Source organism: Protopterus annectens, chromosome 1.part2 (genome assembly GCF_019279795.1).
Source record: "Protopterus annectens isolate FY-2018-M chromosome 1.part2, PAN1.0, whole genome shotgun sequence".
Lineage (NCBI taxonomy): Eukaryota > Metazoa > Chordata > Ceratodontiformes > Protopteridae > Protopterus > Protopterus annectens.
The window spans coordinates 292,764,238-292,836,326 of NC_056727.1; positions in this window are offsets into that span (position 1 = coordinate 292,764,238).

The following is a 72,089-nucleotide window of genomic DNA, read 5'->3' on the forward strand; positions in this document are numbered from 1 at the left end:
TGTAAATACTTCATTCACACATAATCACACTTCTTAATGACAGTATGCACCAACACTGGCATATCTCCTACATCAACTGCTTAAAATGCAGTTACTACTGCATACAAAACATCAATGAAACTTAAGGTGTGTTAACAAAACTACCTGTAAGATATCCTTCACATCTCACAGATTCATGATACAACTGATACCCATGCAAAATAAAACAAATGAATGCATTAAAAAACCTATTCTATAAATAAATATCATTCTTTTCCCAACCAAGTAGTTCCTCACAACATTGTTAACCAGAATTAAGGTAAGAAAAAAAATATCCATAGTCGTGCTATTATAGCCTATTACCAAACCTGAGGTGCAACTCCCCCACCCCACATGGCTCTACCTATATCCCTTTTGAACACGGGCAACAATCACCCACGTCCCTCTTAAATAAGAGCAACATGCAGTGCCCTCCGGATTAAGGAGTCCTACTTACCTGAAGCTTGCTAGTTCAGCGAAACCTTAGAGCCATTAACCTAGTAACTACCCCCACTCCTGAAATGGTGCCACACTTCTCCCACCAGTAAGAACTCAAAACTACCCCTAAGCAATTTTAAACCCCGCTATAACTTACCATACCTTATCCTCCCTTGGCCTTACACTACCCAGCTGTACCAACCTTAAAATGCCTTAATGAGTACAAAATAAACATATTTAACATACCATCTACCAGACATCAACCCAGCCTCCCCCAGCAGAATACCTTACCTCCAAATACAAGTGCATAATAACCAAAACCAAAGCATGCCCCAAAATCGTGTTACAAGAATTCCGTCCTTTATAGCCACTCCAACTCCCCTTGAACACCACCAATTCTGCTTCACCCTGCCTATAAGTTAACTTAAGTCACCTTTCAGCACCCTGCCCCAAATCTGACATGTCAAAGTACTTACCATAGTAGGCTTAGCAATCATCACCTCTCAAGGGCGCTTATACAATCCACCATTTAATGGTCCTCTGTGCTTCACATCTGCAAAATAAAAGACAAAATAATAGCTGTGCACATTAACGCCTTCACAAATAGACACTGCTAGGTGCCACCTTACTTTCACCTCTTTTATCCTAAAAACTCCCCGAAAAAATGCAGCAATAACCATTTCCCAAACCATACTATTCATTTAGACCACTAAAGCTGGGCAAAGTCACACCCAAAAGCAGAACAAATGGCTGTCAGGGATAACTTTTAGCTATTGCTCCTAAAACCTAAAAGTTTGTACTTTTCAAAGCTCCACATTGAAAGGAGTTTTGTAACACATTCTGTGATAAATAGACTAATAGGGGTCCATTCCTCTCCACCCCTTAATGCAAGAATCTGAGAGAGCTTAACGTAATGGGGGGACAAATGCCTGCAATATTCACAGATCTTAAAATATTGTTCCTATAAACTCAGTAGTTTGCTAGATTAACCAAACTGGGTGTAGTATGCTTTGCCTGTGATATATGGAATCCGAAACTAACATGCATGTCATTAGTTAGCCAAAGTAATTTACCAGGCAACCCCATGTTTTATGAAGAACAGACCAAAACTAAGGCAACATCTGAATGTTATGTGGACACCTGTACTATTTCGAGCTATCAGCTGAAAATAAAGGTCTCACTGACTGTTAATAGTGCTCAGCACATGTACAATTAAGCTGTTCCACCATAAATAATGAGGGACTGAGGCTCAGAAATAGGGACAGTCTTTAATTATTTCTGTTACTGACTTTGAAAGTAAATAGAACAAGTTTCCATTAGCATTAATTTTCTGAAGAACATGTCTGCAACTCAAAAGTCTGTTTTTTCTGACACAATTCTTCAATGATTTACTAGAAAAACCACAATGTTATGAAAGATGGACCAAAATATGAGGCAAAATCTGGGCAGTTTGTGAAAACCTGTACAGATGAAAGGTATGACTCAAAATGCCTGCTTCCCACAACCAAGGTCCACCCCACCATGACCGCAGAGCAAACTCTCCTCCTACAACTCCCCCTTCTTTCTGTTCTGCTCAGTACATGGCATCAAACCTAACTGGGACCCCAGTTATCTGCCACACAGTAGTTATGCACTGCTCCCCTCACTACTTTTATAAAAAAAAAAAAAAAAATTGTTCCTGTCTTGTAGTTCCGCTTATAATGACATTTACAAATTTCTGCACACCGAGCACCGGCCAGTGGCCAGTCAATTACAAGGGCACTACTCAGCATAGGCAGCAAGGATTTGTCTTATACTTAAAAGGCTTAGGGTCAAGAAACCTTTTCTGTGTTCACCGATAAATAAAAGTAAATAAATAAACAAATATACATACATCAAGAAACCTGGTGCAGCATACTATTATAACTTGTTTCAATGACTTCACCTCCCACGAACAGGCAAGCAGTAAAGACCTGGAACCCTTGTGGCCCACCTCCAAATTAAGATCCGTTTTCATTTTTTTTTTTTTTTTTTTTTTTGGCACTTGACATTAAACAATCATGGCTCAAGCTGCACACTGGCAGCCATTGAACCCCCCATAACTCCTCCCATCCACAAGCAGAAGCCAGCCAACACAAATGCCCACCAACTGGCAGGAAAAATGCACAAAATGTAGAGCATGCATACCCTGCCTACAGCTTCATAAGGCTGAGTAAATTAAGGAATAAAGAAATTGGTGTTACCACATGTAACAGCTAAAATGAATGACTAATCAACAAATGAGCTCATAAGAGCCGTAGTCCACCCCTTCAGCTACAGACCCACTGACTCCTTAGAAACATAACAGGGCCAACACAAGGATGAAAGGCACCTCAACCCCCCTCCCCCATGACCGTTAGTGCCACTGATGCAACAAACAATGTTATATCAAGTCCGCACCCTGTATCAGAAGGCAAGCATCCAGCCACCAAGTAAATCCACCTCTTGCACAGAAAAGCTGTAACTTTAGTTTTTTTCCCCTTCTTTTATTAACCCTGCCATCCCTCAAAACACTGATGCCACAACCCGCATGTGCAGTAGGCAGCATCAACTAAAAGCCCACAAAAACACTGGAAGTTACCGGTGACTCTGGTTGGGTGAGGTCCAGCCATAAGAGCCGAACCGCACTAAATGGAGCTCTACTTAGAAATTCAACCGCAACATCAACTTCAACTGAAGCATCAAACTAAAACAATCTATAATAAGCAATTGTATCAGTCAACTATCAGACTATAATACAACATTGTGAACCAACCATGTTATTAAAAGCACAACACTATTACCGGTTCGCTAGATAGAGATTTTATAGCAGTCAGCTTCGGCAAACGTAAACCAGAGATGCCCTCCCTCAATTGTAGAAGGATTCAATACTGGGCATGCTGCAAAGAGCACTTCTGACTAACGTCAAGGAGTAAAATAATACTGATTTCCTGAACTTTAATCATCCTTTGACTTAGGGACGGGTCCCATTCTAATCCTGGTATTAAACACACAAAGACATGCAGAGAAAGGAATGAGAATTTGAGCAGAAGATTTTATGGTCAAACACATATCCCGCTGCACCTGTGCATTATGCAACTGCCATTCCACACAGCTCTCAGCCCGCAACAGGTACTCCTGCTGCCCTAGGCCCTAGCCCACCTTCGGATCTTTACTACAGCCCGCCATCAGCTGACACAGGGGAAGAACAAAAAAGACCCACTACCTCCACAAAAGCCCTGCTGAGGCCACCACTGTACTCAGTGATGTAACCCCTCCAACCAAAAACAATCATCCCAACACCCTACTGCCAACACTATCACCACCACTGCAACCGCAAGTCCTATGATGAAAGGACTAAAATTGATATCTGCCCGTCATGTGAAAATCCATAACCTGAACTAGGGACAGTTTTTTTTTTTTTGTTTAGCTTGTTCTCAACAAACCAGACTTTGCAGCAAATCAATTTCTATAATAACACCTGGTGTGATTTGTAACTGCCACCAATAATGATGAGCCCTCACCTGCCAGAATTCCACCATTTTATGAGAAATGGATCAAAATCTGCGGTGAAATACAGCCCTCCTGAAAATTCCAAGAAGTATATGCTGAGCTTTACATTCATCTCATAGTTCTGATGCACTGTCCCATCATCTAGCTGCCATTTTGAAAGGAAGTGAGACAACCTGACCATTCCTTTCCACTTATCTGTGCTTCCCTTGAAACACAAGACTCAAAAAAAAAAAAAAAAAAAATATATATATATATATATATATATATATATATATATATATATATATCGAAGTCAGAAACAAAGAAATAAACTGATCCATGCCATCTCTTACAAAGTCGTCAGAATGGGTTTCACCCTAGCACAACCTTCCACCACGTCTGAAGTCCAAAATCAAAAATGTCTGTCGCTATTCCTCACATCACTGTTCAATCACTTACCCTTACTTAGCGAGAACCACAGTTGCATGAAAGCCGGGACTAAACATGTATAAAGCAAACTCCGTACCTCCACAAAATCTACACTGCAAAAAGTATGCTGTCCAAACTCCATGCTGTGCCCTGTCAACCCGTGCATACACATGGAAAAACTCCGAGCAAGCAGACATCTGCTCCATTCGTAACATTACCCACAGCAATCCAACAATTCCACTGCAATGCTATGCTCGATCCAGCATTGCAAGGGCCCCCAACAAAAAAACGGCAAAATGCTGCAACCCACAAAATTCCCACCAATGACCCGCCAACACCTCCACTGACCAAGGTGGGGGGACCCCAACAACCCGCAGCATCCCCCAAGTGACCATCAATGGACAACCACTATAAAATGACAGCATTGCCGACTGCATGCAAATCCAACTATCACTGGCCAAATGCAAATTTAACAACCCCACAGTCAAACACAGCCTTAAACTATCTGAAGACCCTGAGTACACCATGTCAAAAAAAAAAAATTGTTTAGCAGTACCCTCTCCCACATACACTAGCATACCAGCATCAACCAAGGCCTACCACCACAAAACCTACCGGCCGTCGGGACACAAACCTGCAGTAGCAAGTTCACTCCAAAATGTGACTCCTACTCCAGTTACATTTGTCTAACCTCCTTTAAGCCCCTCCCTACCCCTACCTCACTTCCTCACAAACCTCATCCATACTTATTTAACCCTATCCTCCCAATTCCTGCTACTCTATCTAACCCCCCACCCCTTGAAGATGTCCCTGGACAAATTGGTCTGTTCCAAACCTCATTTCTGCCAGAGCATCCTTTCCACTTAATATATTTAAACTCCTTCATCTAAAGTGCTCCCATCATCTTTTATATCAATGTGACATAGAAACCTCTTATTACTCCTACACGTCTGTAATCAAGGAATGCTCAGTGCCTTTCATTACATTTTCAACAAGACAGTTGGTGAATAGTGCTTTACTAAAATGATGCCCGGTTACCAGAACTTTTTTTTCCAAATTCTACTTGAAATTAAAAAAAAAAAAAAAAAAAACTACACATCTTCAAAAAGAAAAGAAACAAATAGCGTTTTTCTGAACAATTTTAGTCAGATATTTTAGACAGCAGCTGAAATGCACACCTTCAGGAATATAGTTTTTACACTATTCTTTATAACAGTAACATTCTTGTAATGCATGGATCATGGTGATTGTGCTCTGATATCCAGAAAAAGACAACTCACTTAAGCGCTAGAATGGTGTGAGATTCAAGTTTTTCAATTGTTAAGCACCTCTGAAGAGCTCTTAAGATCAGGGCGTACACAAATCACAGTGCCAGCCAGCAAACTTCTGTGGTAGAACTAAAAAAAAAAACAGGTTTGTTTCTGCCTGCGGTGACTCCACCCTATCCCTAACTGTCTTAAAAAAATAAAGCCATGATGTGCATTGCTGTCCATTGCAAAGTGCTTTACCAGTTCACATTTTTTACTCTAACTGGTAGTGCATGAAGAAATAAATCTCCATGCACTACAAAGAATTATTATCAGATCTCCAATTATGAGCCTGTATTATGCTCTCAGGGTGAACTTCGTGGCATCCGTATTTCAAAAATATGATAAAGCAGTTGAAATCACTGACTCACTCATAATCCTCTGGTTTAACATTCTAGCTCTTTCTTAGCTATTGTATATTTTCTGATGATTAGCTGTATTATGTATTCACACTATACACACTATAATAGCTAATGAAAACAACAGTTTCAGAGTTATACCTGATTTTTCATTATTTGAATATCTTTGAAATATACCAGACTTGACAATGTCATTTCTTTACTCAAAATCTTCCTCTTTTCATGTGTATTAACTAGGTAACAAAAGCTGTCTTAACTTCTCTTGAAAATGTGTGATTAACTGCTGTTGTAATCGTTTTACCACTTGTAATTTGTATGTCATGTATATCTGTACATAAGTTTGATTAATTTCTGTTATAAAGATTGGTTACATTTTTATGCCTCTAGTCTGGGTCATTGCTGAAGAGTCCTTGTACCAGCTCATTTACCTGGTTAACAAAAAATCCATACATAAATAAATAAATAAATAATAGTACGGGTGATAGCAGTATCTGCCCCAGATTTTAAAAAACTGTGTTTATAATTCTGCAGTCTACAAAAATGTTGTAAAAAAAATATTACTGTTTTCTAGCAGGCTACTACTCAAAGGCACAATTGCCTCTAACATGGCCGACAATTTTGCAAGAGAACGGAAGCATGCCCACTTATGAAAAAAAAAGTTGCATACTATACATATAGTCTGAAGAAAAACAAAACAGTAGGCACATGTGATGTGATCCAAAATTACATGATACAGTGTTAGCTTTTTGTGATATTGACAACAAGAGATTATCTGTTGAATTTTAATAAAAATAAATAAAATTCCCTGGTTAAATGCTGCTTTAGCTACAGTATTGTGCAATATTTTCATACTAAAATTTCATTATGAAAAATCAACAGTGAAGGGAAGCAAAGCCACAAAAGTACTGATTTAATGAATGCTTTCATTCCAAGATAACTTGGATATCTGTTCCAAGATAGACCTATGATTAAATGATTCAGGTCTTGAATTGGGGTTCACAAATGAGCTTGTTGAATATATGAAGGTTGAGAATCCAATAATGCCATCCATTTTTGGGATTCCCACTACTCAAAAATATGTTGATGATCCTCCTATGAGGCTGATTCTAGCACCAGGGGGATCTAAGACTGAGCCAATGGCTAAACTGGTGGATTTCCACCTTAAGGGGTTCTTCAGTGATAAAAGAACGCTATTTTAAAAGACTCCTGTCACTTTTTGCAAGCTATTTCTGCCACTGTGTTTCATCCTGATGTATTGATGGTCACCACTGATGTCAAAGACTTATTTTTGGTAATACCACATAACATCAGAATGGTGTGGTTCTATGAGGCCTTGGCATGTGGTACAAATCTAAGTAAAAATGACATTAGAATCATTAGTGAATATTTGGATCTTGTGATAAAAAATAATTTTGTATATTTTGAGAATTAATATTCTAAACAAGTTAGGAAGTAGAAATTTTGGCTCCTGCAATATCAGTTTTTGCCAAAATTTTGCTTTGGTGGTGGGAATGTGACTTTGTATTAGGCTTTATGTTTTGCAATTACATTTTACAATATTTGAAATGCCTGGATGACATTTTTATTTTATGGAGTGAGAACTCTAATATGTTGCATGAATTTCTGTTATATCAAACAGGCTGTAGACTTCTTGAGTTTTGTCAGTGAGACAGATAAGGACAAGATAAGATTTTTATATGTGTTGTTGTATAAGAATTATGGTATGGGTTCCTTCAAATCCTCTGTTTACTGTAAGGCAACTTATTCAAAGAGTCTGCTTCATTTTAACACTGCTCACTCACTGTGGCAGAAGAAAAGCATTGTGAAAGAGCAACTGGTAAGAAGGTCCAGGTTGGTCTCTGAGAAGCACATATTTCAGGAAGACTGTGAAGTTTTAAAAGAATATTTTAGACAGGAGGTATCCACAGGCTCTATTTGATAGTTGCTACAAAGAAGTGATGGATGTTAGGCTTCCAAAATATGTATCCTTGAAAAGAAATCCATCTAACTTGTCCAGTCACTGGAAAGATGAAAAAGATTTTTTTAGAACCATAGTGTTTGAGTACAATAGTAAAAATATGGATGTTAAAGAAAATTTTCCAAGAAATTGGTAATTCATTTTTGGTACCTGTGGGTTAACTGGTAAACTTGGCAAACTTGGCAAAGTGCCAAGATTTACTTATTAAAAAGGAAAAAAAATAAAAGTCTTGTTTGAGATTAACAAGAAAAAATGAAGGAAATTCTCAGTAAGGGTATGTACAATGTGGATCCTGCAATGAGTGTAAGTTCATTTTAGACATGGAGAACATTCATGTGGCAGGATATATGCATAGTATTGCCCTGATGGTCGTTTTGGTTATAGTGTCAAAGGGGTAGTATATTTGGCAGAGTGCTCCTTTTGTTCTTGTTTTTATATGGGTAAGATTGAGCAAATGTTTAGACAAAGAATTTATCATCATCTATATGCTGTAAAGAATAGTGATTTGACCAACAGCTTGTGGTAGCGCTCTAAGGATTGCGTTCAGTATGAAAAGTTTTTATTTATTTATTTTTTTGGGAAAGGGTAGTCAACAGATTTAACAGGGGTAAATTGGTATACCAGGCTTGAAGCCAGGGAGCATCATTGGCAGATTGAACTGAATGTCTCTAACCCCCAGGCATAAATGATACAATTTCAGTGAATAGCCTTTTAACACTTAAAAGGGCTAAATTATGATTTTTTTGTATTTTTATTACTTTTGTTATACAAAAACATGCATTTTTATTGTGCAGATAATCTAACATGTTTTAAATTATTTTTTTAAGAATTTAGCTATAACTTATTTATATGTTATGTGGTTTAAATGGAAATATTTGTGCATTACTATAATTAACTTTTTGGCCACGTGGTGGCTGTGAACAAATTTATAAAAGAGGAAATGGTGTGTGAATGTTAATCTGATGAAGTTCCTATTTTATGTTTACAATGAAAGACCTCAATAAACCAGTGTTCTTGTGGCTTTACCTCCCTTGGCTGGCAATTTTTTATGATAGTTACCTTTCTGTTTGCCTGTATAGACACATATTTGGTTAAAATGTAATTGTAGTATTTTATAATAGCATCACTCAATAAATGAAAGCAATAAAATATTCACGTGTACATTTTAACCTTAATTTGGAAAAAAAGTTAATTTTCATGAGGGGCGCTGATAAAAAACAATGTTGCCGAACTGGAAAAGTTATGAGACAACATTTACTATTTCAAGTGAAGCATCATGACATTAACAAGTCAGTATTTTTGGTTACATATGCTCACTTTATGACAGGAGCTCATGCATTTCTGTTGCAGAATCACATTTCAAATAAGTGCTTTCACAGTCGTGGAGTATATTGAAGAAATGAAGATACTGTAATTTGGATTTAAAATATTGCAAATTGCCTTTGTGAAGAGGCTGAGTTTGTCACATTGGTATTTAATATCCAGCTTTAAGAGTCTGTGTTGTGTTTTTTTTTAACACACCTTTATTGAATCATCACTTATGACATTCGAAAATTCCTGAACTTAAATTTGTATGGCTTTATCCTACAGCAGCAACAGTAGAAGTGCTTGTATGTATAACAGGCAGTCATTGTATCAATAAATATTTATCATACTACCTAGGCCTGAGCATAATACATTAATTACTGAAAGTTTACAGTAAAACTAATATTATAAGCTCAAGGGGTTAAATGTAATTGAATCAGAAAACTAGAGCTACAGTGAAACAAGAACAAAAAATATTCTTATTGATGAAAGGATTGTCAGCAACAAATGTAAATAAAGGTAACTTAATAAATAAATTATAATGAACTAACTGAGACATAACTAGGTAAAAGAATAGATGTCTAACAAAGCACAACCCCAGCCATCATGATGTCAACAACAGCATTAAATATTCCAAAATTTACTATAACTTAAAACTGTAAGCAAAGTTTTGATAAGAAAATATGAATAAAGATGAGATCATGGAGGTGGCAGTTATTTAGGAAGAAGTATAATGCCATTGAGCAGTAACAAATATCATGGAAAATTATTGTGATTCAGTCCAACATCTATTCTGTATCCGTGACTGTTGGTATACTGCTCTCATACAGGGGACAGCTGTGATAATGTCAGTAATCAATCTGCTGCAATGACCATGGTATGGATGATCACATCACCCAAGGGAAAGTGCCAGGCAAGTGGCGTGTCTGACATAATGTGCATTCACGTGTGCAGCAGCTCAGTCCATGCCTGCAGCACAAGCAATGATAGCAGCCCATACAAGGGCAACACAGCAGAATGGAAAGTCATTTCAGCATATAAATGGGGGAAGAAAGGAGGAGATTGTAAAGTCTGAAATTGGGAAGCCTAAGTAGAAAAACACACAGAAGGATAACTTAAAGGGGGGATAGGTGGGGAAGAAGGGTATGCCTTTTTTAGGACAGGTACCCATTTTTCTTTTTATTAAAGAATGCAGAAGAAGAAAATATAAAAGGTACATGTGTAGGGAGGAAGGAGGGTATAGGGAAGGAAGCAGAGACAGTCAAATAAACATACAATGCAGACTATCACTGAGAGGGGAGGTACTGACACATGGGTTAGTAAGACTGGAGAGATGCATACTGACATGGGGTGATTGAGAGGATTGCACTACAACCAAGGGACAGAGAATAACACATGAAGAAGGAAGTATAATGATGGCAGATCAGGAGGGGCATGGATGGCCTGTCTGACTGCCCATAGGGACACTCATCTCAGTGGCAGTCACCTCCATAATGGGGACTGCCTCTGGTGTCCTGATGGATGGGCTGGCTGGCCATGCAGCTCAATCAGCCTCACAAGGAAAGTCTGCAGGGTGCCACTCTAGGCAATCAGGTCCACCTCAGTCCTCACCATCCACTTTGCTTCCATCTGCATGACTCAGGGACATGCCCCAGACCACTGACTGAGGAACAACCTAGATCCCACTTGCTGAGAGGAGATCACAGAGGCCATTAGCAAGCCCTCCTAGTTATCTTCTACATGGTGACCCTTGCTACCTTGCAGGCAGATAGGCACGGTGACTGGTGCAGTGTGATGTAGCCACTTACTCACTACAGCCTGCGTGATGACTGACTCTGAAGAAAAGAAGAAAAAAAATAGAGAAATTAGTACATACATATGACACTTTGCTAAAATAGTAACAGTACAGACAGCAATAAACTGCACTTACCCTCACTACTCAGGGGGCCTGTCATACAGGCCATCATGTTTTCAGCAATCTCCTTGGCCATTGTAAAACATAAAGCAAACAATAATCACTACTGCATACTCCTGACAACAGAATGTAATCACATCTACAGGTGATAGATCAAATGAACAATGCCAAATTATAAGGTGTCTATCTCTCTCTACCTAAACTTTGCCTACCACTGGTGCAGCAGGTCTAATGGTGCCACTGCAGGTCACTGTAGTTATGCCTGCACTGCTCTCTCGAACAGGTGATGTTAGTGGCATCATTCTATGCCAAGATTAGGTGGTGCCAGGCATTAGTTTTATGGAAGATGGCCCTTATACTCCCATATAGGGTGCTTTCCCGTGCAGCTGGTGAAGAAAGATATCGGATCCCTAGCTCTACCAAATTCAGTGATTGAAGAAGTCTTGTCCACTCTACAGGGCAGAACAAGGAGAAAAATATTAGCCAAGTGTGTATGACATGGCGTACCATGCACATCATGATGTACATGTAGTTTTATTGTCCGTATTGGGTCAATTCCTGGCTCTTTCCAGCCCCTGCTATCAAGCATGCTTTAGTGTGCTTTAGCACGATTTAGCGCGGAGTTGCCACTAGAGCAGCATCGGGCAGCGCCGGTTTAACAAGGTTAAATTTTTCTGGCTCCATAAAGTCTGTTCTTCATTTTTTCCCTTAAAACTGCTCTACTAGTAATCTAAACAGTATATCCCTTAACTAAAAAGCGCAGCACTTGTTCCTAAAAAGCTTATTTTTTTCTCCAAAAAAAAAAAAAAAAAGCTCAGCACTTGTCTTAAAAGCATCTTCTTTTCAGGCTTAGCACTTCTGTATTATACAAAGTCCCTCACTAGCGAAACCCCCCCCAGGAGTACCCACTTCCTTACTAAGTCCTCTCTCATTCAGTTACACCCCGAACTTCTTAATTTCTCTAGCATGTTGAAGGGCCAGATGCTGTCGTCCTCTCCTGTCCAGTTGGTGAATCTGGGCATATTGAGGCAATGTTACAATTGCCTCATGTACACAGACAACCCTCTCCTCCTCCCACAAAACACAAATACTTGTGAGAGATGCAGCTATTTAGCCAAACTGGAGGCTGAGACCTCTCTACTCAGGACTGGCAAGACCAGACAGGAGGAGAAGGCAACTACACACACCACAAAACCAGTCTCACATAAAGCTATCAGAACAATGAATCAAACACATAAACACACAAAGACATACTCGGTGGCTCAGAGCAAAAATTTACCTAAACAGCAGAGGCCTCCAAAGCAGACACCCAAGCAACCACCACCTCATGACACACCACAGGCAACACATAAAACACAAAATCAGTGTGCAAAGCAGTCACAGCCCTTAAGGCCAAATACAACACCAAACATACTTGTCATAGGTGACTCCATAGTCAGACACACTGGCGTCCCACTCACCAGGCTGAACAAGGAGAGGGTCACAGTAAGCTGCCTATCGGGCGCTAGAATCCACCACATAACACAAGCACTGGTCACTCCACAGCAAGTACAAATATGACACAGTCATTGTCCATGCTGGTGTGAACGACCTGAGACGTACCTCCCTGGACTACATGAAAAGAGACATAGAGGAGCTCTCTGATTATGTAGCCCAGGCAGGTATGACCCTGACCCTGAGCAGCATCCTTCCTTCACCAAGAATGATGCCACAACATAGAGACAAGATGATCAGCTTTAACAATTGGCTTAATTTCTGGTGTCATTCAAAGGGGATCCAGTGTCTGTCTGCCTGGGATGACATGCTTGACAAGCCACGCTGCTTCGCAAGGGACGGCTTGCACCTGTCACCCCTGGGATTCCGGATATTGGCTAAGGCTCTTGCCACACCCATAGTGCCTTTTTAGGCAAGGCTCAAATTCTAAACCTACCACCCTAGAAAACAAAACTGGGAAGAAACTAAGGGTAATGCTGCTCAATGCCAGAAGTCTAAATCTCAAAATGCACGCACTCGAGGCCCTTCTCAGTATGGAGAACATCGATGTCTGTGCTGTGACTGAAACCTGGTTTAAGGCTCCTGAGAGCACCCCGGCACTATCAGGTTTTACCTCATATCATGCGTTCTGGCCCCAAAACCCGGACCACACCACAAAAGGAGGGGGTGTATCCATATTCATCAAGGATACCCACACCTACAGGTTGGTGGCAACGCACGAAGCATCGGAAACGATCCAGGTGCAATTAACCATAGGCAAAACTGCTCTACAATTTGTAGCATGCTACAGGCCACCCTCTCAAACTCAGGAACCACACACAGCCTTCCTGAAGACACTGGAGGGTATAAATGTATCTCCAAACACCATTATATTGGGTGACTTCAACTACCTGAATATAGACTGGGAACATTACTCAAGCCCAAACTTTCTAGCCCAAAGGTTCCTGGAGTTCATAAATTCAAATGCCATGGAACAACTAGTCACCGTTCCCACAAGAGGAGAAAATATACTAGATCTCATCATCACAAACATGGGGACAAAATGCTCCACACCGGAAGTATATCCCTCATTGGTGAGATCAGATCATAAACTAATCTCACTGGATATCCACAACCCGCCCCCACCCCAAACAAAAAAGACCACAGTGAAGAACTTCTCCAAAGCAAACTTCACACTACTCAAGACTGGTGTGGTATCCTTCAAGGCCCCCGAGCCAGTGGAAACCACAACCCAAGCTGTGGAAGTCCTTACAAATGCCTTCTACGAACACCTCCAGGACTGCATGGATCAGGCAATCCCTAATAAAACCAAGACTCTTTCCACCAAGGGCAAACGTCCAGTCTGGTGGACCCCAGCCATAAACAAACTTTACAATAAGAGAAGAAAGCTGTTACATGATAGAGCAAAATCCATAAAAGAGAAGACACCTTTGATCATTATTAGTAAAAAAATACGAGCACTCATAAAATAATCCAAGGCCAACTTTGAGAGAAAAATTGCCATAGATTCAAAAGACAATCATAAGGCCTTCTTCAGCTATGTTAGAAACCTGGGTGGAAACTCCCAGATATGCTCAGAATTAGTCCAAAATGATACAAAAATCACTGAACCCACAGACATTGCCAACATACTGGCAGACAGGTTCAGTGCAAACTTCACCCCCCCCCCAAAAGGAGAGATAACTATCCCAGTGGAGTGTAGCCTCCCAGACATCTCGAATGTGCAGGTGAAAGCTGCTCTCTCTAAAGCTAAAAACACAGCATCAATGGGACTGGATGGTGTCCCCGGCTGTGTGCTACACGAACTCAATGAGGAACTAAACCCGCACATAAGGCAGCTGTTTAATCTTAGCCTTACCACAGGATACGTGCCCAAGGAGTGGCGTACTGCAACTGTGGTCCCACTCCACAAAGGCGGTGCCTCTACGGACCCTGGTAATTACCGCCCCATAAGCTTAACAAGCCTAGTCTGCAAAGCTATGGAGAGGATCATAATGGAACTCATAAACAAAGACATAGGGGACTTGCAGACATTGGACCCGACCCAGTTTGGCTTTGTCAAGGGCAGATCATGCCTTTTGAACTTGGTCAACTTCTTCGAAACAGTCACCAAGGCCATTGATGAGGGAAAGGCAGTCCATACAGCCTACCTTGACCTTGCAAAAGCTTTTGACACAATACCCCACTCGGGTATTATAGAGAAACTTACCAGCTTAAATGTAAACCCATATGTCACAAGATGGGTTGCAAACTGGCTAAAGGACAGAACCCACAGGGTTAGAGTAGCTGGCACCATGTCAGACTCCAAGCCGGTCACAAGTGGTGTCCCACAGGGCTCAGTCCTTGGCCCCCTGTTCTTCGACATCTACTTCTCAGAAGTACAGGCTAACATAGGAGGACTATGGCTGACAAAGTTTGCAGATGACTGCAAACTGGGAGCCATAGTGGAAAGTACATCGGACACAGATATCCTTCAGAGGGGTCTCACGGAAACTGATAGCTGGTGCCAGAGCCATGGCCTGAAGTTAAATGCCATAAAATGTATAGTCATACCCTTCAGGAAAAACAAGGTAACCCCAAGCTACCATATAGGTGGCAATCCACTAAGCACAGAAGAGGTTATCAGGGACCTGGGGTCCCAGGTTGACAGTGGCCTTTCTTTTGACACTCACATTGCTAAAGTGGTTAGAAAAACCTTCTACATTGCCCACCTGATCATGAAGGGATTCACATCCAGATCAAGTGAGGTCATTGTTCCCCTGTACTCTTCACTTATCAGACCAATGATTGAGTACAATGCCCCATTCGGGATGTATCTCACCCGACACCTGCAGCAACTGGAGAGACCCCAAAAGTTCCTCACCAAAAGGATAAAGGGACTCCAAAATCTGTCATATGCTGCCAGACTGAAGAAACTCCAGCTCTATTCAGTCGCATACCATCTGCTCAGAGGTGACCTGTGCCTGACATACAAGGCCATGTCCAACCCTGAATTAATGGACATGCTCCACCTCAAAAAATCCAAATCTACCAGATCCACTAGAGCAAGCAACTTAAACCTTAGCATGGATATAAATAGTACATGCTGGAGGGATAGATTTGTCACCCAGAGACTCCCTATGTTGTGGAATAAAATCCCGGTCCATGTGAGGCAGAGTGCCTTGCTGGCTCTGTTCAAGAGAAATCTTGACCGGTGGATGGGAGATCATAGGTTTACCCCGGGAATCATCTCTGTGTCACTGTTGGACAGAGGCACAACAAACTAATGGGCACAGTATTTTTTAACATAAGGGGTGGCGTAATCCACAAAAACTCTGGGCTAGGCTTATAAATGCCTTAGGGCAGATAGCCTAGTATAAACCTATGAACCTATGAACATAATCAGGCAGCATGGTAGCACTATACAAAGAAACATCAGTGCAGCAAGGTGGTAATATGGCTTTGCAGTGGCTGTGAACATGCTCCAACCTCACATCCCTTGCCAACACCGGACAGACACAAGGATGGTAGCACTGACTGTGGATGATAAAACATCATTTTATAGTTGCAAGAGACAAACACTGCATTAGCATAACTACTGCTTAAAGCTGCCTATTCTAGCATAATAAAAATTGTGGTCACCATATTGTGTGAGACTGCATTGCAGCGAGCATCTTAGGAATCAAAGTGTAATGCCATATAGGCAAACTGACAGCATGTGAAACTACTTTTAAATGGACCTCAGGACTGTAGTGGCCACCACTGGGTGCATTAGGACAGCAGGGATATTTACTGAACAAAGGAGTATGTTGGATAACACAGCACAGAGCATGACAGGGTACTGACATGAGTGAATCAACCAGACCGGGAACAGGGGACAGAGTATGACAGGTTGTAGTTATGTCTGGGAGGGGGGCTCAACCTGATAAGGAAGAGAGACCCAGTCTAGAAAGATTGCAGCCCCAGAGGTGGGGAGGGGGGCTCAACTTGATGGAGAACAAGGAAAAGGGAAGAGCAACTTTGAGTCCTGCTGGCGGAGCCTTAGGTTGACAGGAAAGAGGGCACAGGGCAGGACAAGTTGCAATCTTGCATGCGGGACTTCAGTCTGACAGAAAACAGAGAACAAAGCCATCCCATTTTACTGTCCTGCTGTGTAATTTTCCCAAAAGTGTACCATATGCACACAGATTGCAAAACATGTTACAGGGGATATGAAGCCTTCATTACATCAAATATGGACTGTATTGTGAACACAGTTCCAACTTACACCAACTTACAGCAAGCCTTAGTAATATGCCCACTGCTGCTCTGTGATACAGTGTTGGAATGGTGACAGCATAGTAGCACACAGAGCTGTGGCCACAGAAGACAGAGTGGGGACAGTACTGAGGCAATTGTCTACTGGCATGTGCAGCCATTGATCCACATATATAACTTACAGGTGTACACATATTGTCACTGTACTGAAGAGATGGCAATTGCTGAAAACTTTTACCTCACCAGAAAGAGAGGTGCTACTGCAGGCCTTATGTGTATCCATGAGAAGAGCAAAACATGTAAGGCCTTACTTGTCCAGGTGTGGGTGGTCACAGTAGGACAATATTACATTTGTGTGGCAGGATCACTGAAATGTTACTGCATGAGAAGAGCAAAGCACAGGAAATTTCTAGAGACAGTTTGACCATTGGAGATGGAGCACCAACACAGAGGTGTCTCATAGGGGTGGAAGGATTCCTAGTACACATCTCCAGGGAAAGTGAGAAAATCCTTATAGTGGGCAGTGATTATATATGGAAGCTGGGTGTTTGTAGGGGGTGCACCAAGTTTGTAGTCACATGTGCTATTACTGTTAGACAGTGACTTGAAACAGTAAATAGTTTATTCCGACAAAAACATATGCATATCTATCATCCTGGTACATCATGGCTGTAACAGTGACAACGTGTATCACAATGTACATATTTACCCATAGGCTATGCAGATGATTGTATATAGCAGTCTGTTTTCTTCCTGGTGAAATGAGTCACAGCTATGATCCAGTATTACCACAAGTATCTTCACAATATGCACTCAAAGGTTCTTCTGGTAGATCGGAAAGCATAATTGTTCAGAATATGCTGGATGTCAATAGCTCACTAAGTAGCTAATGATGGTGTCACCATGCACATTGCACAGTAACATTGTCAGCAATGGTAAAAGTGAGAGGGTATATTCACATCACCCAAAGCTGAGATGATGGTGAAGGGGCAAATTGAACTTCAGCCATCCCAGGTATTTTTAGTGCTGAATATCCTGTCCATCCTAGCTCCACCCAAGCTACACAGGTTTTACTGTCACTGTCTGCATCTGAAGGCCACACTGCTTCCAAAGTGCATGCACCTAGAATAGGGGAGAAATGTAATGGTCAACAGTGTCATACCTCCAGGACATTCCCAGACCTGGGTGTCACCTTTCACATCGATCATCAGATGTACAGATCAGTGATACAGGCACAGATGACTGCTACTCACACAATGTCAGAGATGTTGAGTGGGGTGCATGACCTGAATGTGGAAGTGCAACCACTTCAAGGACTGAGAGACATCCTGTAATGAATACAAAAAGACTTGCCATATAGCAATATGGATCAGATATGCTAGTTGAGGACAGTGGTTGCCTAGCTGGCAACCTTTGGTACAGCCATGTGGCTTTAGGCAGCCATAGCCATGGTAAGGGACTGATGCACATAGCATGTCACATACCAGGCTTATGCTGATGAGACACACGATTCTAGAGATAGCTTCAGTGTCCACATTGTCCATGGCTGCTTCAATCCACTGATATGGACACTCCTATGATCATGGCTAACACTCTTCTGGCTCCATTGTAAAGGGATAGCAACAGCAAGCCTCTCAGTGTCCTGTAGTTGAACACAAACACAATCCCTCTGTATTTTGTTTTATTGTGTTTTGTATTCTTACCAAAAGCTATACCAACCTGTGGCCACTTGCAAGGTCATAGATGTCTACATTCTACTACCACAGCAGAGTACCCATGCAGCTTTCTGAAGTGGAGCACCATTCACTGGACAGGATGCCTCCAGTCCTGATAGTACAGGGAGGCACAGCACACCCAGCCAGTGGTTTCATCTCATGGAAGTTCTACCCCATCACTCAGGAGTTTTCCCTGACTCTACTAACATCCAAGCCATGTATGTGTAGCTGCCAGAATTAGCACTCATCAGTCGTAAAACTATATCAGCACTGATGCTCCCTTTCACTGTTCTCCAGTGCACTGGTGTAAATGCTGATGATTATGTCATGCCCTCCCCTGAGGTTTGTGCAGGTGTGATAATAGATCCACAGCATGGCCAATACATGCATTGTAGTTTATAGCCTGGGTATGTTGTAACATGCATTACTTCTATGCTGTGTTTTCTGTATTATGGCCCATAGCTGTGTAACAGACACTACATATTTGTTAATGTCACAACATACTGTACATGCTTCTGCCTCACAGGGTACTGCTGCAGTTAGTTCCTCCAATGACTTTTTATTGACTCCTCCTCCTCTGCTGCCACAAGTATGTCAGGCAGTGTTATGGTGTTCATTGTTCTGACAATTTTCATAGTATTGTGTTTTGTAGTATGGCACAAACCAAAAATGTTTTACTGCAGGTCTCTGAGGCATACCATAATACATCACCAGGTATATACTAGGTGCTGAAGAAGTCCTTCAGAAATCTAATGATATTCTATGTCTACAACAGTGTAGGGTTATATGCCATCACCACCACAGTTTGTGAGCTGTGGATGGAAGATATTGGTTACTGTTCTAAGGCATATCCTGCATCATGTGTAACCTATCAACAGTGAGCACCATTATGGCTGACCTGTTGTCTGTGTTGATGGGATCAGCACATCCAGGACTCTGTGTTTGGCAACATGTGCACCAAACAACTTACATGATCCTGTGGAAAGCCACCTCACAGAAAATGCTAGTATGGGTTGAATTATATGGGAATCATGGGAACTGATGAGTGGCACACAGGCACATTGTGTATAATACCCTCTGTACTACACACCACCTGGCACTTAATGGACAGGAAACCTTTCTGGAACCTTCAGAGAAATGTGGGGTGAGTCAGTGCACCCCAGAATTTCAGGGAAATGAGCAATATTGTAGAATTCCTGCACAATGATATTTCTCTTCTCTGCACTTTGTGGGAACCAAATGTGCTCCACATTCTGCAGCATTATGTCAAGAAATTGGGTTGGGATCCATGATATTGATGTCTAAAGTGGTGTAGAATCCATGATGCTAAGTCTGAACTGGTATAGGATCCACTGCAGGGATGCCTGTGAAACTCATAATGTGTCCCTTGTCAGATACTGAAAGTTCCAAGCAGCAAAGACTGTTAATCTTATACAAACATTCATCTCCAATGAGATAAGCAGTCCACACATCCCACTTGATTCCATATGAGGACAGCCCATGTCTGCTAAACTCTGTATGCAGTCAACATGTTCTGGTCATGGACGTGATGGTATGGAGGCAGCTGGCAGCCAAATCTGCAATGTGGATGGTGACAACAAGCAGCATTGTGGAAACGAGCTGTACATGCTGTTATGCCAATGCTGATGCAACTCCTATCGTTACAGCATGAGTGAAGCTCGTGTATTCCAGAAAATCTCAGTGTTCCAAACAGCTGATTACTGAAGCCCATTGTCATAATATTGTATATTTCTGAATTGTTCCTACATGTGTGATTTTGTAATTTGCATATGCAATGGCTCTCATTAACATGATGCCATTCATTCACATATCATTAGGCCATCATTAGCATGCGATGCATATTGTGCTCTTTCTCCATTAGTGTGTTTGCTCTGCATGTGTTTCTGAATCGCCTCGTCCCTGCATGTCACCATTCACAGTGCTATTTTGCATAACACTTCGTGCTACTTGTTTTATGAATATATCTCAAGAGTATACTGGTCAAATAAACAAACATAAATTCATGTATACAGGTGAAGATCACACTACTGTCATAAAGCAATAAAATAAAAAAGTTAAAATAAAAGAAGAAAGTGAATGCAAATATTACTGAATCAAAGTCAGTAAGCTTTCATATCAGTGTATAACACAGTATGACATTGTTTTCATTAAGTAAGTCAGTTTTAGACCTTCAGCTAGACAAGTATTGCTATAAGAAATACTACAGAATTGACCTGCCAGATACATTTGGGAAGCAAGGCTATGCATAGAATGCTCCCCAGGGGTCATTAACCAAGTAATCAACTACAAACCTATTAAGGCACAAAGGTGCATTCTCAGCCAGAGCTGGAAATTTATCTTTTTCAAATTCATTAAGTACTTTGAAAATCCTTTCTGTTTCAAATGTGTAATGAAATTCTATGAAACTTCACCAATGTTTGTTCGGCACAATAACTACAGATAATTATTTTGTCATGCGTAATTATTTTGTAGTGTTGTTTCAACATATTCATCCTGTAATACTATAGAAAGCACAACTCTTGTTTTGAAGTGTCAACTTACTTTTCAAAAAAGAATTATACAATAATACTGTCACAATATAGTTTATAAGTAGATTTCTATAGATAGTACATAGAATCAGGGAGAAAATGTAGAAAATAGTCAGGCTATTTCCTTTTGTTAAAATCTAAAAACATGTATTTCAAACAAAAACAACTAGGAAAACTTGCAAAACAAACTAAAAATAATAAATTATTGTGATTGTAATGATGATTCCATGACTGAGAAGATTTTTCTCTTCTGCTGCCATCAAATGTTTTACAGAACTTGTGTGTCTGTATGTGTGCATGAATATGAATATATATATATATATATATATATATATATATATATATATATATATATATATATCCATATATGGGTCTACTCTGTTTCGTTGAATTTCATTTCACCCCGACCACATCGCTAAAAACACAAATTTCTGAAAACTCATTTCATTGAATCTCATGTCACTGAAATGCAGTTAGTATATATGGCACTGTGTAGAGTACTATGATGCAAGTAAAAGGTATATGCCCCTTTTCCCCACTGTAGTGTGATCCTGGAGTTAGCATATATAGTTGGGGTGGGGGGCACAGTTATATAATAACTGGAGTTAAGTGAAATGAGACTCAGTGAAATGAGTTTTCAGTAATTTGAGTTTTCAGTGAAGGGGTTGGGATGAAATGAAATTCAGTGAAATGAGATTCAACGAAACAAAGTAGACCCATAAATATATACATACATATATATATATATATATATATATATATATATATATATATATATATATATATATATATGTATATGTGTGTGTGTGTGTGTGTGCGTGTGTGTGTGTGTGTGTGTGTGTGTGTGTGTGTGTGTGTGTGTGTGTGTGTGTGTGTGTGTGTGTGTGTGTGTGTCTGCATGTATATATATCACACAAGCATATATGTGCGTGTATGTGTATGCGAATTTCCAATATAAATATAATATAAATTTATTTCAGTTGTTAATGAGTTAAACTGACTGATCTAAAGACCATTTTTCAGTGAGTCAAGGTATATACAGATTTCCCAAATTTAAAAACTAAAAGTAGAGCAAACATTACTTTCAATATGTAGAAAGTTTTAAAAAATTAAGATTTTTGGATTCATTACACACGTTATAACTAACCTGTAGCCTAGAGTGGTTTGATTTAATAAGTTCATAGGTTCCTAGGTTCATACTAGGCAATCTGCCCTAGGGCATTTATAAGCCTAGCCAGAGTGTGTTTGGCTTTCGCCACCCATTTTAAATGAATTTTGCTATGCCCTTTTTCGAGGTTAGTATACTGTGCCTCTGTCTAACAGTGACACAGAAGTGATACCTGGGGTAAACCTATGATCTCCCATCCACTCATCAAGATTCCTCTTGAAGAGAGTCAGTGAGGGACTCTGCCTAACCTGGACTGGGATTTTATTCCAGAGTGAAGGGAGCCTCTGGGTTATGAATCTGTCCCTCCAGCATGTCCTATTTATTTCAGTGCTGAGGTTCAAGTCTCTTGAGTGCGTAGCTCGATGGGATTTGGATTTTCTGAGGTGCAGCATGTCCATTAATTCGGGTTGGACATGGCTTTATACGTCAGGCACAGATCGCCTCTGAGCAGGCGGTATGCCACTGAGTAGAGCTGGAGTTTCTTTAACTGGGCAGCATATGGCATCTGCTTGAGCCCTTTGATCCTCTTGGTGAGGTACTTTTGGGGTCTTTCCAGTTGCTGCAGGTGTCTGGTAAGGTACATCCCAAAAGGGGCATTGTACTCAATTATGGGCCTGATGAGGGATGAGTAAAGAGGCATGATGACCTTCCCTGATCTAGATGTGAATCCCTTCATAATTAGGTGGGCTATATAAAATGTTTTTCTAGCCACTTTGGCCAGGTAGTTTTCAAATGAGAGATTGCTATCAGCTTGGGTCCCCAGGTCCCTAATTACTTCTTCTGTACTTAATGGATTACCACCTATGTGGTAATTTGTGGGCACTTTGTTTTTGCTAAAGGGGATGACTATACACTTTTTGGCATTTAGCTTGAGGCCATGGCTCTGGCACCAGTTGTCTGTTTCTATGAGGCCCTTTTGGAGGATGCTTGTGTCGGCTGGAGAGTCGATTATGGTGCCTTGTTTGCAGTCATCTGCGAACTTGGTCAGCCACAGTCCTTCCGTGTTGGCCTGTACCTCTGAGAAATATATACCGAACAAGAGAGGTCCCAGGACTGAGCCTTGTGGGATGCCACTTGTAACTGGTTTGGAGTCTGACATGGCTCCAGCAATTCTAACCATGTGGGTTCTGTCCTTGAGCCAGTTTGCAACCCATCTAGTGACATAGGGGTTTATATTTAAGCTGGTGAGCTTATCTATAATGCCCAAGTGGGGTATTGTATCGAAGGCTTTTGCGAGGTCCAGGTAGGCTGTGTGGACCACCTTCCCCTTGTCAATGGCCTTGGTGACTGTTTCAAAGAAATTGACCAGGTTTCAGAGGCAGGATCTTCCCTTAACAAAGCCGAACTGAATAGGATCCAGTGTCTGTAGGTCCCCAATATCTTTATTTATGAGGTCCATGATAATCCATTCCATAGCTTTGTAGACCAAGCTAGTCAGGTTTATGGGGCAATAGTTTCCAGGATCCGTTGAGGCAACACCTTTGTGGGAGGGACCACTGCTGCTGTACGCCACTCTTTGGGAACATATCCTGTAGTAAGGCTGAGATTGAACAGTAGTTTTATGTTTGGGTTTAGCTCTTCTTGGAGTTCATGTAGGACACAGCCCGGGATACCATCTGGTCCCATTGATGCTGTGTTTTTTGCTTTGGAGAGGGCAGCTCTTACCTAAGCATCTGAGATGTCAGGGGGCAGCACTCTGCTGGGATAGATATTTGCCTTTTGGTGGGGGAGAAGTTTGCGCTGAACCTGTCAGCTAGGATGTTGGCAATCTCTGTGGGTTCAGTGTATTTTCTCATTTGGACTAATTCTGAGCATATCTGGGAATTCCAGGTTCCTAACATAACTAAAGAAAGCCTTTTGAATATCATTAGTGTCCTGTGCAATTTTTCTCTCGAAGCTGGCCTTAGACAATTTTATGAGTTCCCATAGTTTTTTGCTAATACTGATCAGAGATGCCTTCCCTTTTTGGGATTTTGCTCTATCATGTAGTAGCTTCCTCCTTCTATTGTATAGTTTGTTTATGGCTGGAGTCCACCAGACAGGACGCCTGCCTTTGGAGGATTGGGTTTTGGTTTTATTTGGGATTGCATGATCCATGCATTCCTGAAGGTGTTCATAGAATGCATTTATAAAGGATTCTGCGGTCTGGGCCATATTTTCCACAGGCCCGGGGGCTTTGAAGAATTCCACCTCGGTTTTGAGGAGTGTGAAATTTGCTTTAGAGAAGTTTTCCTGTGGTTTCTGGGCAGGGGGTGGGGTCGGGATGTGAATATCCAGTGAGATTAGTTTATGGTCTGATCTTACCTAGGGACGGCTTGCACCTGTCACCCCTGGGCTTTCGGATATTAGCAAAGGCTCTTGCTACCCCCATAGTGCCTTTTTTAGGCAGGCTCAGACAAACCCACCTCCATAGGTATCACAAGGGATAAAACTAAGAGTAATGCTACTCAAGTCTAAACCTCAAGATGCATGCACCGAAACTCTCCTTAGCATGGAACATCGATATCTGTGCAGTAAGATAATCCATTCCATAGCTTTGTAGACCAAGCTAGTCAGGTTTATGGGGCAATAGTTTCCAGGATCCGTTGAGGCAACACCTTTGTGGGAGGGACCACTGCTGCTGTACGCCACTCTTTGGGTACATATTTACAGCATTTATAGCATTTACTGTCTGTTTTTTTCCTTGTCTCTGTAATAAAACAAAAAAATCTCTTGTTTTCCCGCCTTACTGAACTAGAGTAGTCCAGTTTCAGAGTTGCTGATCCCTGGGCTTTGTTTTTTAGTTCCTGTTACTGATCCATTGCCTTATTAGGAAGGAGGGAAGTTTCTTTGCTTACCAGTGGGAGTGGGAAGCACTGAGCGGCCTTTTTGTCCGATTTGGTGAAGTTTCAGCCAGAAACTAGTAGTCCATTGGTCGTTTTGGGCCAATTCCTAGCTCCCTTCAGCCCCCTGCTATAAAACACGCTAAACGCCCGTAGTTTAATTTAGCAGAGTTACCACTGTTGCACACAAGAGCAGCGGTTAAACAAGGTTAAACTATTTGGGCCATCTAAATTCCACTCTTCCAATTTTCCCTTAGAACTACCTTCCTCGAGCTGTACTGCTGATCTAACCAGCATATCCTATAACTGAAAAGTTCATCTCTACTTGATTCCCAAGTAGACTATTCTCTATCTGTAAAGCCTAGCACTTACTCCTACAGTACTTGCACCTTGATAAAGCACTCTTATTATAGATAGTACCCCACCAGCCTAAAACCCACTTCCCCTGAGTCCTTTGAAAGTCTCTTTATCTACTACTTCTAGTATGTCAAGGGATCAGTTGCTAGTGTCCTCTCCAGCTCAACTGGTGAACCTGGGAATATTGAGGCAATGTTACAATTGCCTCATGTACACAGACAATCCTCTCCTTCTCCCACAAAACACAAATACATGAGAGATGCAACTATACGGCCAAACTGGAGGCTGAGCTCTCTCAACATAGGACTGGCAAGACCAGACAGGAGGAGAAGGTAACCACACACAATACATACCCAGTCACACATGGTACCATCACAACTTCAAATCATACACATACTCACACAAAGACATACTCGGAGGCTCTGATCAAAAATTTACCAAAACAGCAGAGGCCACCAAAGCAGACACCCAAACAACTACCACCTCACGACCCAACACATGCAACACATAGACCACACAGTCAGAGTGTCAAACAGTCACAGCCCTTAAGGCCAAACAAAATGCCAGACACACTTGTCATTGGTGATTCCATAGTCAGACACACTGACGTCCCGCTCACCAGACTGAGTAAAGAGAAGGTCACAGTAAGCTGCCTGTCGGCGCTAGAATCCGCCACATAACGCAAGCACTCAGGTCTCTCAACAGCAGGTACAAGTACGACTCAGTCATTGTCCACGCTGGTGTCAACGACCTGAGACGTACCTCCTTGGACTACATGAAAAGGGACATTGAGGAGCTCTCTGATTATGTAGCCCAGGCAGGTATGACCCTGACCTTGAGCAGTATCCTACCTTCACCTAGAATGATGCCACAATACAGTGATAAGATGATCAGCTTTAATAATTGGCTTAAATTCTGGTGTCATTCAAAGGGGATCCAATGTCTGTCTGCCTAGGATGACAAGCTGGACAAGCCACGCTGCTTCAAGGGACGGCTTGCACCTGTCACCCTGGGCTTCTGGATATTGGCAAAGGCTCTTGCCACCCCATAGTGCCTTTTTAGGCAAGGCTCAAATTCTAAACCTACCACCCTAGAACACCAAAAAGGAAAAAAACTAAGGGTAATGCTGCTCAATGCCAGAAGTCTCAATCTCAAGATGCACGCACTCGAGGCCCTTCTCAATATGGAGAACATCGATGTCTGTGCTGTGACAGAAACCTGGTTCAAGGCTCCTGAGAGCACCCCAGCACTAACAGGTTTCACCTCATATCATGTTCCGCCCCAAAATCCGGACAACACCAAGAAAGGAGGGGTGTCCATATTCATAAAGGACACCCACACCTCAAGGTTGGTGGCAACGACGATGCATCGGAGACCATCCAGGTGCAATTAACCATAGGCAAGACTGCTCTGCAATTTGTAGCATGTTACAGGCCACCCTCTCAAACTCAGGAACCTCACATGGCCTTCCTGAAAACATTGGAGGGGATAAATGTATCTCCAAACACCATCATACTAGGTGACTTCAACTACCCTAATATAGACTGGGAACACTACTCAAGCCCGAACACTCTAACCCAAAGATTCCTGGAGTTCATAAACTCAAATGCCATGGAACAACTAGTCACCATCCCCACAAGAGGAGAAAACATACTTGATCTCATCATCACGAACATGGGATCAAAATGTTCAACACCGGAAGTATACCCCTCACTGGTGAGATCAGATCATAAACTGATCTCGCTGGAGGTCCTCATCCCGCCCCCACCTGAAACAAAAAAGACCACAGTGAAAAACTTCTCAAAAGCCGATTTCACACTTCTAAAAACTAGTGTGGTCTCCTTTAAGGCCCCTTAGCCAGTGATAAACATTACTCAAACCACTGAATCACTTACAAATGCCTTCTACCAGCACCTACAGGACTGCATGGATTAGGCAATCCCAAACAAAACTAAGACTCTCTGTACCAAAGGCAAGCGTCCAGTCTGGTGGACCCCAGCCATAAACAAGCTCTACAACAAAAGGAGGAAGCTACTACAAGATAGAGCAAAATCCTTGAAAGGTAAGACACCTTTGATCATTATAAGTAAAAAACTAAGAGCTCTCATAAAATCATCCAAGGCAAATTTTGAGAGAAAAATCGCCAAGGACTCTAAAGAGAATCATAAGGCCTTCTTTAGCTATGTTAGAAACCTAGGAGGAAACTCCCAGATATGCTCAAAATTAGTTCAAAATGATGTGAAAATTACTGAACCTACACACATTGCCAACATACTGGCTGACAGGTTCAGTGCAAACTTCTCCCCCCCCCTCCCCCCCAAAAGGAGAGATATCTATTCCAGAGGATTGTAGCCCCCCAAACATCTCCAACACCCAGGTGAGAACTGCCCTCACTAAGGCAAAAAACACAGCATCCATGGGACCGTATGGTGTCCCCGGCTGTGTGCTTCATGAACTCAACGAGGAATTAAACCCACAGTTAGGACAGCTGTTTAATCTTAGCCTCACCTCAGGATACGTACCCAAGGAGTGGCGCACGGCAACTGTGGTCCCACTTCATAAGGGCGGTGCCTCCACAGACCCTGGAAATTACCGCCCCATTAGCTTGACAAGCCTTATCTGCAAAGCCATGGAGAGGATCATAATGGAACTCATAAATAAAGACATAGGGAACTTGCAGACTTTGGATCCAACCCAGTTTGGCTTTGTCAAAGGCAGATCCTGCCTCTTAAACTTGGTTGACTTTTTCGAGACAGTCACCAAGGCCATTGATGAGGAAAGGCAGTCCATACAGCCTACCTCGACCTGGCAAAGGCCTTCGACACAATACCCCACTCAGGTATCATCGAAAAACTCATCAGCTTGAATGTAAACCCATACATCACAAGATGGGTTGCAAACTGGCTAAGTGACAGAACCCACAGGGTCAGAGTTGCTGGAGCCATGTCAGACTCAAAGCCTGTCACAAGTGGTGTCCCACAGGGCTCAGTCCTGGGTCCACTCTTGTTCGGCATCTACTTTTCTGAAGTACAAGCAAACACAGGAGGGTTATGGCTGACAAAGTTTGCAGATGACTGCAAACTGGGCCATAGTCGAAAACACATCTGACACAGATATCCTCCAGAAGGGCCTCACAGAAACGGATAACTGGTGCCAGAGCCATGGCCTGAAGTTAAACGCCAAAAATGCATAGTCATACCCTTCGGGAAAAACAAGGTTACCCCTAGCTACCATATAGGTGGCAATCCACTGAGCACAGAAAAAGTCATCAGGGATCTGGGGACCCAGGTTGACAGTAGCCTTTTGTTTGACACTCATGTTGCTAAAGTAGTTAGGAAAACCTTCTATATCGCCCACCTGATCATGAAGGGATTCACATCTAGATCAAGGGAGGTCATCGTTCACCTGTACTCATCACTCATTAGACCTATGATTGAGTACAATGCCCTGTTCGGAATGTATCTGACCAGACACCTGCTGCAGCTTGAAAGGCCCCAAAAGTTCCTCACCAAAAGGATAAAGGGTCTCAAAAATATGTCTTATGCTGCCCGACTGAAAGAACTCCAGCTCTATTCAGTCTCATACCGCTTGCTCAGAGGTGACCTGTGCCTGACATATAAGGCCATGTCAAACCCAGATTTGATGAATATGCTTCACCTCAAAAAATCTAGATCCCTCAGAACCACAAGGGCGGGAGACTTAAACCTTGACACGGTTATAAATAGAACGTGCTGGAGGGACAGATTCATCACCCAGAGACTCCCTATGCTGTGGAACATAATCCTGGTACATGTGAGGCAGAGCACCTCTCTGGCCTTGTTCAAGAGGAATCTTGACCAATGGATGGGAGATTGCAGATATACCCCAGGGATTACTTCAGTGTCACTCATTGACAGAGGCACAGCAAAATGATAGGCATAGTTTTTATTCAAACTAAAGGGGTGGTGAAAGCCACATAACTATGGGCTAGGCTTATAAATGCCCTTGGGCAGATAGCCTAGTATGAACCTATGAACCTATGAACCTATGAATATCCTGTAGGAAGGCTGAGATTGAACAGTAGTTTTATGTTTGGGTTTAGCTCTTCTTGGAGTTCATGTAGGACACAGCTCGGGATACCATCTGGTCCCATTGATGCTGTGTTTTTTGCTTTGGAGAGGGCAGCTCTTACCTAAGCATCTGAGATGTCAGGGGGCAGCACTCTGCTGGGATAGATATTTGCCTTTTGGTGGGGAGGTGGGGAGAAGTTTGCGCTGAACCTGTCAGCTAGGATGTTGGCAATGTCTGTGGGTTCGGTGTATTTTTTGTCATTTTGGACTAATTCTGAGCATATCTGGGAATTCCCACCCAGGTTCCTAACATAACTAAAGAAAGCCTTTTGAATATCCTTAGTGTCCTGTGCAATTTTTCTCTCGAAGCTGGCCTTAGCCGATTTTATGAGTTCCCATAGTTTTTTGCTAATACTGATCAGTGATGCCTTCCCTTTTTGGGATTTTGCTCTATCATGTAGTAGCTTCCTCCTTCTATTGTATAGTTTGTTTATGGCTGGAGTCCACCAGACAGGACGCCTGCCTTTGGAGGATTGGGTTTTGGTTTTATTTGGGATTGCATGATCCATGCATTCCTGAAGGTGTTCATAGAATGCGTTTATAAAGGATTCTGCGGTCTGGGCCATATTTTCCACAGGCCCGGGGGCTTTGAAGCATTCCACCTCGGTTTTGAGGAGTGTGAAATTTGCTTTAGAGAAGTTTTTCACTGTGGTTTTCTGGGCAGGGGGTGGGGTCGGGATGTGAATATCCAGTGAGATTAGTTTATGGTCTGATCTTACCTAGGGACGGCTTGCACCTGTCACCCCTGGGATTTCAGATATTAGCAAAGGCTCTTGCTACCCCCATAGTGCCTTTTTTAGGCAAGGCTCAAAAGACAAACCCACCTCCATAGGTATCACAAGGGATAAGAAACTAAGAGTAATGCTACTCAACGCCAGAAGTCTAAACCTCAAGATGCACGCACTCGAAACTCTCCTTAGCATGGAGAACATCGATATCTGTGCAGTAACAGAAACTTGGTTCAAGGCTCTCGAGAGCACCCCAGCACTACCAGGTTATACCTCATACCATGCTTCTCGGCCCCAAAACTTGGACCGAACCACAAAAGGAAGGGGAGTATCAATATTCGTCAAAGATACCCACACCTCCAGGTTGGTGGCACAGCACGAAGCATCAGAGACTATCCATGTGCAACTAACAGTGGGTAAAACTGCCTTCCAGTTTATAGCCTGCTACAGACCACCCACCCAAACCCAGGAACCCCTCTTGGCCTTCCTGAGAACACTGGAAAATATGAAGGTCTCTCCAAACACCATTATATTGGGTGACTTCAACTACCCAACCATAGACTGGGGGCATTACTCTAGCTCCAACACCCTAGCCCAAAGGTTCCTAGAATTTATAAACTCAAATGCTATGGAACAACTTGTTACCACTCCCACAAGAGGGGAAAACATACTGGACCTGATCATCACCAACATGGGGACTCTATACTCCAGACCAGAAGTGTATCCCTCACTGGTAAGATCAGACCATAAACTAATCTCACTGGATATTCACATCCCGACCCCACCCCATGCCCAGAAAACCACAGTGAAAAACTTCTCTAAAGCAAATTTCCCACTCCTCAAAACCAAGGTGGAATCCTTCAAAGCCCCCGGGCCTGTGGATAATACGGCCCAGACCGCAAAATCCTTTATAAACGCATTCTATGAACACCTTCAGGAATGCATGGATCATGCAATCCCAAATAAAACCAAGACCCAATCCTCCAAAGGCAGATGTCCTGTCTGGTGGACCCCAGCCATAAACAAACTATACAATAGAAGGAGGAAGCTACTATATGATAGAGCAAAATCCCAAAAAGGGAAGGCATCTCTGATCAGTATTAGCAAAAAACTACGGTCACTCATAAAATCGTCTAAGGCCAGCTTCAAGAGAAAAATTGCACAGGACACTAAGGATAATCACAAGGCTTTATTTAGTTATGTTAGGAACCTGGGTGGGAATTCCCAGATATGCTCAGAATTAGTCCAAAATGACAGAAAATACACCGAACCCACAGACATTGCCAACATCCTAGCTGACAGGATCAGCACAAACTTCTCCCCCCCCTCCCCACCAAAAGGGATAATATCTATCCCAGCAGAGTGCTGCCCCCCTGACATCTCAGATGCTCAGGTAAGAGCTGCCTTCCCCAAAGCAAGAAACACAGCATCAATGAGACCAGACGGTGTCCCGGGCTGCGTCCTACATGAACTCCAAGAAGAGCTAAACCCAAACCTAAAACTACTGTTCAATCTCAGCCTTACTACAGGATATGTACCCAAAGAGTGGCGTACAGCAACAGTGGTCCCTCTCCACAAATGTGGTGCCTCAACGGATCCTGGAAACTATCGCCCCATAAGTCTCACTAGCTTGGTCTGCAAAGCTATGGAAAGGATCATCATGGACCTTATAAATAAAGATATTGGGGACCTGCAGACACTGGATCCTACCCAGTTCGGCTTTGTTAAGGGCAGATCCTGCCTCTTGAACCTGGTTGATTTCTTTGAAACAGTCACCAAGGCCATTGACAAGGGGAAGGTGGTCCACACAGCCTACCTGGACCTCACAAAAGCCTTTGATACAATACCCCAATCGGGCATTATAGATAAGCTCACCAGCTTAAATATAAACCCTTATGTCACTAGATGGGTTGCAAACTGGCTCAAGGACAGAACCCACATGGTTAGAATAGCTGGAGCCATGTCAGACTCCAAACCAGTTACAAGTGGCGTCCCACAAGGCTCAGTCCTGGGACCTCTCTTGTTCAGTATATATTTCTCGGAGGTACAGGCCAACATGGAAGGACTGTGGCTGACCAAGTTCGCAGATGACTGCAAACTGGGCACCATAATAGACTCTCCAGCCGACACAAGCATCCTCCAAAAGGGCCTCATAGAAACAGACAACTGGTGCCAGAGCCATGGCCTCAAGCTAAATGCCAAAAAGTGTATAGTCATCCCCTTTGGCAAAAACAAAGTGCCCACAAATTTCCACATAGGTGGTAATCCATTAAGTACAGAAGAAGTAATTAGGGACCTAGGGACGCAAGTTGATAGCAATCTCTCATTTGACAACCACATGGCCAAAGTGGTTAGAAAAACATTTTATATAGCCCACCTAATCATGAAGAGATTCACATCTAGATCAGGGGAGGTCATCGTGCCTCTTTACTCATCCCTCATCAGGCCCATAATTGAGTACAATGCCCCTTTTGGGATGTACCTTACCAGACACCTGCAGCAACTGGAAAGACCCCAAAAGTACCTAACCAAGAGGATCAAGGGGCTCAAACAGATGCCGTATGCTGCCCGGTTAAAGAAACTTCAACTCTACTCAGTGGCATACCGCCTGCTCAGAGGCGATCTCTGCCTGACGTATAAAGCCATGTCCAACCCGGAATTAATGGACATGCTGCACCTCAGAAAGTCCAAATCCCATCGAGCTACGCGCTCGAGGGACTTGAACCTCAGCACTGAAATAAATAGGACATGCTGGAGGGACAGATTCATAACCCAGAGGCTCCCTTCACTCTGGAATAAAATCCCAGTCCAGGTTAGGCAGAGTCCCTCATTGACTCTCTTCAAGAGGAATCTTGATGAGTGGATGGGAGATCATAGGTTTACCCCGGGTATCACTTCTGTGTCACTGTTAGACAGAGGCACAGTATACTAACCTTGATAAAGGGCATAGCAAAATTAATTTAATATGGGTGGCGAAAGCCATACACACTCTGGCTAGGCTTATAAATGCCCTAGGGCAGATAGCCTAGTATGAACCTATGAACCTACGAACCTATGAACCAGTGAGGGATACACTTCTGGTCTGGAACATAGAGCCCCCATGTTGGTGATGATCAGGTCCAGTATGTTTTCCCCTCTTGCGGGAGTGGTAACAAGTTGTTCCATAGCATATTTGTTTATAAATTCTAGGAACCTTTGGGCTAGGGTGTTGGAGCTAGAGTAATGCTCCCAGTCTATGTTTGGGTAGTTGAAGTCGCCCAATATAATGGTGTTTGGAGAGACCTTCATATTTTCCAGTGTTCTCAGGAAGGCCAAGTGGGGTTCCTGGGTTTGGGAGGGTGGTCTGTAGCAGGTTATAAACTGAAAGGCAGTTTTACCCACTGTTAGTTGCACATGGATAGTCTCTGATGATTCGTGCTGTTCCACCAACCTGGAGGTGTGGGTATCTTTGACGAATATTGATACTCTCCCTCCTTTTGTGGTTCGGTCCAAGTTTTGGGGTCGAAAAGCATGGTATGAGGTATAACCTAGTAGTGCTGGGGTGCTCTCGGGAGCCTTGAACCAGGTTTCTGTTACTGCACAGATATCAATGTTCTCCATGCTAAGGAGAGTTTCGAATGCATGCATCTTGAGGTTTAGACTTCTGGCGTCGAGTAGCATTACTCTTAGTTTCTTATCCCTTGTCATACCTATGGAGGTGGGTTTGTCTTTTGAGCCTTGCCTAAAAAAGGCACTATGGGGGTGGCAAGAGCCTTTGCCAATATCCGAAAGCCCAGGGGTGACAGGTGCAAGCCGTCCCTAGCAAAGCATCGTGGCTTGTCGAGCATGTCATCCCAGGCTGACAGGCATTGGATCCCATTTGAATGACACCGATACTTAAGCCATTTGCTGAAATTGATCATCTTGTCTTCATATTGTGGCATCATTCTTGGTGAGGGTAAGATGCTACTCAAGATCAGGGTCATACCGGCCTGGGCTACATGCTCAGAGAGTTCCTCTATGTCTCTTTTCATGTAGTTCAGGGAGGTACATATCAGGTCATTCACACCAGCATGGACAATGGCTGTGTCATATTTGTACTTGCCTTGGAGTGACCTGAGTGCTTGTGTTATGTGGCGGATCCTGGTGCCCGACAGGCAGCTCACTGTGACCTTCTCCTTGTTCAGCCTGGTAAGCGGGACGTCAGTGTGCCTGACGATAGAGTCACCTATTACAAGTGTATCAGGTGTGTTGTTTAGCCTTAAGGGCTGTGACTGTTCGGCACACTGGCTTTGTGAGCTATGTGTTGCATGTGTTTTGTTTTGGAGTAGCGGTTGCTTGGGTGTCTGCTTTGGAGGTCTCTGCTGCTTAGGCAGATTTTTATTTAGAGCCTCCGAGTATGTTTTTGTGTGTTTATGTGTTTGGTTTGCTGTCCTGGTAGGTCTATGTGAGACTGGAATTGTAGTGAGTGTGGTTTCCTTTTCCTCCTGACTGTTTACACCAGTACTGAGTTGAGACAGCTTAGCCTCCAGTTTGGCTATATGGTTGCATCTCTCACATGTGTTGGAATTTGTTGGGAGGAGGAGAGGGTTTTCTGTGTACAAGAGGCAGTTGTAACATTGCCTCAAGATTCCCAGATTCACCAGCTGGACCAGAGAGGAGATTGACAACTGACCTCTGTACATGCTAGAATAGTATTGGGAATCCCTTTATAATTGAATAAAAGGGCCAATGGGGAACAAGGTACTCAAGGGGAGTTTGTGAGGGTGTAGTGCTTTTAATTTTTTAGTGCTGACTTATATAATTGCTTTAGTGAACTAGTGCCAGGCTTTAGAGTAGGAATAGGGTGTTTATTATGAGAACTAGATCAGTCCTAAGGGAAAAAGTGAAGAGCAGACTTTGTGGAGCCGAGAATGGTTTAAACCCAATTAAGTGGAGCTGCCTGATGCTGCGCTATGCGCAAAATCGCGCAAAGCCACGCCAAAGCGGGTTTTATACAGGGGGACTTGAAAGAGCTAGAAATTGGCTCAAACAGTCAAAGGACTACCAGATTCTTGTGCTGGGAACACTCCTCCAGGGATAGATAGGCTGTTCTAAGCTCCCCACTGCCACTGGTGAACAAAGAAGCCTCCCTTTATCCAAGAAAGGAAATGGGCAACACAGGAACTTTCCAAAAGTCCAGAATACAGCAAAGCCTGTATTTGGACTACTCTAGGTCAGGAAAGATGGGAAACAAGGATAGTTTTTTTTTTTTTTTTTGCAACAAACAGCAGAAAATGCAATAAATATGTAACACAGGCTAGCACACTTGAGTGTGTAGCCTCAACAGATAAATGCAACAAACAGGACAAACTTTAAAAGTGCAGGTGCAAAAACAACTTTAAACAGTTTAAAACAGTTCAAGAAGCAGAAATACTTGCAGTTTAGCTAGATCAGACAGTCGCCCAGGTAGTAGCAGGAAAGAAAAATCACTTTTATCAGGTTAACAGTCGCTCTTTTAGCCTCTCTGCTGCTAGCACCACTCTGCAGGACCACGAGGAGCTTGGCTGAGTAGTAACAAGCGCAAAAACCACGCCAAAGCGGGTTTTATACAGGGGGGACTGGAAAGAGCTAGAAATTGGACCAAAACAGCCAATAGACTACCAGATTCTTGTGCTGGGAACACTCCTCCAGGGATAGATAGGCTGCTGTAAGCTCCCCACTGCCACGGGTGAACAAAGAAGCCTCCCTTTATCCAAGAAAGGAAATGGGCAACACAGGAACTTTCCAAAAGTCCACAATACAGCAAAGCTTGGCTGAGTAGTAACCTGGACAGAGAGAGGACTGGAACAAAGAAGTGTGTGAGTGTGTGTGTATGCATGTGTGTGTGCTGAGGGAAATGAAGTAAAGAAGAATAAGAAGTGAATCAGAATTAGAGAACAGTAGGCAGCTCAACACAAGTCTGTCAGTTGTAGTATAGAATAATGTCTGTTGGGGGTGTGGGGAATGTGTGGTCCTAGGTAGCTTTTACTGTGTGTGTGTGTGTGTGTGTGTGTGTGTGTGTGTGTGTGTGTGTGTGTGTGTGTGTGTGTGTGTGTGTGTGTGTCTGTGTGTGCATGTGTGTCTGTGTGTGTGAGTTTATGTGTGGATGTAGGGAGTAGTGAAGATGTTATCTGGGAATCAGAATTAGAGGACAATAAGTAGCTTTATGTAAGTTTATCAACTGCCTGAGAATGAGTATGGAGTAATAATGTCTGCTGAAGCTATGGGATTATGGGGTATGTGTGGTCCTAGGTATCTATGGTTATATAGTTATGTGCATGTCTGCCATGCACATGTGTGTGTGTGTGTGTGTGTATATATATATATATATATATATATATATATATATATATATATATATATATATATATATATATATATATATATATATATATATATATATATATTGTGGATTTAGAGAATTAATTTAATGCTAAGTAACACATTTATGAGTTATGAAAAGACCCCCACAAAAATTCATCCATTTTCTGCACATAATATATGAATAACTGATTTCCATTTATTTAACTCAGATGCAGTAATTGTGTTGTTTGTTTGTTTAATAGAAGTTAAACATTTTTTTTATGATGATCTGACACATGAATGATTTTCTGTCAGAGCTAGTGTGTTTATTTTTTTATTATTTCTGTTTTTGTTTTGTGGATAATATACTTCACCGGTTGCATTTTGTTTTATTTTTAGATTTTTTTTCATTTTAAATAAAACAGATGTAATTTCTCGGTTTATGTAGCAGTAGTGTTTTTGTTGCTTGAGTATGTATGGTATGCATAGTGGTGATAAATGCTTGATGATATGCATAAGGTGATAACAAAAACAGTTGTACTCTGTATAAGACAAATGTATTTGATAAGTAAACAATGCTCAACAGGGTGGGTGTTACAAGGAAATAATGGCACACACAGGGGTGTTGTGACACAGATAGATGGCATATCTTCTCTACTTAACCCTGGAACAAATAGAGACCACACCCTATCACCTGATACCCCCTCCATCACAAATAGCCAAAAACTTTAACAAGCACTTCATAAAATCAATCATAAAATCAACATCAGACCTACTAACTAACACCCCAAATGCTGGACCCCCCCCACCCTTCATTGTATTCAGACACCAACCCCAGATCATCAACTACTTCTAACCCTGTCATTACTAACCCCCTACTCAACAACATGTCATACAAACCACATTCTCACTTCAGCCCATACCTACTGACACCATTACGAAACTGCTACATAAACTAAAACCCTGCTGTACCTCAGCTGATAATCTTCCACCACACTACCTCAGACTGGGTGTTAATTCAATCACCTACCCACTCAGTATCCTTATAAATAGGTCTTTATCTGAATCAGAAGTATCTACCATATAGAAACAATCTCACATCACCCCCATCCACAAAGGAGGCAATTCTTTTAATCTATCCAATTTCTGTCCTATATCTATCTTGCCACCCATATCCAAAATTCTTGAGAGGGGTATCCATCAGCAGGTAATGCAGTATATATTGCAAAACAATCTTTTATCCAAAACCCAACATGGCTTCCGACCTCGCCACAGCACAGCTACAGCTCTATTATCTTTTACAGACACTGTGAACAAGGCCAGAGATGCAGGATGCAATACAGCCTCAGTATTCATTGATCTCTCCAAGGCCTTTGACACAGTGTCTCACCCTTTACTATTAAACACACTGTCTAACTTAGGCTTCTCACATAACACAGTAAAATGGTTTCAGAGCTACCTCAAGGATCATAAACAAGCAGTGAAATGGTCCAATGAACTCTCATCCTTTCTCCACAACCCTACTGGAGTCCCTCAAGGCTACATCCAAGGACCCCTACTCTTCAACATTTTCACAAACAACCTTCACACTGCCTCTCATCCTGGGACCCTCAATCAATATGCTGATGATTCAACCATAATCTGTACTGCTCAATCACTACCAGAACTACTTTCAAACACTCAACAGGCCTTTACTGCAGTCGAATCCTGGCTAAGAAATGCCCAACTCTTTCTTAATCCAAAGAAGACAAAACTAGTACTCTTTCATCCCAAGAACACCTCCCCTGTCACTGATCATTTTAACATCCTTGCATCTGACAACACTGTCATAGAAATAGTGCAGGAAACCAAACTTCTAGGAGTTATCATTGACAATAAACTTTAATTCGACCCCCATATATAGCAAAAGAGAAAGAAAACTAATCAAAAACGGTGACTCTTATATAGAAACAAACATTTCTTTACTGCAGCAACCAAAACTACCCTTGCAAAAACATTTTTACTTCCCTCCTTTCTTTATGGTGCCCCTATCCTAACTAACTTACGAAATTCTACCATAAACAAGATGGAACAGTGCTACGACAAAGTTGCAAAGTTTGCCACAAACTCTAAATACCACAAACACCACTGTAAACCAATCCTATAATTAAACTGGCTTGAATACCCCAACCAACTTGCCTTTATTCAGCTATCCATGATGCACAACCTTATTTTCAAGCTTACTGCCTGCCCTGCACTAACCATTCTAGTCACATCTTACACCAAATAGGTCCCCACAATCAGAAAACAAAAATCTCTTAGCTATCTCAAAACCCACAAGAAAACTAGGTCACTCTCTGTATTCATACTCTGTCTCTATACTTTCGAATTCACTACCTCTAGCTACCAGGTCTATGCCTGGCCTAACCAATTTCAAAGCCTCATCTCAAAAAAACATGGCTCTGCTCCTGCATAAAGCCTGCTTGATGCTCAGCACTTCCTCTTCTTCCACACTAGCCTCATCCTCTTCTTCTGTAACATTTCAGTCCCTCACAGACTGTAAGATCCTAAGGCTCTTCTAACTCCTCTGTTTCTATATCATATCCTTAAGCTACTGCTCAGGCTACATTGCTTCTATTCGTTTTAACTCTCTATCTGTCTGCATCACTAACTTTCTGGCTATTATTTTCCTAACGGAAACTAACATTTTTTTATTTATTTTTTCATGTACTATAGCAGTTAATGTCACACATTGCTCTACCTACGTACTATTTTTTGGACACTACATCATGTATAGTGAGAGGGTCTATAATGTTTTTAACTCTATAGAATTATCTAGATGTGCAGTATATATTGTAACATCTTGTAACATAGTTTGTTCTTTCAACTTAGCTTGTATAGTATTAATAATATGATTTGCACTGTATTGGATTTTTCTATATTTTTATTGTATAGTACGTGTAGCTTTTCTCTCCAGGCCTCTGCTGAAAATGGGTTCTGTAGACCCAATCAGACCACCTCAGTAAACAAATGTCAAATAAATAAATAAATAAATCTACACCCCTGGAATATCTGCTATTTCCCTGTAATGCCCCCTCTGGAAGGCATTATGGAGTTAGAAAATGGGCTATCTGTTAAATTATTTTATATTTGTATTAGTAGTATATGCACATTTTTATGCATACTGGTTTCTCTGTCCGTTATGTAAGTATATAATAATGTCTTCACACACACATTCGCACATAGTTACATATATACACACACGCAAACAGAAGCAGAGTCTTTCTCACACATACACAGAAATGCAGATGTGCATATGCATACACACACAAATAGACACATGTAAGTTGGATCTTGTGTGTGTTTGTGTGTCTGTGTGTGTTGGCTTCATTTGATTTGGCATATGTGATGATGAAGTCATCATGTATTATTTGAGAAACAAGGCACAAGTGTCATAATAATATGTAAAATTAGTCCATGTTTACATATTCTGAGAGAGTAGTAGCAGAACTTCTTCTGGTGGATGTTCTACTTTTCTTGTCAAAGTTTTAATTTTGCAGTTTTGTGTAGTGTAATGTAAGCCATATTGCAATGTGTATGCAGAGCAATGCAATCTGCTTTCTGTTTTTTGTGTGATTAGGTATAACTGCTGTAAAATCAGTACAGAAAAATGTCCAAAAACTTGTTAGTATATAAGACTCTGTAAGTTATAATTTCTGTTAAAGAAGTCTTCTTACCAGTAGCTTACTAAGGACAGGTAGGGTACATCAGCCAGATGTTTGTTCGCATGTTGCATTTCTGGCTTATTTTACAAACAATGGAGGCATAAGCTACAATTTGATAGGAAAAGAAAGACTGAGTGAAATAAGTGAGCAGTATTATGGCCACTTATTTCTACCAGAGCAAACGGAGAAGGGCCATGCTGTGGAGGTGGTGATGAGAGATGAGAGTCAGCTTGGTGGCCACAGAGAGAGCATTTCCTCACCACAGCACCTTTGTGGCTATTAGGAATATTTGCAGGACACTGAATGGCCTCAACAGTTGAACAGGGCAGGATGGAGGTTCCGGCACTGATTGTGCCTGAACTGGCAATTAAGATACTGTGCTGGATGTACTATGGATGGTTAATATTTGAATTTTCTTGCAGCACGAGAGGTTATGCCTCTCTGCTTTACCAGTGGAACAGTATGATGGGGATGTCTTATTTGGAGATATTTGACAAGTATGATCATGATCTGGTGGTGGTTCATGTCAGGGTGAATAACTTTAGTCATGCTAGTTACTGAGATTGAAAGACAAAATAATTGACTGTGTAGTTACTATCTGTACATCAGAGTGTATGTGCTGTGTCTTTAAGAAGCATATCAGGGACTGAACGTGCACATATAAATACCGAGCATGTGCTATTCCCAGTACCATTTTGAGAGTGCAGCCAGAGAGTGAGCATGTATGATTGCAGTGGTGAGTTTGTACATAAGTTACTTAAGTTAAAGTCAGTAAACTTCTATCGTGATGTGTTTGTATATAATAAAGATGCTTGAACAGATCCCACAAAGACTTGTCTTTAGTGTCCAAAGTAGGAGAGTGACATGGTGTCAGAACTGGGATTACAGAGAATAATATTCAGTGCTATGAGCTGCAGAGATGACAGTGAAGGTAAACTAAGAGAAAGGAGCACGAAAAAGCCAGAAAAGAATCAAAGGTAACGAGAATTTGCATAAACTACTTATTTTATAAAAAAGATAAAACGGAGCATTACAAGGACACAAACCACATTATTAAACAAGTTGGAGGCACAAAAGCATTATTAACCAAGGGAACTGTTTAAAATTAAGGTATCTGATAAAACAATTATCAGAAAAGCAAAATGAGTATGTTTAAAGCAAAATGAGTGTGTTTACCTCATTCCCTCCAATAGAGCTCTTTTGAGTGTGTACCTTTAACTCCTAGTGGGCGTGGCTTCAGCATTTAAAAATTGAAGTTATCACCTTACATTTTTAACAAATACCCATTGACAGAGGTCATATATCAATACAATTGTGTTTGCTATCATGTATGCTTCAAGATAAAATTTTCTGATATCTTGTATGTAACATGGTTTTGGAATTATTAATGCAAATATGAACAGGCAATATTTGACGCCTAGCGGAGCAGTAGGGTGTAACTGCAGAAATGCCTGGAGACGTCACTCGGCTGTAATGAGTGGCAAAATGGGCATGTTTACAGTAAAACGAGCACAAGAAAAGTACAATGTGCATGAAAAGAGATTAAACGAGCAAAATGAATATAATAAGGGCAAAAAGGGCACATTAAGCATAAATAAAGCAAGGTGACTGCATTTTTTGGCAAAGTTTTGGCTAACTACAACTTCGTATTGTATCAAGGGCATAACTAGAGTTATTTGAAGTATCTCATTGTAAAAGTTCTTACAGTGTGTGCTTATTACTGTGCATGTATTCCAAAGACTTTATATGTGTGCAAAGTGCAACTATTTTGTGAAGTACAGTCAAAGTATAGCCATTTCAAAAAGTTTCTTGTGCTGGGTGTGTCTATTTGCAAAGTGTCCCCATTACAGAGTATTTCTTGCGCTGTAAAGAATTGCCTAGCAAGTAATGCCATTTTGGGGAAATTTCTGTGCACTGTTTACAGTTTATTCGCAAAGTGCAACTACTTCAAAAATATTACTGACTCTGAGCTTCTCTTGCCTGTCATTCACATCGTGCAGTTATTTGAAATGTTTCTTCAACTGATGAGGTGATTTCTTGCAGTACAGTAATTTCAAAAATATTACAGTGGCCGAGAGACTTAGTTCGAAAAGTTCTGTATACAGGGGCTTGTTTTGCTATTGGGCAAAGTTACAAATACTGGCATAAATTTCTGGCATATGTGTATGTGTATGTGTTCATGCTTATTTGCAAACCCCTTCACTGGTATGTGTTATTATGGGAGATGGATTTTAAAAGCCCTTACCATTTGTATTTGATCAGAATATTGCAGAGAATATTTGAGCAAGAGTATGATATTTTTATACAAGCAGCTTATTCAGATAAAGATACATGCACCAGGGCATTTATTTTGTTAAACCTAACTGGGTCAGAGGTCATTGAAAGAGGGCCTTCATTTGTGTATGCACCAGCAATATATGAGGAGAAGGTGAAACTCATCATATTGTTGTACAGGCTAAATCTAGGGAAGACCCCGAGTGTTTGAAGCGCAAGTTCAGAGAAATGTGTAACCCCTAGGAAATGTTATATTAGAGAGGCATTTGTTTTGTACAAGAGATCAGAAACCAGGGGAAACTTTTGTAGCTTATATTACTGACCTGAGAAACAAAGCTAAAATGTGTAGGCTTGGTGACTTAAAAGATGAGTTAGTAAAGGACAGGCTCATGTGTGGTATTAATACTGCTACTGTGAGAAGGATTTTGCTTCATGACAGTGATTTAATGTTGAATAAAGCCACTGAGATTTGTCAAATCCATGAAGTGATAGAAAAACACACAAGTATGCTTGTAAGTGACAAGAGCATGGTTTCAGCAGGCTCCAGAGGAAATGTAGATAGCATGCAACAAGTGCAAACAGAAGTAGCCCTAAGCACATGGCAGCCACAACCCCTGCTGGTTCACCAAGCAAACCATGTAGTTTTCCAGCAAGTTGTAAGACTAGTTCAGTTAAAGGAGCATGCTCAGTGAAGTACAAGCATGAATCAGCAAAACCCAAGTCCAGCTTTATTGTTAACTGTCGAAATTGTGATGGCAGTCATGAGTCTAGAAGAGAGAACCATTTTGCAAATCAAGTAAACCCCACACAGTTGTAAAGAAGGGGCACTCAAAAAAGTAAATTGATCAAGTAGAGTTGCAGCAGTCCACTTTTTATGTAGATGGTGTATCAGTAACTGGTGAGAGAGTAGATGCAGTGAATTTATTGGCAAAGAGTGAAGTGTTTTGTACAATCTGTATCAATGGTAAATCCAGAGAGCTTACCATGGATACTGGTTCAAAGTGTAATGTTATATCAGCAGACACATTTGCTGAAGTGAGAACTAATGAGCAACTCAATGTGGCCAGTAGTGCGAAACTTGCTGCTTATGGAGGTGAAGAAATTCAAACCGAAGGCTCAGTGATGTTTTCATGTTATTTGGCCAAGAACTGTTGCAACTTGTTATTCTATGTAGTCCGAAGACCAGTACAATCTTTATTGGGTCTCAAAGACAGTTTGAGAATGAATCTGCTTTCTTTTAACAAAGAAGTTCATCACATAAGTGCATATCCTAGTTCCAATTTTTCTGAAGCCATTTTCTCAAAGTATGCTGATGTTTGTAATGACAAGTTGGGCAACCTTCCAGTTGTGTACTCCATGAAGTTAGACCCAGAGGGCACTCCAGTAGTCAGACCAGCAAGAAGAGTTCCGATAGCTATGCAGGATAAAGTCAAAGCTCAGCTGGATAAAATGGTATAGCAAGGTGTAATTTGTCCAGTTACAGAACCAATGTGTGTCGTCCATGGTGGCAGCTCACAAAAAAGGCTCAGATGAAATCAGAATATGTATTGACCCAAGAGATCTGAACAAAGCATTGAAGAGTCTGCATCCTCCAATGAGCACAGTCAAAAAGGTTGCAGGTCTAATACCGAATGCCACAGTTTTTTCTGTCTTGGATGCAAATAATTCATTCTGGCAAGTGATGTTTGATCACAAATACTCATTACTAACCCCTTTTGGTACACTGTTTGGCAGATACAGATTCCTAAGGATGCCATTTGGAATAAATTCTGCAAGTGAAGTCTTCCAGTGTGCAATGGAGCAAATTCTTTTGGGTTATCCTTGTGCCATAACAGTAGATGAGAGGCAATGGTGAAGCAGAGCATGGCAGAAACCTAAAGAGAGTTTTAGACAGAGCATGTGAAGTAAACTTGAAGCTCAATCCTCTGAAGTGTAAATTCAGACTACCAGAAGTTACATATGTAGGTCATTTATTTACCAGTACTGGCTTGAGTCCAGACCCGACCAAGCAAGCAGCTATTCTTGAGATGTCAGCACCAGATAATATTCAATATCTACAGCATTTCCTAGGCATGGTCAACTATTTATGCAAGTTCATACCAGACATCAGTGAGTTGAAAGCACCTTTAAGAGAACTGATGCACAAAAATGTTACATGGTCATTGATAGAACAGCACCAGAAGGCATTTGAAAACCTTAAGTAGAAAATTGCCACCCCACCTACATTAAGATACTATGATGTAAATAAGCCAGTCACTCTTTCCTGTCATGCTTCAAAATTTTGTCTTGGCGCAGTTATTCTTCAAGAGGACAGACCAGTAGCCTATGCTCAAATTGAGAAAGAACTTTTGGCAATAGTATTTGCATGTTCACAGTTTCATGATTATATCTATGGTCGAGCTATTCAGATTGAAACTGACCACCAATCTCTAGTTACTATTCTAAAGAAGCCTATGCATTTATCTCCAGCGAGATCACAAAGAATGATGCTCATATTGAAAAAGTACAACTTCAAAATGGTCTATATGAAAGGCAAACTACTTTATCTGGTTGATACCTTATCCAGATCACCCAGAAATATGACACAGCAAATTTTGACTTTGATGTGATGGCAGTGCGTAATTTCTCTACCACTGGACTTAATGAGCTGAGAGATCACACAAAGACTGATCCAATTTTGCAAAAGCTCAACCACTATATTTGTGTTGGATGGCCGTCAAAACAATCTAGTGTACCACCTGAAGTGCAAACCTACTTTCCTTACAGAGATGCAATGTAGATGGAAGATGGCATTATTTTCAAAGGTCCTAAAATTGTTGTTCCTACTCCTTACAACATGAATATATCCAGATTTTGCATCATGGTGACCCAGGTTCTGCATCCACTAAGAGAAGAGCAAAAGAACTAGTATTTTGTCCTTCATTACTGAAAGACATTGATAAAGTACTTTCTTCTTGTTCAGTATGCAATAGTACTAAACTGCATTTACAAAGAGAACCAGTTCAGCTAAGTCAAGTTACTGAAGTACCTTGGTCAGCAGTAGCCACTGATACCTTCAAGTTGAACAATCAACACTACTTAGTATTGGTAGACTCTTATTCAAACTGGTTTGAGACTGATTTACTACCTAATCTATCATCCACTACTGTTATTACTAAGATGAAACATCATTTCTCAGTCCATGGTAGTCCACACAAAGTTATTTCTGACAACGGTATTCAATTTACTAGTCAGTTATTTCAGAAATTTGCAAGAGAATGGGACTTTGTACATGTTACTAGTAGTCCTGAATATCCTCAGTCAAATGGACTAGCTGAACGTGCAGTGCAGAGTGCAAAGCAGTTACTTGAAAGGTCAAAGCACAACAGTACCAATGTCTTTTTGAATTTAGTTACTCTCAGAAACATGCCTCTTGACAATATACTTGGCTCATCTGATCAAACACTTTTTTCCAGGCAAGTCAGAGCAATGCTACCTATTCGTTCCAGTTTATTGAGGCCTAAAGCTAACAACAACAGAACCATCAAGGATCAATTATTCAAGACGCGTTTTATCCAGAAGTCCAGTTAGGATAAATTGAGCAGATTTCTTCATCTGTTGAGGGAAAGAGAGACAGTGAGGATACAAACGGTGAAAGGTTTTGACCGGATTGGTCGAGTTACAGGTATATGTACTGAGATGAGATCCTACCTTGTAGTATCTGAGGGTATGGAGTATAGGAAGAATTGCAGACATCTTCTTCTTGCTCGAGAATCATCCTGCAATAGTGTTCCTGTGATACAGACTCTGGATTCAGAGCGAACCAAACATTATTCCCATCCCAGAGTGGGAACCAAACATTATTCCCATCCCAGAGTGTGTTTCAATCTCTACTTTCATTCCTGACGATGTTCCAAATACTTCCAAGGTTGAACATTCTGTAGAGACAACTCCAGTTGCTAAACCTAATTCCTGGTTTTATGTCACACAATATGGTTGAATTTCCAGGCCCAGTGTGAAATACACAGCAACATGGACATAACTGTATATATATATATATATATATATATATATATATATATATATATATATATATATATACCTAGTCTTGTATAATTGCATGACAAAGAACTACTTGTAATGTCTGCATGCCAAATAGATTCATAACATTGCATGATCTATTTCTCAAAGAGGGAAAATGTAGGTCAGAGTGTATGTGCTGTATCCCTAAGAAGCATATCAAAGACTGAACGTGCACATATAAATACCGGGCACGTGCTATTCCCAGTTCCATTTTGAGAGTGTAGCCAGAGAGTGAGCATGTACGATTGCAGTAGTTAATTTGTATATAACTTACTTAAGTTAAAGTCAGTAAACTTCTGTCGTGATGTTTTTGAATATAATAAATCTGCTTGAACAGAACTCACAAAGACTCTTCTATTGTGTCCAAAGTAGGAGAGCGACAGTATCTTTCTAGGGGGTATATGTCAACTTGGGACCAAATGTCTGACATTTCTTCCTGCTTTGACAAGGATACATTTCTCTTACAATGTTTTTGTTTCCATTTTGACTAAAGCTTTGGTGATCAAGAAGAGGAGGAGTGTGAGGGCAGCACCAAGGATCAAACGGTGGAAATTGAAAAAGGGGAATTTTGAGATGGAGTTCAGGGAAGAGTTAAGACAGGCACTGGGTGGCAGTGAAGAGTTACCGAACAGCTGGGTAACTACAACAATGCTAGTAAGGGAGATGGCTAGAAAGGTGCTTGGTGTGACATTTGGAAAGAGGAAGGAGGACAAGGAGACCTGGTGATGGAATGAAGAAGTACAGGAGAGTATACAGAGAAAGAGGCTGGTGAAGAATAAGTGGGATTGTCAGAGAGATGAAGGAAGTAGACAGGAGTATAAGGAGATGAGGTGCATGGCAAAGAGATAGGTGATGAAGGCTAAGGATAAGGCATATGAAAAGTTGTATGAAAGGTTGGACACTAAGGAGGGAGAAAAGGGCCTTTACCGATTGGCTAGACAGAGGAACCAAGCTAGTAAAGATATACAGCAGGTAAGGGTGATAAAGGATAATGAGGGAAATGTACTCACAAGTGAGGAGAGTGTGCTGAGCAGATGGAAAGAGTACTTTGAGGGGCTGATGAATGAAGAGAATGAGAGGGAGAGAAGGGTGGATGATGTGCAGATAGTGAATTATGAAGTGCAGTGGATTAGCAAGGAGGAAGTAAGGATATCTATGAAGAGGATGAAGAATGGAAAGGCTGTTGGTCCAGATGACATACCTGTGGAAGCATGGAGGTGTTTAGGTGAAATGGCAGTGGAGTTTTTAACTAGATTGTTTAATGAAATCTTGGAAAGTGAGAGGATGCCCGAGGAATGGAGAAAAGGTGTTTTGGTACCAATTTTTAAGAATAAGGGTGATGTGCAGAGCTGTAGTAACTACAGTGGGATTAAATTGATCAGTCACAGCATGAAGTTATGGGAAAGAGTAGTGGAAGCTAGGTTAAGAAGGGAGGTGATGATTAGTGATCAGAAGTATGGTTTCATGCCAGGAAAGAGCATTACAGATGCGATGTTTGATCTGAGAGTGTTGATGGAGAAGTACAGAGAAGGTCAGAAGGAGTTGCATTGTGTCTTTGTGGACTTAGAGAAAGCATATGACAGGGTGCCTAGAGAGTTGTGGTATTGTATGAGGAAGTCGGGAGTGTCAGAGAAGTATGTACAAGATATGTACGAGGGTAGTATGACAGCAGTGAGGTCTGCGGTGGGAGTGATGGATGCGTTTAAGGTGGAGGTGGGATTACATCAAGGATCAGCTCTGAGCCCTTTCTTATTTACAATAGTGATGGACAGGTTGACAGACGAGATCATACAGGAGTCCCCATAGACTATGATGTTTGCAGATGACATTGTGATCTGTAGTGAGAGTAGGGATCAGGTGGAGGAGACCCTGGAGAGGTGGAGATATGCTCTAGAGAGAAGAGGAATGAAGGTCAGCAGGACTAAGACAGAATATATGTGTGGGAATGAGAGGGAGGATAGAGGAATGGTGAGGATGCAGGGAGTAGAGGTGGCAAAGGTGGATGAGTTTAAATACTTGGGATCAACAGTTCAGACTAATTGTGAGTGTGGAAGAGAGGTGGGGAAGAGTATAAGCAGGATGGAGTTGGTGGAGAAGAGTGTCAGGAGTGATTTGTGACAGACAAGTACCAGTAAGAGTGAAAGGGAAGGTCTTCAAGAGGGTAGTGAGACCAGCTATGTTATATGGGTTGGAGACAGTGGCATTGACAAAAAGGCAGGAGTCAGAGCTGGACGTGGCAGAGTTAAAGATGCTAAGATTTGCACTGGGTATGATGACGGTGGACAGGATTAGGAATAAGTATATTAGAGGTTCAGCCCAGGTTGGACAGTCTGGAGACAAAGCCAGAGAGGCGAGATTGTGTTGGTTTATTCATGTGCTGAGGAGGGATGCAGAGTATATTGGGAAAAAGATGCTAAGGATGAAACTGCCAGGTAACAGGAAAAGAAGAAGGCCTAAAATAAGGTTTGTGGATGTGGTAAGAGAGGACATGCAGGTGGTTGGTGTGACAGAGCAAGATGCAGACGACAGGAAGAAATGGAAACAGATGATCCACTGTGGCAACCCCTAACGGGAGCAGCCGAAAGAAGAAGAAGACTAAAGCTTTTGCTGCCCCATAGTAGCTTTTTTAGGCATAGTTGATCTGCTAGACATTCTAACCTAGTAAAGTCTAATTTGGAACACATTATGGAGGTTCAACTCAATGTCAGGAGTCTTAAAAATGTTCAAACTTGAAGCCCTCCTGCAACTTGAACACTTTAATATATGTGTTGTTACAGTTTCAAAGCAATGAATTCATTCCAACCTACTTGCAAATGCAACAGAGTAAAAGTATTTCTCAAGGATATCATCAATTGTTTTCCTTATCTGTGATCACAGTGTGGCATTGTAGTTAACACTTCTATCTGGCATCTCCCTAGACCCAAATACGTCTTATGTATCATTAGTAATCTTTTATTAGATCCATTACTGAATATAAAGGCCCATTTGGACTGTATTTTCTAAACCTTTCATTCATCATGAGAGACCTCAGAGGTTCCTAAGTGAAAAGATGCAAGGGCACAAGAGCCCTCAGTTATGTGAACAGATTAGCAGTGGTCTCCCTGGACATGGTCTCTTATTGTTTACTCTGGAGTGATGTGTGTCTAACCTATTGAGCCATGAAAGATCTGATCTACTTTGGCCTCCTATTCTTTCACAGAACGAATGTTCTTTTTTTTTTCAAATGCCCAGCTAAAGAAGCCAGACCTTCATCAACAGATAAATAAGACTTCAAGCAAAACCACACAGCTAGTAACAGGCAGAAAGGCAAGACTCAGCAGTTGTAAAATCCACAGGTTTTATTAAAATTTAAAGCTTTTGCAGTGTTCATCACCACTTCATCAGATGATGATTTTGCTTGGAATTTTATTTGGGTTTGCTGCTGGAATACACTCATTGCCTTTGGGTTTTCTTGCTGAGATAAATAAGACTTGTTGACATGATAGATTCATATCCCACTATATTCTGTACACCTTGAACAAATTTCTGCTATATGTCAGTCAGAGAAGCACCCTCACCACCTTTAAATTAAACCTACATAATTGAATGGGCGGCCATAAATTCTCCCTCATTCTATCTTTTGTTGCCCTCCTCAGGGCTTGATGTAACTTGTAAATATGATTTATTTGCTAGGCTTGTAACAGTCTATTAACTTGATTGCCTGATACTTGACTACTAATCTAGGAGTCTGTTAGTTTCAACATTAAGTGCATGACAGTGTTTTCTGTGGGGACAGAGGTTTTTACCCTTCACATGTGGGGAGTTATAAATGCCTTTGGGCAGATAGCCTAGTACCTACCTATACCCCGGGGATCACTTCAGTGGCTCTGCTAGACGGAGACACAAGGAACTAATCTAAGGGGGCAACGAAAGCCATCACATTCTGGCTAGGCTTATAAATGCCTTTGGGCAGATAGCCTAGTACCTACCTATGAACCTATGCACTTCCCCAACATATAATCATTTTTGTGACCACTGCATCTTAGACTAAAAGGACAGTTCACTCACTACAACAGTTTTGAAGGAGTATAACTGATCACAGGATATGGTAGTGCATAATGCCTGACAATGATAATGTAAAAGAACAGTATGATTCTCTGTTACATGTCTCCACAAAACGAAAATAGTCTTGCACCCAAAAGGGGCCATAGTCTTCATCTGAGAGGTCTGTGTCTTCTAAATGTGCTTTACTGAAGTGAGTCCTGCAGAATTTTGCTTTAACAAAGCATGTTACTACCGTGCAGAGTACTATGGTTGTGGTTTTGTTTGGAATATGATTTGCTTTTAAGTTCTTGTTAGTGAAGGATTGCATGATAATTGTGAGAATCAGAAAAGTGGTACAAAAATCAAAAGACTTGTGAGGGTTAATGGTAAACATGCCTTGCATGCAAGGTACCCAAAGCTGAGAAACACTGATAGCACAATCTAATGTATTACTTACAGTTATACTGAGGTCAGTGCACACATGCATGCACGCGCACACACACACACACACACACACACACACACACACACACACACACACACAGACATACACACACACACACACACACACACATACACACACACACACACACACACACACACACACACACACACACACACACACACACACACACACACACAAATTTAGCCAGCTGCACAACGACATTTCCTTTCAATGTATTTCTAAAAATTCTGTTTCTATAGGGGAAGCAAACTTTGATATCTTGCATTTAATGGAAGGTTTATGAGCATGTCAAATCTTTGGAGTAGATTCACTATGACAAAAATCTGACAGCTAGTGCCTTTAGTGAAGTCCTATGAAACTCATCTACTGCATTGTGCTGTAAAGCTTATTTAAACATTGGCTTGGTAGCCTGTACAGCAACTAGGCGCCAAGAAAGAGAAGATAATTTTGAGTTGTTTTCACAGTTTCAGTTTTAAGTGTTACAAGTTCTGCAGGTCAGTAATGACAACTTTTCATATATACTGACAACTTCACTTACATTTAACTGACCCACTGATGTCACTCAGAATTTAATTTAGTTAAAGTCTACGCAATAGTTTTGTCAGATGATTCATTCATTTGCACTCAGCATCTTTCTGCCAATAAGCACGTGAATGAAACTGTGACTGTACTTGCTTGATCTGTGTATTTATAGATTGCATGTTCTGCCCTCTGCTAGAAATGAATTACAGTGTTTAACAAAGGCATTCAAGGCTGTCGATTCCACTTTGAATTGCATCTAGTTTCCTTTTTGTCTGTAGCATTTCTTTCTTACTGCATTGTCCCTGGGAGTTTACAAGGCAGGAGGGGTTATGCTGGCATTGTGCTCAATTGAATGCCTAAATGTGTTCCTTTCATTTGTGCAGCAATAGACTTTCTATACTTCCCGCTGCTAGGAATGTGCAATGACACTTTTCAGACTGTAACCGACTGTGACTTTATTATATTTTATGTGTTGTTTATTTTCCTGTCTCGCCTCAATATTTACTATTTCTACAAGTTAACATGTCACATTGTTTAATGTGATCATATTAAGATACGTCTGTTTACATCTTAATCAGATGCCAAGAAATGCTATGTGATTGTAAATGTTTACTCTTTACAGAAATTTTGACATCATTCAAATTTTAAATTGTTTATGTGCTTGTAAAAATGGAATTTTAGCAGACAATAAAATGAACTGAAGATTGATGTGTTTGCAAACTGGAGCTATTTATAGTCATGCATTTTTCAGACAATAATCAGGCTCTTACTGTCCTGTCGCATATCTGTAATAAATAACATGGCATGGTTAGGAATGTGAAAAAAATCCAGTCTATGGAAGGTAGAACCAACTTGCCTTGTAAAGTCACATCAAAGGGATGTTTCCATAAAACATCTGTTTTCTTGGCTGGTGTCATGTTTAGCCTGGGCAGCAAATTCCCCAGTAATATTATTACAGTAACTCAAACAATGTCATAGCTATCTTTGTGATTTCCAAGCGTTAACATGTATTCCAGGTATTACTTATCTCAGCAACCCAATTCAAGCTTCATGCCTGGTCTCCAAATCTGCCAGTCTTCTGTAATGATTATGTGGAACACCTGTTGTGGTCAAATACATTCAGGTATTTTTGTGTGTGTATTCAAGGGGTACTAATTTATTTATTTTCCTCATAGCAGATGCTAACTCTTAAATATGTGATTTTTGTAAACAGGTGAATGTTCATGATACATATAGTAACTTACTGCACGCGCACACCCACACACACACACACACACACACACACACACACACACACACACACACACACACACACACACACACACACACACACACACACACATAACAGAAGAAAAAAAAAAGAAAACAGCATATAACAAATCAGTCATTATACAAGCAAAATAAACTTTCATAATGCTTCATGAGGTAAACAAGTTCTTATTTCATCACATTATGTTTACAATAACCTATATAGAATATTTCTTATCTATAAGAAAAAGATTAACTCTGTATGACCCAACATAAAAAAAAATTGAATCCTCTTATTTTTGTAACAATTGCAAATGTTACATTGAGATGGCATTTCCTGCTATAACAACATAAACCCCCCCCCACTAAAAAGATGACTTCCAGATTAACAGCGATGTCTGGACTTCTAGCAAAGTGGCAATATGTCATCATTTTAAAAAATGCTTACCAAAGCTGGATGCTGCCTTAAAATGGTAGAAACCAGGGGTTAGAAGCAGACTATTTGGCTGTGTCTTGGAAAGTTAGTGACTATTTAATAGCTGGATTACAGTCTGCCAACAATGCTAGAATTCATTCCTCTTAGTGTTCAGAAATAGTGGTGATGATTAGGGCAGCACAGTGGCGCAGTGGATAGCATTGTCACTTCATAGCAAGAGGTCCCCTGTTTCAATTCTCAGCTGGGGGGGTCTTCTGTGCAGAGTCTGCATATCTTCCTTGTGTTTGGAAGGTTTACTCTGGGTGTTCATTTCCTCCCACTGTCCAAAGACATGTAGTAGGTGGATTGGACACTCTAAATTGGCCATAGGTGTGAGTGTGGTGCAGAAGAACTACTGTGGCAGGGCTAACCACCTGGTGGTGTAAACTTTGGTACTAGATGATTGTCATTGTTAAACTGACACCCTGACCCCATATGGGAAAAAGGGTTGTGGATGGATGGAGTGATTTTGGAATAAATTATTGGGAAGGCAGTTAGCAGACAAGACCAGACACTGGAATGTTCATGCTGGTTTCAAGGTTTTTGAATCGGTTACTATGGACTGCAGTCAGTCAAAGGCCTGTGGTGAAGTGTGATCCTGGAATTAAGCTATATGGGTTCCAGGGGTAGGGAAGGCCTCTGGAAGAAAACTTGGAACATACAGTATATCCAAATAAAAGGATAGCTTTTATTACTGTTTTGTAGTTGAGGATCATAGTCAGAGGCCATTGTATGTGTGTGAGTTCAACATCATCTGTGATATATGGTAACTATGGGAATGCTTGGCCTTGTAAGATGGTATTATGATATATGAGGCTTGATTCCAAAAGACGTGCTCTCACTGCAACTGACTTACTCCAGTGTAAATTGGCCCTGATTCTGAAAGACCTGTTCTCTGCGTAAGTAACTTACTTTGATATAAGGCTTATCTTATAAACAGGCTTTCACTGGGGGGGGGGGTCTAGATTTCAAAAGATTGCTCTTGGAGTCAGTCACTTACTCTGTGAGCAAGTCTTTTGGAATCTGGCCAATAATTTTGACTGAACATGCCACAAGTAATTGTATATTTAAGAAACTCAAATGAAGGATAGTAACAATTGTAAAATATGTCATAGCACATTATAAGAGGTATCGAGTGATATATTCTACATTGCTGGGCATGTGCACTGTGTGGTAGAGTTTGCCACACAAACTCTGACTAAGAAAGCAGCCTGTGAACTGTTCAATGCCGCACATAATTAGATAACAGGTAAGAGTAGGGTAAAAACATCACCACTGGCATGGATGAGGTAGTGACCACAAAATGTATTCTTAATGGCTGAATTTACCCACTACTAATTGTTCAGCCTAGTGTTAATTTGAATACATGAGAGGCTTTAATGGCTTGATTTTTTTGAACACTGAATATGCACATGATAGTTGAAAGTGATTCTGTACAAGTTTTAGAGACTATGTGACCTCTGAGACCACATAAACAAAGGTTGAGTTATAACAGGGGTGGAAGGCTCATATTAAACACAGCTATATAACAGAAGTTTGGTGACCTGAGCTTAATTTTATTTAGACTATGCCTTTTTTGTTAGCAAAAGTCAATGTTTAAATAGGACTAGTTAATGATCATAAGAGATGGCTGTGAAGGTAGATGTTAGTGAGGGTGCCATGTTGCTGCTGTTGTAGCTTGTTGTCAGGTAAATGTTTTTATATGAGTGGTTGACTGAGTTTAACCTCTGATAACCAAAGTAGGAATTGGTTTGACATGTTGCTGCTGATTGCATTAGCTTGAAGCCATGATAGGAATTCCTATGAAGGACAGCTTCTCAGTCACAAATATTATGTTAATGTTGCCTTAACAGGTTATACACATGCTCAGTACCCTCCAGACAACATTTGAGGCAGTGGGAGGGTGTTTAATGGGATACAGTGAGTAAGCTGAAAGGTTCAACGGGTTGTACACTTGCCTTTGGTGCTGCAGGTCAGAATACTGTAATTTTATCCCATCTTATATGGGCCTTAGCCCACGAGGGAACAAAGTGCATGTGAATCAGACAGCTAAAGTTAGTTTTTATGCCATTATGAGCAACCCAGTAGGGAGATGGTAGTTCCATTCCTGGGCCTAAAAATATCTATAGCTCATGACTGATATCACATTTATCTCACAATTTATCAGTCAATGTACATTACTAGAATAGACACATCTATCTATATAAAGGGATGTATCTATCTATATAATGACAGATATATTTATATCTATAAATCTCTCTATATATATATTTCACACATATATATATATATATATATATATATATATGTCTCTCTCTCTAAAAAATATATATATATATATATATATATATATATATATATATATATATATATATATATATATGAATCTGCTAAAGTGAATAGAAAATTGAGTAGACTGACAACATAAATACAGGACAAAAAAATCTAAAAAATATATTGACTTGTTTAAAAAAAAATATATATATATATATATATATATATATATATATATATATATATATATACATACATACATACTTATACCTTGACTGACTACTGCACATGTTTTGAGATACAAACGTTGCACATGTAAATAAAAGGCAAGAACTGTCTGTCATAATCCCTGAAGAGATGTTGTTATGAATGAATAATGGAGATATATGACAAGGCTAAGGAAAGCCCAGAGCAGAGAGCACTCAGCCTTGCTTAAGAGGAACCTGCTAACTAGAGCAGCATCCCTGGGGATGAGACTTGTCTGCAGAGAAACAAAGTCTGAATGAGAAGGATGACATTTGTTCCACTGAAAATTGTACCTGAAATTCTGCTAGCAGACTCACCCAGCACTTTAGAAATGCATTAACAGTTGTTGTTGTTGTTGTGTCTTTCGGCTTTTCCCAGTTAGGGGTCGCCACAGCGGAACTCCGGTCCGCTAATGATTGGCAGTAGATTTCTACATGCCGAGTTGCCGGTCCTGATGCACAACCTTCAACGAAGGTACACCCATTCGCGCATGTCTCCACACAGAAGACGCTCTAGCTGAGGATCGAATGGTACAATGTCTTACTGTGAGGCGACAATGCTACCGCAGCACCACCACCGCATTAGAAATGCATTAACAGTACTATGTTATTTTGTATAAAGGACAGCAGACTTTTATGGTATTCAGAAAAACATGTTTGAGAAGTGCTGAGTGAAACAACATCTACTAAAATTTCTATTCACTTCAGTAGATCTACATACAGACAAATATATAGATATATCAATATCTACATATAGGTATACATATACAGATTTAGATATATCACTCCATATAGATAGGTATATAGATATATGTAATTTATAAAACGTCATATAATTTTTCCATACTTTCAGATCACTTACATGCTTCCCACTAGTGAGAGTCACTGCATTATGTAGTAGCAGACAGAAAGATAGATTGAAAAGTCATATATTTTCATGTGGCTTCACCGCTGTTCTCTTCCATGTGTTTATTGAATGGTGGGTAAAGCAGTATACATAGAAAGCAGACGAACATACACTGTAGGGAGTCTCATCATTAAATGAAAAGAGACAACCATCTTTTCATTACCTACACACTATTTTCATTGTTTTTTCGTTTTTCCTCCTTCTAAAGTTTTTTCTGTTTCCATTCCAAAGCAGTCCTTGGCTGAAATCTAACTTCACTAGGGGAAATGCCCTGCAGAATCCATTCCAAGAATGAATGCTGCTATGTTTTTATATTTCCTTTTGAGTTTTCTTCACCTCGGGAAGCAGAGGGACTCAATAATTTAATGAACAGTTTTTTTTTGTCCCCCCCTTAAGGCTGAGAACTTTCATTCAGTTTTAAAAGTCAACAACAGCTTAGAATAGATGTGGAAGGAAAATAAATCATCAAGGAATATGTTACTGATTAAATTTCATTTCTTGAGGGAGTGCGGAGGAAAAGGTAACTTCAGTCTCTGCACTGATTTCACATGGTTAAACAAACAACTAATCAAAGATGCACAACTTTTCCCATACTAGGCAGACTAACCCAGAAGGCAATATATTTTTCAGCATGACAGAGTGGAATTTGGAGTTGACATCATGTGTCTTTACAAGACAGGAGCTATGAATGAAACAAATGCATTTTATAAACTTCAGTGCTGTTGTAACACTCTAGCTTCCATTTAAGTATATTTAGCAACCAGGCTTTTAATATATTTTATTACTGTCTAGTTATATATTCCATAGAAATGCGCTGCTGTAACAGAGTAGACACAGAGGATTATGAATTGTTCTAGGATCATAATAAATTATTCATTCCAAGAAATGGATATGAAGAAATTTATCAGGAGAGTGGAAAGAAGTGAAGCTCGAGAGGTGATTCTTGATATCTGTTTTGAAAACAAAAAACTACCTGTAATGATTTAAAAGATTCCCCTGTAATTATTTGTTACACAGTGAGCTTTACCTGCTCCATTACATGTGAGAGAGAGAGAGAGAGAGAGAGAGAGAGAGAGAAATGTAGGAGTGTGCAGTGCTTTACAGCTTTGTAAGCTGTAACAAACTAACCCACCTATTGCTGCCACTCAGTTCTTTGTAGTACATGGAACTTTAGCTGATCCAATGGAGAAAAAGGGAAGAAAGAATGAAAGAAAGAAATAATGAAAGAAAGAGAAAGAATGTGTAGGAGAATGAATTGTTTTACTGCTTTGAAAGTTGAAACACGCTTAGCATTGCTTCACAGATATTGGCCGAATGCAAACTGCACACATGTTCCTGTAATAGCTTTAAAAGCTGTAATATACTTTGTGCTGCTTATATTATAGCTTTTAAAGTTGCTTTAAACTCTCATTGCTATTCTGCAGTGCTTGCTGTTTATGGTCTCGCAGAACAATGAAGCATAACATGTGAAAATGCTTAAAGTTTTTTTGTTGTTTTTAAGCAACTTTCTTACATTAGGGAGATGCAGATCAGAGTTACCTTTTCCCAGTTTTGGAGCATAACCATGACATTCAATGCACTAAAAATATTCTGTGAGCCTCTGGTAATGCTATCCCAAGTGAATGTCATTTCTTGCCAGAGACAAAGGGAAGATGTATTTGTGGAGCTGAATGTACAATAAACTCTGAACAGTCCAGATTCTCTGTGAACCCATGGAAATTGTATCCGCAAAATAAAATGTATGTACAATATCCCAGAAGGAAATCCATAGTTACTTGGAACATGATAATGCTATCCAAATTCATCACTAGCAATTTAACATTTATCAAGTAACTTTTTGGCTATGTAGCTGGTCAGGACCATAAATATAAGGTTTATAGTAAATGCTTTTTCAGTTAAAAGGTTAAATGTTCAATTATCCCGACTGGAAACAAACAGAATACTGCCTTTTGATCACCAAGGGAAGTTCTGTCAGACTATGTCATGCTGGCAGTTCTTGATTTTGACAGACCTTTCATCTTGTCCACTGATGCTGCACTGACAAGCTCTGTGAAGAAGAAACTAATGCATGACTGATAGGATTTGACAGTAAGTCTCTTACATAGTACATTCCAGATGTCCAACATGTTGACTGATGTTACTTTTAATTAAAGCTTTGAAAAAGTGCATTCAGTAATTTGAAGGATGCATGTTTAATACCTGAACTCTTTATGATTGTTATTTATTATCCCAGAGCAGACAAAACTATTGTTTTTGAGTAATTCTGGGTTCTAGATCTGATATGTGGTGTTAGCTGCTTCTCCTCAAAAAGTATAATGAAAGTCTAACCGCAAATTGTGCATGTTTGTTGAAATAGACACAGGAGGTGGACAAGTGCTGAGTTTTCATTACATGGTGAAGAGCTGGGCACGGCAGTCAGGCCATAGGACAGTCCTGAGAAAATCAAATATGTAGAGGCAGTGCCCTGGGAATGCCTTGAAAATGCTTCTGTGTAGGATGAATTTATCTCTTACCCTAGGAAGAGTTTATCCTGCAGAAGGGGGGAGATGGGGACACTGAGTCTCAATAAACCCTGTTAAATATCTTAAGATAACTGCAAAGAACTGTGGTAAAAAGGTGGCTGGTGCTTGTCACAATGGTAAGCCAAGGCAATCATCAACACAAAGCCCAGAAGTGTGAGAGAGAGAGATTTGTGAGACCAAAGCAAATTACTTTTGGATGCCATCAAAGAGGTTATGACAAACTGTCTGGCCTGTTGCAATGGAGAGATATTACCTGGATGAAAGGAAAGTTGTCTGGCCTGTTGTGATGGAGAGATATTACCTGGATGAAAGGAAAGTAGTTAAGTAACCAAGTTAGTAAATTAATAATCAAGGTGAATAGTTAGGGACCAAGTTCTAAAGAAAAAATTGTACTTTTATTAGAAGAGATTTTTAAATATGATTTGGAAAGACAAATAAAGCAATATTTATTTTGTGCCATTTAGACATTATTTGTATTCTTATATTTATTCCATGCTTCTATAGTGCTTCTGATGTGATTTCACCTCTTCTTGTGTGTAATTAACCTTCAGGAGGTTCCAAAACACTGCATAGACTACAGATATGCTTCCACTCTTCTAACCTAAAACTGATGTAAGTTCTATGTAAAGTTCCAATACTTTGTCTTGTGTCTTTCACTAGATGTTGAAGTCCATACCACAACTTTCATTTAGTACATAGTTTCTTAGATGTTGTGATGTTCCTGATTGCATAGAAGGGAAAATGAGCAGTTATGATATCTACAGAAAATCCATAAGTGCAATTTTGTTGAGTTTATCTGTTAAGACCGTAGAAATAATACTGCAGGTGATCACAGATACCATAAGCTGCTAGCCATATACACCTTTAAGGAGAAACACATAAAAGTTGTTGCCACTGTTCACAAAGACTTAATATTGCTCACCGCCCAAGTCAAGCAGGGAGATACATAATAAACCTGCTGTTAATTTGTGCCTACCCATCCAGTCTTCAAAATTTGACTTAAAGGCAGACAAAACAGCGCTTTGCTTAACCTGTCACGGTAGCTCATTTCATAGGCAAGGAATGTGATATGTATTGTTTATTTGTTGGTGTAAATGTAGGCCCCTAGTAAAGATGCTTGTAGAGCTACTGGCTGTATGAAGAAATAGAAAGTCAAATTGGTCTGGGTCTTTCATGGCTCAACAAAAGAGACACAGGTTGCCTCAGAGTAATTGGTAGGCTACTGAGTGTAAGAACAGTTGAGATAATCTCTCTGGGCAGTTAAAGAATTTAAGGTTTTTAATATTTTTGGTTTGAAATTATTGGGTCCTTTCCAGATGAGCAATATTCTGGGATTTGTACTTACTGATCGGGGCACTGTATTTGATGATGAATTTGATAAGGAAGAGTACAGTGGTAAGGTAACTTCCTTGGATCTTGAATATATCCCCTTGGAAATTAACTTGGCTAGATAGAAAGATTTCATGACTATGGTGGAAACATGATGATCAAATTACCCACAAAAGTACATAAGTCTCTTATAACTGTATATATTTGGAGAGGAGTACCACTTATAACATATTAGGTAGGTGTAGCTTTTTTTACAAAATGCTGCTATGCTACATTTTGTTTTGTATTCAGGTGTGTGCATACTCCAGCCCTTGTTGGGGCAGTTTATTATCAGTGGATGAGTATATAACAGGGCCCAACTTGCTGTCATTCACAACCTTGGTCAATCACACTTCTGGGGCATTGGCTTGGATGTCTGCAAAATAAATACCAAACAGAAAAGGGACCAGAACTGATCCTTGTGGTACTGCAGTAGTTATGTTTAAAGAGGGTACAGGCATTTTGACTACTTGGAATCTGTAGGATAGCCACTTTCCAAGCCAGCAGACAATGCAGGGGTTTGCATTAAAATTTATCTAATTCTAGAATAACACTACCATTGGAAATACTGTCAAACACCTCATATAGAACAAGATAAACAGCACGCAGACTGACTACTATCCAAAGCCTTGGTAACATTTGCAAAGAAGTTTCCTGGGCTCAGGAATTAGGACCTTCCCTTCACAAAACCAAAGTGAAAAGAATTTAGATCAGTTATGTTTCCTATGTCTGCATAAAGTAATTGTGCTCTGATACATTCCATGGCTTTGCATATCAGGCTGGTAAGACTAATAAGCCTATAATTACCTGATCTGTGGCATGGCCACTGTTGTGTAGAGGAGTCATAGTGGCTGTTATCCAGGCTGATTCGTTTAAGTAGATGCTCAAATTGTGCATACTTTTTAGCCTTTGACAGGGATTCTAAGTCTTGTTCTAAGGTGATTTCTGGACAAACTAAATTTTCAGAAACAGTGGCTACAACAAAAAAAATAACTGAAGCATTGTTATCTGAGGTGATAACAAAGAGAAGGGATGGATGATATGTACATATCCTCGCTAAGGGGCAAGAAACACAGGGGAGATTTGTGAGTGCCCCTGTGTGTACCCCCTGTACATACACAACCACATTTATTACCAGTTTTAGTATGGATAGTGCAGTTGTCCAGTGGGTTCTTAGTAAGAATTGGAATTTGATTAGGGAAAATGGTGAAACAGTATCTAAATTTGGAGAACAACCTATTGTGGTATATAGAAGAAACAATAACTTGAAGGGTATTTTAGAGAGAGAAAGGCAATGATATTGGACCCAATAATGTGTGGTATGAAGAAATGTGGACACTGTCCACAGTGTAAGTGGAATAGTGTGGGGAACAGCTGTTCTGTTTTGGATAAAATATTTTATTTTAATGTCAAGTTTAATTGCAGAATAGTTGGGGTGGTGTATTGCGCTTTATGTCAGGGGTGTAGCTCGTTCTACATAGGCAAAACTGAATGGGCTTTAAAGTCTTGAATATATGATTATGTATATGACATTAAAAAGAATAAAACCACAAGTACCCTAGCAAAGCATATTTTAGTTTACCCTGAACACTCCTTCAAATTTTTCATTTTAGAAAAAGTGGATGTTGGGAATCAGGGAGGAGCTTGGCAAGTACGGTAAGAAATAAGGAAATTGTACTGGCAGCTCTTTTTCAATGCTTTTAAGCCCCCAAGACTTAATCACAACTGCAATTATAGTTTGTTGAGAATGAAGCCCTTGGGAGATGATTGTAGTGTAGTGTTTTTTTACAACTTTTTTATATGCAGAAGGTTCTGGATTCAGTTCCCAGTGGAAATGCTAATGATCTATTGTTTTTTTTAATGTTTATTTGCTTTTATGTCTTATTGTGTATCCTTGTAAAATATTTGGAATACTTTGCTTAATATATTAGGATGGGGTAGGAAAATGAATGCATTTACAAATATGCTTGTTTCTAATTTTTAATTATGCTTTATTAGTTTGTAATATATTTTATATAGGTATCTGTTTTAACTTAATATTTTTAATATATTTATAAATTAATTATTGCTGTATATTTATTTGTTTTTTAAGTAATTAAAAGTTAATTATATGATTGTAAGCTTTTTGTAGATAATGATATAATATGTAATGTTTTTGAACACTGTCTCTTTAAATCTACAGATGAAGAAACATGATGGCTTCAACAGAGGATATTTACGGGCTAAGCTGGGTGTAGTCTGTTTAGATTTATCTGAGGAAGTTCTGGAGGGTACCAGGACGAAAGTGCTGGTATCTCACTTTATTTAATGATACTCTTTTATTGTTTTTAAGTGTGAGTTTGTTAATAAATCTACTAAAGGAACTTTTATCCATGCTGGACTTGCTGCTGCTTTTTCTGCTGGTCGTTCAACATTTTTTTGGATTACTGGTTTGTGTCTTACATCTGGTTATTTTTGGATTTACAGGTATTTTTATTAAGGGTAGTCAGCAGTAATTTAGATTTGATTAAATCACTTAACCACAAAGGGTAACTTTGTTTACATAAATTATTTCAATCACAACCACTAAGTTACAAAACTCAATCTCTTCTTCTCTCTTATTAGATCAATCACTATCTCACTGTCTCCACTCTGTCAGAGTTTCATCATTGTCTCTTCTAATTTATCCCAAACTAATACTCCTTATAACTGCTCAAGAAGCCCCAACCATTCTCACTTTACTAATTACTTTAATTCATAATTGTAAATGTAATGAAACATTCATAGTTGCTCTACTGCTAACATATCATACTCCCCGGGATTCAGCAAGCTCTGCACGGTGTGCAGGAATAGTGCAGGAGCTGTTGGAGGCAATATGGCCACCCAGAGATCCAGTAACAAGTTCCCGGGATGTGCACGAGCGCTCCTGCACTATGCAAATGACCCCATTTGCAGGTGAAAACCATGCAAATGAGGTGAATTTGTGATCCAGGAAGCTGTCAGCCAGCCGTGCAGGACTAGTGTAATCTGCAGAAATGTACTCGGTTAGTAACTGAGTACATTTCTGCAAACTACAAAACGGAGCCATGACAGCTCCAAATAAAGGGTGTATATAATGTGTAAAGCATGCCAATGGCCAAATATATGGCCATTGGCATGGAAAAGAGTTGCAAAAATAAAAAAAAAACTTTTATTCTTTGGGCCGATTTCGGCCGTTTAAGCATAGGGCAGCGGCTCACAAACAGGATTGGCCAGAAAATAAGAAAAAAAAAAACTTGAAAAAGCATTCTATCTAAAATCACAGTTTTGCCATTATACAGAAGACAACATGGCCAGTGAATAGTGGTTGCTAAGGGGGAAGGCTCAGTGTCAGACTTGTAACTAGGCATTAGCAGGCAATCCTCTGCAAATGAGGGGAATGATACTGAATCCCAGATTCCCCCTCATGGCTAGCCTGCACCCAACCGTGTAGCTGCAGGAAGACCATGGTGCAAGCCTAAGAGCTAGCTGACATCATAGAGGGGTGTGTCAGGCATATTATAAGCTTACTGGAGCCCTGTGACTCGGGTTTGCCCTTAGCTTAGCAAAGCTAAGCAAGGGGGTGTGTCTGAAGCTGCCAAGCACTCTTTACATTGACTAAGCGGGTATGCACACCGCGCACCATATTTTAAAGGAAAAAAAAAGTAAATCAGGAAATAGCAGCACCGTGCACATCTGAGCACTATGTTTGCGAGGTGTGCCTGAGGGATTAAACAGGAAGGGAACAAGAAGGGAAAACAGCAGTAGGAAGGTAATCAAGGAGAACTAGCATAGCTGGCAGCTGAAATATATCAGAATAAGCCAATTACAGAGGCAGCAGCCTAGCCCAGCATACTACTATAAATTATGCAAACACCTTTCCCTCTGTTTTTTCCCACAAACTCTACACCACCGGTGTACACAAGTGGGGAAATTTTACCAAAGAAAAGCAACAAAATGATAGGGGCTGCATTAGCTCTCATAAATCAACATGTGGAAGAGGCTGAGGGTGGTGAGGATGAGAATGCTGATGACCAACCCACAGTGAGGAGAAGGAGAAGAGTGTACAGACCCAGGGTAACCTACCAGGGGCTACATGACCTGGAGATAGTGGAGTGCTACAGGGTGGACAGGGACCTCCCCACAGCAAATTGTTGAGCTGTGTCGGCCACGCCTCATACACAGAACCAACAGAGGGGAACCCATCCCAGTGGATACCAAGGTATGTGTAGGCCTAAGAATACTAGCCACAGGTACCTTCCAAATGCCAACTAGGGATATCATTGGGGATCTCACAGGCATCAGCATCCAGGGTACTCCTCCAGTTTCTGGATGCCATGTCAGCACATGCCGGTGAGCACATATATTTCCACAACAGCCATGAGGCGTTGACCAGAAATATGTGTCTCTTCCACCAAATAGCAGAATACCCTGAGATAGTGGGTGCTATAGACTGCATGCACATACACATCAAAGCACCATCCAGTGAGCGGGGTAGGATCTACATCAATCACAAGGGCTTCTCCTCTATCAACTGTCAGGTCATGTGCGATGCCCAGGGCATTATAATGAATGTGTGTGCTGGCTGCCCTGGAAGCTATCAGGACTTCCACATCTGGCATATGATGCAGCTGTACCAGATATTTTCCAGTGGGGACATCCATTATGGCCACATAGTGGGGGATGCTGGTTACACACTGGAGCTGTGGCTGATGACACCCATCAGAAATGCACACACACCCGAACAAGAACTCCATAATGAGGCACACGCACAGACCTGAATCATAATAGAGTATGAGTATGGGATGCTCAAGTCAAGGTTCCGGTGCCTGGACATATCCAGTGGAGCCTTGCAGTACTCACCAGCTACATGTACCCAAATTGTCATCGTATGTTCCGTGCTACACAATATGATCCTGTGGAAACAGCTGCAGCAGGAACAGCAAGGGGCAGGGCCGCACAGCCCCCCACCATTGTCAAGGCCTGCACAGGCACAGAGTGACTCAGAGGAGGAACAACCTGAGCCTGCCCCAGTAGGCAGAAGGAGGCATGCCCAGTATGCCCAGGTCTTGGCATTGAGGCAACGCATAGCACATACACTGTCACGGTAGGAATCCAGGGAGTGACACCTCTCTCTGACTCACACATGCAGTAAAAGGGATGCCAAACATGACACTACCTGTGCTTAACCATGTATAGGGAGTGTACTATGTACATCCAACATAGTCAGCCCTCCAGCACCATCCTCAATACTGGCTCAGCCACAAGGTAAGTCATTCTCCCTATCAGTTGCTGAATGGAGTAGTATGTTTAGTTACTTGTAGCTATGGTAGGGATGTGAGCATGCAAGGGAATCGGTTGGCTGAATAGGATGCCAGCAGATAGTAGACTCCTACAGCGGCAGCATGAAATCTGTAACAAATACTGGTGTCACCATAGTAGCCAGTACTAGACAAGGTGACAAAACCCACTGCAGAAAATGTGGTTAGCCAAATGCGTGTCCACAGGACAGACACATGCCAGTCAGGGAGGCTCGCATACCCAACAGTCTCAGCCAGCAGGAAAGGCATAGACAAACAAAAAGAAAGGCTGTGCTAAAGCCTCTGATTGATGGTCATGGAGAACAGCCCCCCTCCAGACCTACACAGACAGACTACAACAGAACAGGCAGTGCGATGTTAGTTCTTAAGGGTAAGAAGTCTGAAACTGAAATGTAGGTCAATCAAACCTAAGAACTGTAGTATACTGATATGCCTCTAGTCTGCATGATAGGTCAGAATACAGAATGAAATGGAGCACCTGAAATACCAGTACATTAATAGCAAATGTGTACAGTTGTCAGGTGTGCCCCCCCTCACAATCCTATGTAGAAATGTAGTAACATGTATGTGTAGGTATAATAACAATGGTGCACAGATTACCTGAGCTGGCCAAACTAGCAGGATAGATTGTAGCACGTGTACAATATGCAGGGCTGCATGTGTTAGGTTGGTGTGTGTTGTATATTGTGTGAGAGTGGTCAACACGTAGGCATGGTGAGGTTTGTCCTTGTGGCCATTGTCTAGTACTGCCAATGACAGGGCCAAGGTCTCACAACTGCAGTGCCAAACACAATGCATCCCAGCAAAACACATTCCAGCAGTAAGCCATAGTAAATGTTTGGATGTAATATCTGTCACCATCTGAAAGATGGACATGGCATGAATGTGGGCCCAGACATACAAACAGTACACAGGTGGAAATATCCCAGACAGACAGTGTATAATATATTACTGTCAAATGGACACACCTTTGGAATTGTACATACAGGTTAGCAGCACATTAGTTGGGTTTGTAGTATGGAATACCGATGTTGTCTGGCCAAACACTGGCAGACCACAAAGCTTCACAGGTATGAGGTATTGAGAAACTGCTGATGTTCCTGCACAAGCCAGCATAAGTGGAAATGCCCAATATATATCTGTGAGTCAGATGCAAGTAGTGTGCATAGCACACATGCACCCAGCTCACCCCACCATCACCCACAGGTACCTCACAGGTCTTATCCCTGCTGTTGGGAATGAGTACAATATGACCCCTACCTCTGTATGGCAATAGCCACAGAATGCAACATGAAAAAGAGGTGTCCCGTGCAGGTGTGTCCCTAGCTGTAAGCAGCACCCTGCCAGTATCCACACCACTGGATCAATAATGACAGAAAGTATTGACATTAACACCTTGCACACCTACCCTGTCACCACGGGGGAATATAATGGCTTGCAGTCTGGGACTGTAGGAGTGATACAATGCAACGGCCTGCTACAGCTGGCCTGCATCACTACCACATGCCCTACAATCCTCTGCCAAAGGCCTGTGTCCCACCCGTACTGCCAATGTATGTTATGTCATGGACTCCCAAATAACAACATAACATAGTTCACAAAAACCAAATGCAAGGCCATGTCAACAAATCCCAGTAACATGTCCTACTGCATGAACTGTAGACCAACACCAAATTACTGCTGGGATGAAGTGATAACTACAGAGAAATTATCAGATAATGTTTGCATAATGTTTGGAAGAGGATAGAATAATAGGGGGGGTTAGGAGCATGGACGCCATGGAGTGTGGGAAGTCTGAAACTCAGCCGTGTGCACATACTATCCCTGCATGCAAACATAGGGAATGGGTGACTATTAACCTGCTCGTAAACCACAATGTGAAGGAGTAATGTCCACAAATATGACCCCTGCCTCTGGGTAACCTGTGTGAATCTGTACAGCTGTGAGGTATGGCCACAGCAGGATATGGCTATACTGTCATGTTGATGGATGTACAAGCATGGGATCCTCAGCCACCACTGTACCATAGTGCTGAACCATTTACACAGACCCATCAGCAAGTGTCTGCAGCTTCCCCTCCAGAATGGCATGATTGTGCAAGAATATGTAGACTGCAGACCACAATACTGGACACAGCTGCATTCACCCTATGTTCCCCAAGAAATTACTGCAAGCAAATATATATACCTGGCAGTAGCTGATGACATAAAACATCACAGTGTAAAACAGTACATATGTCTACATATCTCTGCTAACACCAAAACCAGGTAGCAGAAGCACCACAGACACAATTACCTACAGTAACCCACTATCTTTTGCCCATTTTGACCCCATATTGTCAACCGATCTACAGATATCCTGCAGAAACAGGTTGCTAGCTGTAGGTGTAAAACACAAAAGCCTGCACTGGAGTACAACCTACCTGGAATGGATTCACACATTCAGTACAGAAGGTCATACTGGGCATGCTCCCACACTTACAGAAATGACACCCATGTTTGGCAACAACAGTGGACTATACATATCTGACAGTCACAGATGTTTGTGCAAGTTTGTGTACATACTCCACATTGCACACCAGGCATGCTTCGCACACACATTGGATAGGAATACACACATATATCCAAGGACAACACACTATAATAGGCCAAAATAACACATACATAGATGTGTGGAGGAGAATGACAGACAGTGACAAAGAGCCTTCCATCATGAGGCCTGCCCCACCCAGAACACATCCAATTGGCTAAAACTACATGATGTGCAAATGCCAATCACTGTACACATTTGCCTCTGGTATCCCTCAGCACTATAGTGTCTGTGGTGCTTGTGATAACTGTGTAACATGACTGTACAAGTCAGTATTCATCTAGCAGTTGTATACACGTACCTGTGAAATATAAACATGTGTGTCTTAGTGTTGTGTGTCTGCTTCCAGATGAATGGTTTATGGCCCATGCATACACACTGCACTCCCCATTGCCCTACTATGGCAAGCCTGCTGATGTCATTCACCTTGAAATACACCTTTGGTGAAAGCATAGCTCTATAAGCTCTGTGGCATGTGCTATAACTGCATAATTCTATAGTGTGATGTACTAGTTCAGTAGGAGTTGTAATCCCAGACATGGAAACTATGTGTGTGCAGGGATCTATGCTTTTGTGGCCATTCACAGTCACTACACTCCCCATTGCCCTACTTTGGCAAGCCTGCTGATGTCATTCACCTTGAAATACACCTTTGTTGAAGGAGTAAGCTTCATGGCATGTGCTGTAACTGTGTAATGCTATAGTGTGATGTACTAGTTAGGTAGGAGTTTTAATCCCAGATATGGCAACTGCGCGTAGGGATGAATGCTTTTGTGGCCATTCATAGTCACTACACTCCCCATTGTCCTACTTTGGCAAGCCTGCTGATGTCATTCACCTTGAAATACACCTTTGGGGAAGGAGTAATCCTGAATGCTCTGTGGTACATGCTGTAACTGTGTAACACTTTAGTGTGATGTGCTGTTTAGGGAGGGATTCTAATCCCAGACATGGATACTGTAGAACTTTGTGTGTGTATGACTGTGTAGGAATCAATGCTTTTGAGGCCATTCACACTCACTACAGTAGCCATTGCCCTACTCTGGCAGGACTGCTGATGTCATTCACTTTGAAATATACCTTTGGGGAAGTAGCAGCCCAGTAAGCTCTGTGGTAAGTCCTGTAACTATGTAATACTGTAGTGTAATGTACCTAATTAGGTAGGAGTTCTATTCCCAGACATGGCAATTGCAAAACTTTGTGTGTGTAGGAATCGGTGCTTTTGAGGCCATTCGCTCTCACTACAATTTCCATTGTCCTACTTTGGCAGGGCTGCTGATGTCATTCACTTTGAAATACAACTTTGGGGAAGGAGTAGCCCAGTAAGCTCCATGACACGTGCTATAACTGCGTAATGATGTATTGCGATGTACAAGTTAGGTAGGAGTTCTAATCCCTGACATGGCAATTGTGAAATTATGTGTGTTTGGTTGTGTGTGTGTAGGGATCAATGCTTTTGTGGCCATTCACAGTCACTAGGCACTCCTAAAAATGGAGAACATTGATATATGTGCAGTTAGCAGACACCTGATCCAAGGCTCCAGAGACCAACCCTGCAATACCAGGTACAGTTCTCACTACAACTGTCAGCCACCAAACCAGGACCAGAAAACTAAAGGTGGAGGAGGGTCCATATTCAGCAAGGATATTCACACCATCAGGGTACTTGCTCAACAGAATACGTCTGAAATACCCCCAGTGAAACTAACACTAGGTAAGACTGCAAACCAAATAGTATAGCTTGCTACAGATCCCCCACCATGCACCAAGATTCCCACTACACCTTTCTAAACATACTGGGAAATATTATGATACAACCAAACTCCCTAATACTGGGTGACTTACACTACCCTGCAATTAACTGGGAAAACTACGTGTGTACCAACACGTGTGCCCAATGGTTCTTGAAAGTCATAATTCCCAATGCCCTGGATCAAGTAACCCATAGTCCCACCAGGGGCTCAAATATCCTAGACCTGGTCATTACCAACATGGGAAATCAATGCTCCACACCTATGGTCACCCCATCGGTGGTCAGGTCTGCCCATATGCTAATCACCCTTAACATCCACATCCCCCTCCCACACCCCAGTAAGGAAACCTCTGTAACACACATCTCCAAAGCCAACGTCATGCTGCACATGTCAGACGTGATTAACATCAAGATACCCATGCAGACGGGAACTGAAAAGAAGACTGCTGAATCCTACACTAAGGCACTGTATGAGCACATCCAGTCATACATCAGTCGTGACATCCAATACAGAACCAAGATGCTCCCCACCAAGAAAAAGTAGCCAATGTGGTGGCCCCCTGCCATAAACATACTGTACAACAAAAGGAAGAAACTGTTTCAGAACCGAGGGAATTTCATGGATGCAAAATACTCCCTTACCAGCCTCAGTAAGAAGCTAGGGTCCCTCATAACATCCTCCAAAGATAGTTACAAACATAATATAGCCAAAGATGCCAAACACAATTGCAAGCTGTTCCATAGCTATGTCAGGAATCTAAATGGCAATGCTCAAATCTGCTCTGAGCTACTACAGGACGGTATTAAATATACTGCTCCCAATGATATTGCCAATATCCTGGCAAAATGATTCAGTGCCAACTGCACCCCCTCCCACCCCTAAAGGGCCTATATCAACACTGAAAGATTGCCAGATTCCGGTAATAATGGCCACACAGGTAAAAACCACACTCTCCAGAGCTAAGAAAACAGCATCCATGGGACCAGACAACATCCCGGCCTGTGTACTACATGAACTACAAAATGAACTGGCACCTCACCTATGTGCCATGTCTAATCATAGCCACACGTCAGGCTTTGTGCCCACTACATGGTGCACAGTTACAGTTATCCCAGTCCACAAGGGGCGAGCTGCCCTGGATCCTGGGAACTACAGCCCCAGCAGTATGATGTGCCTGATCTGCAAGGCCATGGAATGTATTATCCTGGAACTTATAAACAAAGACATTGGCAACCTGCCAGCACTGGACCCCACCCAGGTTGGGTTTGTGAAAGGCTGATCATGTCTCCTGAACCTGATTGACATCTTTGAATCAGTTTCCAGAGCTGTGGATGAGGGTAAGGTGGTTTACACAGCCTATCTAGACCTCGCCAAGCCCATCAACACCATCCTGCAGTCTGGAATCATAGATAAATGTACCAAGCTGGCCATTAATCCCTACATCACCCGATGAGCTGCCAACTGTTGTACTGCCAGAACCCACACTGTAAAAGTAGGTGACACCAAATCCAGCCTCAGACAAGTGACATTTGGAGTACCTCAGGGTTCAGTCCTGGGACCGCTCTTGTTTGGCATCTACTGCTCTGAAGTACAGGCCAACACTAAGGGACTCTGGCTAA